Source organism: Pempheris klunzingeri, chromosome 3, assembly GCF_042242105.1.
Source record: "Pempheris klunzingeri isolate RE-2024b chromosome 3, fPemKlu1.hap1, whole genome shotgun sequence".
Lineage (NCBI taxonomy): Eukaryota > Metazoa > Chordata > Actinopteri > Acropomatiformes > Pempheridae > Pempheris > Pempheris klunzingeri.
Genome location: NC_092014.1, coordinates 27045825 through 27117913, shown reverse-complemented (window position 1 = coordinate 27117913; position 72089 = coordinate 27045825). Strand labels below are relative to the sequence as shown.

The 72089-nt window shown below is 43.8% G+C and overlaps 1 protein-coding gene across 1 annotated transcript; it reads left to right on the top strand.

Annotated features, from left to right (window-relative positions):
• The first annotated feature begins 35101 nt into the window (after nt 1-35101).
• On the top strand, nt 35102-69798 carry neurl1aa (neuralized E3 ubiquitin protein ligase 1Aa). Its single transcript, XM_070828184.1, has 6 exons — nt 35102-35268; nt 45351-45601; nt 45880-46201; nt 59463-60191; nt 68622-68771; nt 69528-69798. The coding sequence occupies exons 1-6, from the start codon at nt 35235-35237 to the stop codon at nt 69767-69769; spliced, it is 1728 nt and encodes a 575-aa protein (XP_070684285.1). The 5' UTR covers nt 35102-35234; the 3' UTR covers nt 69770-69798.
• The last annotated feature ends 2291 nt before the right edge of the window (nt 69799-72089 follow it).

Here is a 72089-nt window from a genome sequence, read left to right as displayed (position 1 = left end):
GGTCCCACAGACAATTGATTAATCAGACCTCGTCTGACTCTCTTAAAAAGGAAAGGCAATTTAGTATTTAGAAGGTTCTTTGATCACTGAGTAGACAAAGTGAGTGAACTGAAGTGTGCTTACGGGTTCTTTGTTGGAACGTGTTAGCCATCTGCACCACAAAACTGATCTCAATAAATAAATAAACTGGTAACCAAGACTGTGTAAAGGTTTATTCCATCAGCGGTCTTGCTGCAGTTACGGCCTCTTGTTCTCAAGACTCTCCTTGACCTCCCTGGAATGAGCTTTTGTTCGCACTTCTTGAGCTATAGTGAGTTTAGGCTAAGGTCTTGGGTGGGTCATGACCAGTGAGCGGGAGCTCTGATGAGCCCCACTGCTTCTTGGAGCTTTGGAGCAGGCAGGTTCTCGGCTTTGTGGCTCTCCTCTGTAGCCATGGCCCGGACATCCTCAAAGGGCTGTTCGTGTTCTTTGTCCTTGGGATGATGGGACAGGCTGCGGCTGTGCAAGCATCTTTCTACTTGCGGGGCTGCCAAATGGATATCCCAGACACCTCTGGAAGTTTGACATGTGACTGCAGGTGGAGAAACTGGAGTCTCGACTGCGACAGTAGCATCTTCTTGCATCGAGGTTTTGAGTTGTTCACAGGAGACTCGGTCCCTGTTCATTAGGGGCCCAAAATAGGCTCGCAATGTTCAACTGAGACACACAACCAAGTCCACAGGGGAGGACGCTCAGCGCAGTGACGTCCGCAAGCATCCGATGCTAGTGGGACAAGGAGCACATCGTTCACGGCGGGCCTCCTGTTCACTGTGATGTGGTGCATTCCTTCCACCAGACCTTTCATTTCTTGCGCTATATTGCTGCCTGATGCAGTGTTTTTGCCACATGGGTGAAGATTCAGAGTGCCAGAAGGTTTCGGCAATCACAAAGGAAGCTCTGAAGAGGGGGAGACGGGAGATAGAGAAAGACCAGTGGATAACAGATTTTATTGTGCCACAGACATTAGGGTTATTACCCTATTTTCTTTGTCTCTCTGGTTGCATTTCATGGGCAACCTCTCCATTTTCCGGTGGATTTGCTCGTGGAGGACAGGTGTCACAGTAGTTTTGGAAAATGTAATCAACTTTTTTTTTTTCCCTGTCAGTGTTTCACTACCTTGCCTGACTTCCCTTTTCTCTGCCTCCTCTATATTGGCAGGAGAAAACTTAAATGTCACACAAATACAAATGAAATCATAGCCTTGAATAATAGCTGAGGCATGACCAGCACAAACAAATAAAGATTGGTCACTGACCGTCTGTCTGAGTGGAACAACAGTGAGGGTGGATTTACCTGTCGCCTGCTCCCATGGTAATTTAACTAGAATCCTTAGCGACAGCATTTGTTTTAGTGCGTGTGTGCATAAATATCAGGTTATACATCATCATCGGATGTTTTAATCTTCATTATCAAATATGTATTGCTCTCAAAATCAAATATTGGTTACGAAGGATGTGTGTGTTGTTGTGTTTTTGTTTCTCATTTAATCTGATGGTGGAAAACCTGCTGGCCACACTAACTACAGGCTGGGTATGAATACAGATGGGTATTATTCATGTATATGTATGTACTGATATTTTCTATGGAGATTCTGCACATAATGAGTTTTTTATCGTGAGCATGTAAATCATCATTTGGCCACTTATCTGAATGTTACATGGACAGATGATCACGTATTTTCTTTTTATGACTTAGAACAACTTCATTTATTATGTTCTATGTCGTTGAATAGTAGTCTATAGTGTTGGCGTGACTGGACATCGCTTTAAACAACGCAATCGAGACTTGGATTAAAGGAGCACTCCCCTGAAAACGAGTTCACTCTTCACGGGGGGGGCACTACACCCCCTGTGAGAGCAGGCTGTGATGTCGTCTGCAGAGTCTGAGAAAAATATCCCTGACGGTCGTCAGTAGCTAACGATATCATCAGGTTAACTCAGCTTGGGTTTGGAGACTACAAAGATTACTTGGGCTACATACTGGAGGCATAGTGTTGGCATTTACCAAACGGGGGGGGGGGGGGGGGGGGTCCGGTATAAACGCTATTTAGCTGCATCATGACATCCCACCGGGGGTGAGTAGTCAGCTGCTTCAGTTTTAACTACTCTTCTCTCACAAATCCCTCACCTTTAAGAGGGAGCGACACTAAATAGCAGGAGCACTCCTTTATGACATCACTGGCTGGATTGTTTTTTTTTCCCAGAAGCACCTGAAAATGTCAGCAGAGTTTCTTTGGTTGATCCTTAGTCATGAAAGAGGGGGACAGACAGAGAACAGAGGCAATGTCCACGCCGTATTAGCCAAAGTGTGTGTGCTGTCCAGTCCACTGATGTGGATTCCAGCTTGTCCCCCCCCCCCATCTTCTGACACTTCTTTTCTCCCCCTCTTGGATGACTCCTGTTGTTGTCATCCGGGCACAGACATGTGTCTTCTTCTTTTAACTGGCACCTGTATAGGATGGGCATAGCAAGCTCAAAAGAAGGCGGGGGGGGGGGGGGGGGGTGGCAGATAGAGAAAGGCCGGTGGGTAATAGATTTTATTGTATCAAACACATTAGCGTTTTCTTTGTCTCTCTGGTTGCATTTCACGGGCAACCTCTCCACTTTCAGGCGGATATGCTTTTGGAAGACAGGTGTCACAGCAGTTTGCGAAAATGTAATCAACTTTTTTCCCCTCCTGTGTTTCATCGCCCCACCCCACCCCTCCTATTTCCTTTTTCTACCTTCCCTGTCAGTCTTATCTCTCTCCTTCCTCCTTTCGTGAATTACTACCTCCACTACACAGGAAATGACAACAATCCCGCAGCAGCATGAAGAGAGCTTCTCATGTGAAATCAGAATGCACATCATGCGCCACCACATCAAAAGCACGTTGTGTTGGCATGCCTCCCCCCCCCCACCTCCGCCTCACAAGAGACGTTAAGGATGCTTGGTTGTAAAACCTTTTCACCGGTTTGACGGATCCAGATGCAATATAAAGTTAGTAATAGCAATATTCCACGCACAAGATTACAAATGATCTTCCATCTCCTGGCGTTTGAGTGCAAGTGTTTGAACAGATGTGGTTGTTTTGTCTGAGTCTATTACATGACAAAGTGTGTCCAAGCAGTGCCCCCTTGTGGCCGCAGGGGACACCGTCTGCTTTGGACAAATGTATGCAGCCTTCAGACATGTTTCCATTCAAAGGAGAGGGAAAGCAGATATTGCCTTGAACACGCTTGATCTGATAATCCACCGGCTACATTCACTGTATCTGCTTAGAATTAAGGGGACATGATTTAAAGGGTTAGGGTTTTTTTTTAAAAAAAGGTGCAGAATGAAGAATCCAGAGCTCTGCCTCTAGTCATCATTTTTAAAAATGAGTACCATAAAGTAAACATGCTAGCAATATTGGACAAATGTAGCTTGGTATAAATGTAAAATCAATGATGGGGGAGGGGAGGGGAGGGGAGGGGGGGTGAGGACACTTACTGTAAGCTCCAGCTAAGCATGAATCACACCATAAAGAGCAGTTATTTTAGAGTTCTACACGATGCAAGTGTACAGTGAAGCGGTTGGATGCAGTCGTGGCTTTGAATGCCAAACCAAACGCTTTTCTTTTCACCATCCCGCTGCCTCGGGCTCCAGAGGCTTTTTTCTTTTTCTTTTTTTTTCCAATGGAGGTGAGTTTAGATTCTCCTGAAGAGGAATCACATTAGAAGCCTCTCCACCTTTCCGAAAAGGTCAAATATCACTCAGTTCCTTCCTAGCTGAGGGCTAAAGGAGAGGCAGCACCTAAAAAAGCGATACTGGACTCCCAGGACTGCTTAGTTCTTTCTGCTGGCAGCGCCACTTTCCACAGCGAGGAACACTTTGAGATGAGAGCACTGTCTGTGTCTTTCATCTGCACAGTGTGAGCCTACTGTCAGATCCTTTACTCCAGATCTCTCTTTCTCTCTCATGCACTCATGAACATGCCTGTGCAGGCGCAGAAACACACCGCGGACATACACAGTGCACACACAGACAGGCCACACTATGAGAGCCGAGGTGTTCTGCTCGGGTGTGTTGGCGGGTGAGAGTTTACCTTCAGGCTGACACTCCGGTGAGAGCTGCTTGTTGGCTGATCCAGGCAACTTCCTCTGTCGAATTCACTAGACAGTACAGTAACTGCTCGTTTTTTGGGTAATTTAAGATATGTCAGATGCGGGGGAGGGAAAAGTGAGCAAAGTGTGTAGTATTTGAGCGCTGAAAAAGGACAAGAGGTAAGTTGAATAAGGTTTGTTCAGCTTTTTTTTTTCTTGGGGGGGGGGGGTGTAAGCTCAACAGTGGATGGTTGCAAAATGTCACTACAAACTTCAAGCTATGGCAAACCACAAATGTCAACAACAACAACAACAACAAAAAAAAAAACCCAACCGTGGCACGCTGACTCAGTTCGAGTGCAGCCAAACGATAGGCACAACAGCTGAGCGTTTATCACTCTCCAAGCCAGCAACACTTCCGATTGGCACAGTGGAAAACATTGGCTCCTCTGCAGCTCGCCACAGTCTCAGGAACAGCCGGGAAGAAGCATCCGACAGGGGGGGGGGGAGAAGAAGAAGAAGAAGAAGAGTGGGCAGGATTGGGAGACAGACGGGGATAAGGCAGTGTGTGTCTGATTGCATGAGTCTGATTATGTTTTTATCTGTACTAAGCTAGAAAATGATTTCTAGTGGTTACAATGTCGGTGTGGTAAGCAACACACATTATGTGCATTTCCCTGCCTTTTTTTTTTTAGTACAATGAAAATGACTTGCAGTGATCAAGGTTGCAGTGATCAACTGCTTTATATGGATCAAAAAGCTTAGGACAGAATTATCCCTGCGCAGAGATGCTTAAATAATTCACTTGTAGCAATCTAGTAGGATTGTAGTGCTTGTGACAAATCTTCACTGGGACACAGCAGCCGAACTGTGGTCCAGGCCTCCTTCGTCGTAGACTGATCATTTCCTGGTCACCTAAAACCCTCTCAAGCGGGCCCTTGGTGGGGGAAAAGGCAGAAGAGCTGGCAGCAGGAGAGATCAGTTACAAAGTTCCCATAAGGATTTTAAAACAAAGAGCTGTACTGCTGCTCTGGGTTTTGAGAAAGTCGATAAAATTAAGTAAATTGCGAAGCCGTCCTTTTGATTACTTTCATGTAATCAATTCACAAATGTCAATTATATGTCAATCTGCACGGGGAATAAAGAAAAAATGGTTTTAATCATCTGCTGACAGCGAGTCATGTGACCTGGACAGACACGATCACCGGAGGCCATTTCCACTAGAAACTCACCTGTTGCCAGTGGAGATAACGTGGTTCAAGGGAAATAGCCTAAATAGCCTAAAAGTGACCTGACCTATAGTCACACTGGACAAATGTGATGATGAAACCCAGTTTGACAAACACAGAAATGTCCCTTTAAAGAAGAACGAGGGCCTCCAGTTGACTTGTGACTTTTTGTGTGTGTGTGTGTGTGTTGTGTGTGTGTGTGTCTGCTGCCTCGTCCCTCTCCTGTGTCGACCTTTAGTTCCACGACGGGCTGCTCCGGTCCCATGGACTCCTTCTCAGCCCTCTCGGCCTCGCAGCGTCGGGGCCTTTGATCGCAAACCGCCGTGGCCTCAATTCCGGCTCTGCAGCTGCTTCTCCTCCTTCTCCAGCTCTCCAGCTTCTCCCTTATTTCTCTGGAGATCCGACGGAGCTGGAGATCACGCTGGAGCTGAATTTGGAAACACCAAAGAGCAAACAGATGAAAAAGATGCCCAGAGCCGGTGCGCTTCACTTCTGGAGTTATATATGCCAGTGATGGCCAGTAAGACTGCATCCTGCTGGGACTTTCTACCTCTCTGACGCACTCCAAAGTAGCCTTTATCTGTGCCTGTGTCGGGCAGCTTCTCATGTACAAAGTAACACTTCCCTTATTGATTTTGAGTGTTTGTTTAGCAGAGAGCCCAGTGGCACCTTCTTTTATCTAGTACCTTTTAAAACTACAGTAAAAGCGAGGTAAAGCTGGTGTAGATGCAGAGGTATGAGGAGAAAACCCGATGTCTGAGCCAATGTATGACATCGAACTGCAGCGACTCTTAGACGGAAAGAATTACATGTGAAAAACTGAAAAACAGAGGAGACGCATTAGATTACAGGCAAAAATAGAAATATAATACAGCGTACCTTGTAAGTACAATACAGACATACACCAGTCATTCCCAAACTGAAGAATGAAAAATCTCCTGGATTAATCACAACTCTGGATTAACACATGGGACCGAGATGACGTATTTCCTTATATAGTTTTTATTTCATAAACATAATGATTCATGCCAGCGGGGGCCTGGGCAATGCAGTGCAAATTAATAATCCATCCACACACCTGTAACAATCTGTAAAGCCACACCTATAAAAGAAGTGAAGTCAGATAGTGAATCTTTAAAGCCTGTGTCCTGGTTGTTTGACACTGGATAATAAAACAATTCTGTATTCCATTTTTCAATATCCAACACAATATCAAGATGAAGAAAAAGCAGACAGTGAACGTCATTTGAATGCTGAATCGGCTGATGCAGTTATTAAAGCCCATCACAGCTCATGGCCAAGCAACCGCTGGAGTACTCATGCCGACCAGTGGGTGAGATAAATGAAGGATAACACTTCAGTGAATTACAAATGATTTTATTAGCTCTGTTTTTTCAGTTTGTTTTAATGTCATTTCAAACTTAATCACAAAATTTAAAACAAACTGATTTATTGTAAATGACCTCTCGAGGCCCACCTGCAGTACCTGCACAGCCCACCAGGGGGCCACAGCCCACACTTTGGGAATCACTATTAAACAATTATGGTCTGCTGAGAGAATAAAACTGTTAAAAGTAGTAGGATGTTAGTGAGTAAAGCATGTGATGCAGAGTAAAATGGCATATCGAGTACCCAGAAGATACGCCACACACACAACACATGCATGAGAAATGTAAAAAGCTCCGTAGTACATTCAAGAAACATTCAGTGTTCACAAACTACTCATAAACTAATATGCAGTCTCTAAGCATGAGCCATGAGCTTCTTCTGCTGCATTGATTTTGATCCTTTTCATAAAAATCTATCCATTGTGAGTCCGGCTGTGTTGCAGCAGCAGTGCTGGACCTGGAGTGTTCGGTCTCCTTCAGCACTTAATCAATGTTGGATCATTGATTACCAAAATAAAAATACAACTACGGCACAGTGACTGTGATATAAATAAGAGTAAGCTAAGCCTCCACGTGACAAGAAAAGACACAGACGACCACCTTATCTGAGGTTATAATAATCATTTCCCAAGATTCTCTCTGATCTTCAAATGCAGAGGCGAGGAATATGGAGAATATTGAGATGGAATTTATTCCCCAAAGTATTCTCCAGGTTTGTGCCTCCCGGGAATGGAGAAATGGAGTCCCAGACTGCCTCTGTCAGAGGGTTTAACGGCTAACTCAGAGCTGAACCGCAGGCTCCCTGAGTCTGTTAACATCCTCATTGAAAAAGTCAAATCACTCCTGAAATGACTACGTAAGGTTGGGTGCTACCTGTCCGCGCATTTTATTGCAGTCAAATGATGTGATGTGATTACCTGTAGGATCCCAAGACAAGTATTCCCTCTTTCAGCAAATTATGTACGGAACTGCAGTTGTATAATAGCAATCACTGACAAACAGCATGTCTAGAAAGAAGGTGATGATTAAATGTTCCTAATGTGACCAAAACAGTCCAGCTTGTTTTTGCTTCTTCAGGATATACACTACTCACAGTAAGTTAGGGATATTTGACTTTCAGGTGAAATATATGGAAAATGTAAAAAGTTAATGCGACAGTGATATTATATCATGAAAGTAGGGCATTTAAGTAGAAGCATGCAATGGTGATTTTATTCATCTTAAACAATTTATTGAAAGAAAATCTAACAACAGTGGTAGGTAAACCACAACAAAACATTTTCAGTGTCTCAATAAATTGGGATGTGGCCAAAGGACATCCACTCCTCTCCTTTCTGTGACTCTTCCAGTCTCTGTATCACTGTTCCAACCTCCTGATGACACTCTGTGACCCTCTAAGCTCAGTGAACACCTCCGTCTGAGGACTTCCTGTTTGAAGCCTCCAGTGTTGAGGTGCTGCTGATCAACTGTTAGGTGTCGTCTTGGTCTCATGATGTCAGAATGTGAACAGCAGGATGAGGAGGACTGTTTAAATACCAATTCTACCTGAAGCAGGAAATGTATTGGTGGATTCATGGATCAAACCTGTTGTGAATGTTGCTGTTAAGCTTCTTGTTAGAGAACAGCAACTTGTGCAGAAAGTACTGAAACACTGAACAGAGAAGGTCACATTAAGTTCACCTGGAAAGGTTACAATGCATTTTAGGTTCATCCTGAGATTTCACCTGAAAGCCGAATATCCCTAACTTTTAGTGAGTAGTGTATAACTAAAGGGTCTTCCACACAAAGGCTCACTGTGAGAGTTTGAGCCAATGATATGCACTAAATCACCCAAAGATGTGTAACAAATAACTTAAATCTATCACTTGAAGTGCAAAAACACTGTCAGCAAAATATATTTACGGTCAAATTCTATCAAGTTATTGATACCTTTTTCATTCTGTAGATTAATTGTGAAAATATCAGAACTATGAGGGAACACATGGAGTTATGTAGTGAAGAGTAAAGTGTTAAACAAACCAGAATATGTTTTAGATTTTAGAGTCTTCACAGTAGCCACCTTTTGCTGTGACGACAGCTTCGCCTCGCTCTTGTTGTTCTCTCTTGTCAGCTTCATGCAGCCGTCACCTGGATGGTTTTCCACCAGACTTTGAAGGAGCTCCCAGAGGTGCTGAGCACTTTTCCTTCACTCTGCGATCCAACTCATCGCCAAACCATCTCAGCTGGGTTTAGGTCAGGTGATTGTGGAGGACAGGTCATCTGACGCAGCGCTCCATCACTCTCCTTCCTGGTCAAGGAGGTGTGTGTTTGGGCTCATTGTTCTGTTGGAAAACAAATGATGGACCAGCTAAACTCAAACCAGATGGGGTTTCCTAACTAAAAGTCTCCAATTTTGGTTTCATCAGACCAAAGCACAGATTTCCACTGGAATAATGTCCGTTCTCTGTGTTTCTTGGCCCAAGCAGCTCTCTTCTTCTTCTTCTTCTTCTTCTTCTTCCTCAGTAGTTCTTCCTTGCAGCAGTCCCACCATGAAGGTCTGATTCACTCAGTCTCCTCTGAGCAGTGACGATGAGACGTGTCTGCTACTTAAACTGTGTGAAGCATTTCTGTGGCTCTAATCTGAGGTGCTGTTAGTTTGTGGTTTCTGAGGCTGGAAACTCTAATGAACTGATCCTCTGCAGCAGAGGTAACTCTTGGTCTCATGAGAGCCACTTTCATCAGAGCATTGATGCTTTTCGCGACTGTGGACACATTCAAAGTGTTTTTTTAACCCTGGAGAACCCAAGAACCCTTTTCTTCTTTGGAAAATTATGAACTATGCATTAAATGACTGCTATAAATTCACTGAACACCAACATATCCACTTTTTCAATTTTAACCCTTTATTCCCTAATTTAGGATTAGGGCCAAATTTGACCCATTGGGCTTTAGGTGTATCATTTCAAAGAATCACAATAACAAACACTGTCAATGCAAACTATTTTAAACTTAGGAAAATAATCAGTTAACCACACAGCTACATTTAACAATGTTTTTTTTACTTTATTTGTTGCATGTTAGAACTGGATTTCAAATGTACAAACACACTTTGGCCAATGGAAACAAGAACACAAGGCCAAAAAACTAACAGCATGGGTCTTTGCTTATCAAAAAATCTGTTCTGCTAGAGAGAGGAACTCACACTAGACATTGTGGTAGTCTTTGAAACAATTTCTTTTTTTGCACATTTTTCACAGTGCATTTCAGTTTTGAGGTCCTTGCACACAGCACATCGACGGCAATTTACTTATTATATATATTTATATATAAAATAAGTAATAAATTATTATATCATTATAGTTATTATAAGTATTAGTCTCTGGCCCTGTACTACCGAGGTAACTTAGTAAAATATATTATACAAATGAATTTATTTCAAGGCTTTAGCCAAATACAGGACTGTCACCATTCTCCATCTACAAAGTCACTCAAAGAACCAAAGGGTCATTTTTTACCTGACATTTTTTAACCCATACACCCAGAGGGTCATTTTTGGCCCATCGTTTTTTGAACTAGCTCAGAGTTGCTATTTTATCCAAAAAGAATATAAAACGTACTTCTAGGCATTCTGCAAGCTAGTACTAAATGGATTAACAAAAAATACACTATTTTACCAACCACTGGTTTGCTGAGAAGACGATTTTGTTTGGGAAGGTTTCCAGCTCAACGAAACAGCATGTGGTCAGTCATCTTGTCACTCTGGCTCATGTCAGTTCAATATTCATCCACTAAGTGTCTCTATGCAGGGGTCAGAAGTGGCACTCTGGGTTTTTGAAGTTAAATTTGACAATTTTTTTTATGTTTGTTCATTTTGGGTAGCAGCAATTAACAGCGGCCAAATTTGCCCCCGTGGGTTCTCCAGGGTTAAAGGTTCCACGCTGGCTGACCTTCGTGTCTTTAAATAGTGACGGGCTGTCGTTTCTCTTTACTTAGCTGAGGGATTCTCGTCGTAATATGGATCAGAGCAGGAGGTAAACAGGGCTGTTCACAGTGTAGGACTGTGTAGCAGCCCTTCCTCTGATGGTCTCAAACACATTAAGGCAAGAAATTCCACAAATTAACTCTTGACAGGTTGACAAGGCGAGCGTGTCAATTAAAAAAACTATCCGGGCGACGAAGAAGCTGACTAAGCAAAGCAAAAGGTGAAGAACTAAAGTATTAAACACATTCTGCTTTGTTGATTGTCTTTTATTCCATGTTTCCACGTGTGTTCCTTCACAGTGTGCAACGTAGGAAATAATAAAGATGAAGAGAAACCACTGAACGACTGGTACTGTGTGTCGACCATCAACATGAAGACATAAGACATGATGACATGTTCCAGGTGGAGCTCTGAAGTTCCAAACTAAAAGGGACACGTCTTGCACTTTGCATTAAAGGACACACGAGACCACTGGAAGGTCTTTCTGCTGAAGTGCTGTTTTCTCTGTCCCATCACGTTTCTTTCACTGATCAACACAACAGGGCCGGAAAAGATTTCATTCCACTTTGCCAGACTGAACCTACGAGCTCGACTTTGGATTAAAGCAAAAAACCCCAAACTGTCATCGGCTTCTTTGGTGTTCTTCTTTATTGTTGCTTTACACTAGATGGCAGCTTTTCACTATTCATGATGAAGTGCTCATTGGGCGCCTGTGATTTGCACTTATTTTGATCTACAGACTGCATTCTGTTCCACCTGCAGCTGTCAGAGCAGAGCAGGGCCTTTAGACCTGGTTCTGTTCTGTCTGTTCTGTCTGTCTGTCTGTTCTGTCTGTCTGTCTGTCTTATTTTGTTGTGCACATCTACAGCGTATTAACTGCATTTTCATTGATTCATTTTTTTTTGCATTTTTATCAAAGAACAGAAAGCACTCCATAATAAATCAAAAAAAAAAACAGGGTTTGGTTGTTTTTAATAAAGCAAAGTGATCTCAGCTGCTGTGTGGGAACTCGCTGGCTGCAGAGGATTATTCAGTCGTTAAATGCGGCTGATGATAAAACCAAAAGCTCCATCCAGGACTCAGCATCCTCACATCAGCGCCGCGCTCTGCCTGAACACACCTGAGTACCTGGGAGCCTGTTGCCTCTTCCGCTCTGCCACTTTGGTGAAGACTGGAGGGCGCACGTCCGTCCGTCCCTCCGTCCCTCCGTCAGTCCGTCCTGCCTGAGGCTGAGGAGGAGAGCGCTCTCAGCGGGCTGCAGGCGACCATCAGCCGGATACACAGACCTCCGTCAGAGCCGCAGTGACTCACTGTCAGCATCCTGTCATGGGCAACAATGTGTCCGCTATATCGACGCTGCAGAGAGGACAACAGCAGGGGTTTCACAGACTTCGAAACTCTCAGAAAGGTCAGTGATCACAGCCCCCCCCCCCCCCACCCCCCACAAAAGACACGGCATAAACGCATCATCTGGTATCTAATTGTGACTGTGTGTTGTTAAAAGCGAGTAGTTAAACACCATCAGGTTGATTCTGAAGGTAAATACTGCATGCAGATGGAAAGGTGCTGAGGCCCCCCCCCCCCCCCCCCCCTCACTCCCCCAGGTCCGGGGTGCTGAAGGACAGCTCCCGGCTCAGGGTGCAGGAGAAAGGCCTGCAGCTTGTTTGGGTGGAAGGTGGTTGTAAAGGATGGAGGTGTGATGGAGGGTTGATCTGACCTGCAGCCAGACAGCAGATTCTCTTTTCTTTTAAACTTGGACTTATTTAAAAAACACAGGAACTCCCCCCCCTTTCATTATTCCCTTGAGCCCTGATGAACCTCTTAGAGCGGCCTGGTCCAAACACTGACTACTGGGCCTCTATTAACTCCCCACCTACCAGCGGTGCACCCCCTCGCCTCCAAGTTTCAAGAGCAGTGATCACAGCAGAGAGTTATTATAGTTCTTATTATATCGTAGTTATATTGGGGTTATTTGTCGGGGGCGGGGGTAAAAAGTTATACTTCTGTCCCAGTCTCAGTAAACAGATGCACCGACGCCTCCTCGTGCTTGTTGCGTCGACACATTTGATCAAACTGACAAAGACTCAAACTGAAGACATTTCCTGCATAGTTTTATTTTATATTTAAATTAGTACACGTAGTACTTTCAGTCTTGTCCCACCCCATCCAGGCCCACGCGACCCACCCACCACTTCACCAATGTCCCAATAATAATGTAAGAATATAAAACCATTCAAAGGAATGTGAGTGTTGCCGTCAGTCTTTTCTACAGCTTTGATCACATTTGTCCATCATTTAAAAACAATCTCAGTCTAAGAGCCGTTCAGATGCTGAGCTGCAGCTTCCCAGTATTTCACACCATCTTTTGCAGCAGATGGAATTAGTTCGTTTGTTGTGGAGATGTTCAAATGTCCATTAGTCCGAGCACTTTAAGGACTTCTCTTTCAAATTCACTTAACCGTTGATCTTAAAAGTTTAATTCCTGACCTTTGGGAAGCTAGTTGGCAAAACAAACCAAAGCTCAAGGTCCCATTAAAGGATGACCTTAGAAGATGCCCATTACTGTATGGTTCTCCATTCGACACCATTCATGTCTGCTCACTTTGAGAATTCCAGTAGGATGTACAGGAGAAATAATTTGGTCGCAATAGACACTGCGACCAAAGTTTTGGTCATAACTCAGCACTGACATGGAATATTCTAGACTGCTGACTGCAGCTTGTGAGATGATGCTAAGCTCCCTTCATTGGGTTAGATGATCTCATTCTTATCTTTGTGGATTGTGTAAAAGATGCTCAGAGGTAGATCACTGAGGTAAAGAGTATGGATGTGTGCACAGTGAAGTCTGTGAGTCTGGAAACATGCAACTTAAATACATTTAATCTAATGATCATAGTCATTAGCCAGTGTGAGAAAATATGTGATTTGCAATGCATATGCTAATTGGGAGCAATTGGGATGCACGCTTGGCATACATCTGTACATAGAGGAGGGAAATATATGAAGTTATGCAGGTGTTTATCAGTACAACCTCCCAGCTAAAGCAGCACAATCCATCTGAGTACAAAAGTTAGACAATAACAAGTGCTTTGTGCAGCCAAACTAGTTTTTCTCATATACCCACTGTATAGATGTTTCCTGGACCATCTGGACTATGTCCCACATGTAATGCAATCATGTAAAGTATAAAAATGCCCCCCCCCACACACACACACACCCCCGTTGTGATCCCACTGTTACATCTGGATTACAGAAGAGGAAATGAGCCTGGGGGAACAGTTTAAAAAGGAGCTGTCATCGGGATAATCACCATAAGTTCATAGCTTGCCCTTTCACATCCTATTTCTCCGTCCCAAATACACTCTCAGAGCACACAGTTATTTTCACATTGCAGGAACACAGCACAGAACAAGTGAGTCAGGCGATGCATGAGAGAAGAGGGGCCATTATTCAGCCAGGTTTCCTTGACGACCACCAATAACATGTGCAACAGTTCCCATGGTGATAGTTTCCAGAGCACGTTATCAGCAGGAGATGATGGCTGATTGGGATGAGGACCAAGTGACGTCACTGGCAGCCGCTCAGTAAATCAAAGGACGGGGATGTGCTTGTGTTGCTCCACATTTGCGGTTTATTAGGCTGCCGTTTGGACGGCGTGTGATTGGTCAGATGTGGAGCAGAGATATCTGCAGATCCATACTCGGCTGAGGAGACGATGGAGGAGCACTCAGTTACATATGCAGCTTATAAAGAGCAAACTAACACACACACACACACACACAAATCCTTCCAACTCACATGTCAAAGACACGCTCACTTCCTCTGTACAGACATTCATCTGTTTTCAGAGAAATGTCTTTGTCTCAGCTCTGCTGACTCGGCTTCATCTCTTCATCTCATTTCTTACATAAACCACAAAAATATATTAAAATACTGTGTAATATTTGAACTATAAGCAGTTTTGTCAGTGTGTGTGCTGTCGTAGTGGGACTTAATATTGTCAAAGAAAAGGTTCAATAATCACTTCTTGAATAGAGTACAGCTCAGACAGGGCTAGAAATATGGATGCAGTTTGTTTTATCCAACAATTAGTGGCAAAATGTGAAACAGTGGCAGTCATTGTCTTGTTTCAGTGTCTGAAATTGCTGTTTTTGGGTCATTTATTGTAAAAGTGTAAATCTTCTTCAGCTAAACAGTTTTGCTCAAACATCCCCTCAGGCTCTGATGAGATGATGTCTGCCATTTGTTTTCACGGTCTTTCAGCATTTCAAAGACAAAATGATGAATTGATTCATTACAAAATTATTGAGTTGATTATTGAGCACTTGATAATGTAAATATCTTTTTTTTTTTTTTTTATCAATATTTGGGAACAGCATCATGTGTATAGAGCTATGAACATTTTCTGGAATTGCTCAAAATAATAGCTAAAATAAACAGACAGTAAATAATCATGGTCGGTAAAAACTGGGAAAGTAAAAGAATGTCATTACATTGATGCAAAAATCCAACATTTCCATACAGAAGACCTACTTGTTCATTTACAACTTAACCCACAACGCCTTAATACAACCTGAGACACAGTGATTTTGTGCTAATTGTTAACTCCAACTCCAACAATAACTTGTTTAATCTATCTTCTAAACTGCAGCTGTGAGCCTTGCCAAACTCTGCAAGCAGCCAGTAAAACAGTGTCAGACTCACAGTCACTCAGTGTGCTGTCTGACAGCGGCACAACAAGAAGTCTGGCTCACCCCAACCAGTGTTATCGATATTTTCGGAATACAGGGAGCAGTTTGGTGTGTGCAGGAAGTCGCTATGGCAGCATTTAGGAATTAGAGCTGGCATTAGTGGCACGCAAGTCGGATCACCCAAACAGCTTTGCAGTACTTCTGGACAAAGTACATTTACTATTTAGTACTTTGCTGTACAAGTTACTCTGCAGATTAAACATATTTTTAAAAATGTGGGATGCTGGTAAAAGTTAACTACCCCCCCTCGACCAGCTACAATGTTAAAAAGTTGCTACATGTTTCGAATTAAAAACTAATTTTAAACTGGACACAGTTTTTGTATTTTCTCCACTGACATATTAATGCATCAGCCAGTATGATCATCTATGATGCTTTAAATGCCGCTAAGCACAGCTGGTCACTCGACAGAAAGGTGGGTGGACCGAATTTAGACGAGAGTCATCCTCAGGGATGCAGCATCACCGAACGCACTTGAACGCGGTGCTCAGTTGCAGCCGCTGACACAAACATAATGTTAGAAAGTGCAAGCTGCTGTACGCTTGTGCTAGGTGTGTGCAGACGGACGAGAACAACTGAGACACAAACAGGGGAAGACATGTAGTGAGATAATGTGTGTGTGTGTGTGTGTGTGTGTGTGTGTCTGTGCGTGTCTCCATGGAAAAACAGAGTGCTAGACAAAGAGAGAGGCAGTCATGGGGAATGCAAATGCACCACCGAACAAGATGTAGTGTAATTCCTCATGGGTAAACAACAGTTTAGTTCCAGCCCATTTCTCCATCTTTTTAGAGAGGAACCCCTCACTCAAAAAGTCCTGCCTGAGTAAAGTAATTAAATGTGTAAGACCTGCAAACTGAGGAAGCAAATTCAATTATCCTTGGTAAGTAGGTTCTATGAATAGAATATTTTACGGTTAGTTTTTTAGAACAACCAGTAAGATTAGTCACTTTAATGTCTTCCTCAAGGACACTTTAACAGAGAGGGAGAGAGAGAGAGAGAGAGACAGAGAGAGAGGGGGAGAGCAAACCATCAACTTTTAATGTTTTTGAATGGCATTTGTATCACTGGGAGGTCAAAGTTGTGCAGTTGCTTTTCATCCTGATTATCTCCTAGCACCTGCGACAGGACAGAAAATGCATTTGCGGAAAGTGTTTTATAGTCTGGCATGGTTTGCTTCATTGAGTTGTGACACAGCCCATTTAGACAGAGAGAGGAGTGAGGAGTTAAACAGCCAGTCGGAGCTGTACATCATCGCTGTTTCATTAGAGCAAACTGACTCCAGCTCAGTAAATTCTACTACATGATACTACTGCGAGGGCACCACAAGGGCATGCTGTTACCTCGTACACACACTTATACATGCCCTGCACTGATAAGCTCACACATACACTACTCACTAAAAGTTAGGGATATTCAGCTTTCAGGTGAAATTTCAGGATGAACCTAAAATGCATTCTAACCTTTCCAGGTGAACTTAATGTGACCTTCTCTAAACCTTTGAATGCACATGTCCAACTGTTCAGTGTTTCAGTACTTTTTGCACAAGTTGCTGTTCTCTAACAAGAAGCTTAACAGCAACATTCACAACAGGTTTGATCCATGAATCCACCAATACATTTCCTGCTTCAGTTAGAATTGGTATTTAAACAGTCCTCCTCATCCTGCTGTTCACATTCTGACATCATGAGACCAAGACGACACCTAACAGTTGATCAGCAGCACCTCAACACTGGAGGCTTCAAACAGGAAGTCCTCAGACGGAGGTGTTCACTGAGCTTAGAGGGTCACAGAGTGTCATCAGGAGGTTGGAACAGTGATACAGAGACTGGAAGAGTCACAGAAAGGAGAGGAGTGGACGTCCTTTGGCCACGTCCCAATTTATTGAGACACTGAACATGTTTTGTTGTGGTTTACCTACCACTGTTGTTAGATTTTCTTTCAATAAATTGTTTAAGATGAATAAAATCACCATTGCATGCTTCTACTTAAATGCCCTACTTTCATGATATAATATCACTGTAGCATTCACTTTTTACATTTTCCATATATTTCACCTGAAAGTCGAATATCCCTAATTTACTGTGAGTAGCGTATGTCGAGTTTCAATCCAAAGACTCCAGTTTTATACATAGAGCCCCAAATCAAAATTTTGCCTCAGAGGGCTCTACAATCTGTACAGCGTGCAACACCTGATTGTCTTTTCTTTTAGAATAGTAGAAATACAAACTGCAGCTGGCCATGTTAGCATTTAATTCAGATTAAAGCAGCGCTAGTAATATTTTTACAATGGGGCAAATTGCTACCTGTGATGCGAACAGGGATCAGGCGGTTCATTATTCTGAAACAACACAAGTCCAAAAAAATGTCCCTCATCCTGAAAGCAAACGGCCACTGCTCTGAAAATGACATTCTCACAGTAGTTGTCAGTTGAGGGACCCTGTCCATGGTGCTGAACCAGCGGGGGTTTTAATACGCAGCCTTCTGGGGCGTTACACCAAACAACGTTTCAAGCGATTTACTGTTGCAGATACATTTCTAAATGTCAGCATAAAATCAGGGGAGTTTTACCACAGTTGGGAAAGCATGCAGCAGTAGGCTCTAAGGCTCCATGACTGTATTGTTGTTGGTGGTGGTAGGTACGTCTGTGTGGTGTTAGGCTCAGGGTTTGGGTTAGAGAACAGGCTGTTGGACCAATGGGCTTTAAGTCCAGTTTGACATTTTTCAGACTATTTGGGGTTTGGGGGGGAACAATGGCATGGCACCATGTGAAAAGGGTCACATGATAAACCCACAGAGAATATCAATTCACTGCTGCTCTGGGTTTTCAGAGCCTCTTTTACATTGTTATTTTGGTTTTCACGCCCACAAACCCTGCTCTCAGTTACAGGCAGGTGTTTTTAGCAGAAAAGCTTTGATATTGTGATACCAAGATTTGGCACCTGTTTTGTGGTACATATTTGTAGTGATTTGTTGACCAGATAAAAGCTAAAAGCTAATACACTGTATACTATCTCAAAAATTGATTCTATTAATATTGTTACAATTGGACTAACGAGCAATGGTCTGCTGACTCAAGGTGCGCGGCCAGATTAACGTAGCAGCTAACTGGTGAACATAGTGGAGCATTTAGCAGCTAAAGAGACAGATAATTCCCTAATGAGTTGGTGGAGACCAAAAAAGAGCTAAATGGAGCTTAATTGGAACTTACAAATAAATAAACATACAATAAATTAAAACAACTATTAGTACAATCATAGTGTATCAAAGATGAATCAGTTAAAACAGGTAAATATGTTCAAATAATAGAAGATACAGGCTATAAAGCATATAAGTGAAACTGATGCAAACTGATGCTGAGTGCTAAGTGATTATAGATTTCAATTGTCCAAGGGTTAAAATATACATTTTTAGTTTGCTCTGCAAACAGTTCCCACTCGTTGGAGCATTAAAACAGAAAGCAGAGCTTCCGAGCCCAGTAAAGCCCTAGGGACATGCGAGGAAAGCTAGTCATTAGACCAAGTATAGTGCGGTCCAGTTCCAATTCCAGCATAAATATCATATAAGATGGTAGCTCCCTAGTAAGGGCCCTGTATCTAATAATGTTGATCACGTCTCACAGAGAGAGAGGGCCACCAGACTTTTTCATACAGGATGCAATGATGAATATAATAAACGTCACTAATAATAAACCCAAGAGCAGAATAGTAAACAGCATCCAAGGGCAGCGGCGGAGGCATGCGTATAAATTACACCACCAACATCCATAACAGAGAGAAAAACTGTTTTCTAATAATACCGTGTTGTTGGCAAGATTGTCTATATGCATAAGACAATAACATAATATATACACACACACACACACACATATATGTATATATATCTGCTAACACAGTCGCAGTTTTGTGTTTTCAGCTCTGCTGCACCCATGAGGTCAAAAGTTCAATTAACCACAATCTGGTGTGCAAAGCTTATTTTAAGTGCTAGGGACGACTGCGATGGCTATCTGAGCTTTGTTTGGTGCAGTTTGTGCTGTATAGCCTCCCATTTAGCAGTTTGTGCCAATGAGGAGCTATTTCTTAGAGACATGAAAAAGGCAAACGTCTGGTGAAATGAATGATCTTCAGAGTCTGAATGTAATAGAAACTGTCATATGAACTCAGGACAAAGCCCAATCATGATTAGATGTACTTAGTCTTTGGGGGGTTAAGTTCATTACATCAAATTGTATTGCATTTGTTTAATAATTGCAGAAGCTAAGACCACACTTCAAACCCTGCACAGCCGAGTGAAGTCATGAGCACCAAAGACACTAATAATACACTCCAGGACATATTCAGAAAACATTCCAACCATTTTCCACACGTCCTGCTGTAGCAGTGACCTCTCTCTGTTTTCCCTGTGACAGTCGACCTCGCTTATGTAACGTGGCACTGACAGCACAGCTGCCTGCCCGGTGTGTTTTCGAACATCTTTAACACCTGCCAAAAGAAGAAACACAAATACAGAGAGGTGATACAGGCACGGCGTCACTCCCGGGAGGATCTGAGCACCTCGGGCGCCGTAATGCAGCATTCACACTTTGTAAACATTAGTTAGAAAAAAAAAAAGACTGCCTGCATTTTCCAACCCAGACAGTTGCCTTTGCTAGATGAGCTCATCAGGTTAGACGATGTGTCATACTTATATAAAACAACTCAAAAACAGGGCGCTATCACAAGGTTGTTATTAATGCATTTTCACATTGCTCAAAAGAGGCTTTATGGCAATGATGCATTGTTTTGCTCTTGAAAATCCAACTACCTGTCATAACATAGTGCATTCATGTCATTTATTGTCAGAAATATTGGATGACATGGATAAAATGAAGGCCGTTTGTTCCTAGGACGGTAAAACAGTGAAACATGTATACGTGCAGTGCCTTTATTTTCTTACTTTATTTGTCTCCCTGCTCCGACACCATGGCAACTATTATCACACTTTGATAAGCACAAATGTTGTAACTGTTATCTAAGAGTACAAATGTACCCCCCCCCCCCCCCCCTACAAAGATGGGAATATGGCCTGGTTGCATGCACAATGACAGATGTGTGTTTAAAGGTATTTTGCGGTGTGTGGGGAAAGCAGCTTACCTTGTTGCCAGATTTTGGAGAGACAGAAGTGGAGTCATTCGTCTCAGTCTGAATCATGACCATATGCCTTTTACACATGCACAGTGAGTTCCGTAGAAACTTGGTGAATCACGGTAACCTCAAAATAGGAGAAGGAAACAGTATGCCAAATTGATTTAAATTGAATTGCAAACTCACAAGAGTCAGCAGTCATGTTTTGAGATCCAGGTGGCTCTATGATGCCATGATTATTCAAACATACATTTTTAGCATTCTGGGCTTCAGGTGCAGCGGTGATATCTTGCGGGAATGGAGCCATGAATGTCTGATTCTTAGTTTTCTTTGGAGAAGTGTCCTGTAACACTGTGGAACTGGTTAAAAGTATGACTTTCTGAAAGTGTAGCCATGATAGAAAGTCATTTTCATTGATGATCATGTGTCTGGCGTTATGAGGTTTTGTACAGGCAAGATTTGACAAACCGAAACGGGCAACTGCCTCAGGACCTTTAACGACGAAAACAAAACAAGGAACCGTTGTAAATGAACTTATCTGACAAGATGCTGAAGGTGTACGTACTGACAGTGTTATTTTCCTGCAACATCCACTCTTGCAGTACAATATTCACTGCCGGCAGGTCAGTGTGGCCATCTGTAGATTGTGTAGTTATCCACTTATTTGGGATCTTTGCCTCTTATTTTGTGCACTTTCATTTGCTTTTTAGAAAATAGGTATGGAAAATAGGAAATAGGAAAATAGGTATGTGAAATGCCTAAAACTTTAAGAGAGCACTCCAGTCAGGTGGAACTATGCTGACAAAGGATAAATGTTCCCTTGTTGCATCAAATGACTTTAATGATTTGTGCAATGGAAATATTACGCATGTTTTCCAATAATTGCACAGCGTGTGTGGCTCTGATGATAGCTTAATTCATGTTAGATCAAATCTTGTGGCGAGCCGAGTGGAGCGCTTGTGTTTGGAAAATGAGAGGCCGGTACCTTGTCCTAATGTGACCTAATGCTTAAAATATCAAAGGAAAATGTGTTGGTTTTCCTGTCTGACCGGACCATCGCACAAGTAGCTTTTCTATACGGCACCAGATCAAGAGAAGCATATCAATCATTCAAATGGGTTTGATTGCGCAACTGAAAAAACTAAGAAGTTGGAATGTAAAGCCAGAAATATGGAAACAAATGTGTGGCTAAACGGCCTGATCATCTATGTTCTAAGAAAACAAGATGTAGCAAAGTCAGCCGATGTAGTTTGATATCTAGACAAAGTCTCTATTAATGTAATGAATTATGCAAAACTAGCTTTCTGCTAGCGGTGCGATTGTCATGCTAACTTATCTACTACTGAACAATAATCCAAGTGGTTCGCAGCCTGGGCCCAACAGGAGAGAGTGTGAGGAGGCGACCACAACAAGCTACACCAATGTAAGGTTTGTGCTCTGCTTTAACGGAAGGATTTCATGTTTCTCTTCTACAAGTGAAGAGGAATCTCTCTTAGTATGTAGGGGACACAGAACCAATCTGAAAGGGTTTTCTTTTTATCTTCAAAAAGGTCTTTTTACAATAAAAGATGTTGGAAAAAGGGGGTCTCATATAGCACAGTTATCATGACCAGGAAAGATGGCCAAAACTATGAACAGAACACCCCAGCTGTAATAACATGGATTTATCTTTTGATGCGTACTTAGTGTATGCATTCATGTAATAATTATTAGAGTTAGTTTGTGTGAGGTGGCTGTTGCTCCTCTTCCTCTCTCCATCAAGTCGCGGTGAGCTGTCTGCTCCCCTATCAGAGAATGGGCCCATTAAAACACATCTGTCACTGTGCATAAAATCATGTAATGTTCCTATCTTTATGAAGGCGGGGGGGGGTCAACACATCTTTGCCAAGGCTCGTGATTATAAAAGTGCCATAACTGTATTCAGGGTGCCGTACAGGTAGGAAAACCCCCCAAAGAGACACGAAAATCAAGGAACCAAAGCAACTATAAATCACTTCAACGACTCCATTTTTACTGTTATTAGTGTGTGGATGTGTCTCGCGTGCTGATGGATGGGAGCTCCTTATCCTGCTGATGATGACATAGTAAATAAGCACTCATATGATTTGTGAATACACTTCAATCAAATATGAAGCGCAGCACGTGACTTCAATTGTCTCTCATCACCTCTGTCACTCAGAAAGCACAGTCAAACGCACACAGACACTGCTTTCAAATCATTTCATACACACACACACACACACACAAAGAGGGATCTCCCCTCCGGCCTGTGGCAGCAGAGCCGCGGTAGTGTTTCTGATGGGATAATCTCTGCGTTGTGCTACTGGCCCATGTGAGGAAGGGATTACATATTTATTTGGGGAGCTTTCATCCTGCCTTTACCATCTGTCACCAGTAGTGTGGCCATGGGACATTTACAAGAGCTTTATAGCAGAGTGATAGGAAGAGAGTGGGTGTGAGAGAGATTGTGCACGAGTGAGTGCGAATGAGTAAGAGAGAGAGAGAGAGAAGGACGAAGCAGGGAGTGGGACATACTGACGGTTGCGTTTCCCCAGTCCCAGCTGTGAATCAACTGCACTTTCACAAGCCAATCATGTGGGTGCTGCACCAAAAAGGTTGGGCGCCCACAGGAATAACTAACTAAATAAATGAAGCTGCATCTACTTATCCTATATAATATGCATGCCCCGCTGCTGTGTGTGGAGTTCACATCCAACAGACGACTGTAGCCAATTTTAATTACAAAGGTAATTACAAAACGTCCTAACGTATACAATAAAAGGGATTTTATGACATCACTTTAATGACCTTGATGGTATCCAAGGTGTGTTTGGCCACCCACGGGCAAAAAACACAAAGCAGTAACCAAAATCACCCGATACCTGCCGTGCACAAATATGAGAAGAGTGCAAAGTTGTGGGCTTTCTACTGAAGTCCAGCAGTATTATCTGGGACTTTTCCCATGCTCTCTGTTGGCAGAGGAAAGTCCCTCCATAGATCCTCTTTTCAGTCCCAGGGTGATTAAAAGCCAACTCAGCGCTGATGTCATAATCCACATCCCTGTCGATTACATTATAGCTGCAACTTGATGGGTGGTCTGGCTTACTTGGCTGCAGCTGCCCACCTCAAGAAGGGGGGAGGGGGGGGGGGTTGTAGGGCGGGATTCAAAACAAGTGAAATCATTTATGACACAATAAGCAAAGTCCTTTAATAATATGACCTAAAACATATTGTTGGCTGTGTTGTTTGTTAGAATCCATGGGGTTGTCATTACGTCACACTTGGAACAAAAATATCGTCGTGAAGTTTCTTGTGCATAAACCTAACCAAACATTAACCGTGTGTGTGTGTGTGTGTGTGTGGGGGGGGGGGGTCAAGAGGAGCATCTGTATGTTTCAGGAGCTTGACATGGACCGTGAACACACTGAGATGATACATTTCAGATGCCCCAGAATTTCCAGGACTGCTGTGGAGGATTGGTGGTTACAGTCACTTTGCAAGCTCTCCCAGCATCGCTTTTGTTGACTTCAGCTCTTCAGCATTTTTTAGATCAGAGGGTCCCAGCGCAAAACACTCAAGCAATCATATGCTGTTGGCAAATATTTTTTCACATTGTTCACACGAGCAGATCCATCAGAGCTCTGTTTTCTTCACATTCGCACGCTACTGCCAAGCCTCCGTCACAACTAGCCTTACTCACAAACATCCTGTTTGTGGCTGTAGCTTGATTCTGATCACTTTCAGGATCACTTTCCAATAAAATTTATACTTTATAGTATTTAGTGTAGCCATATATATGTGTGTGTGTGTGTGTATGACATTTTCTGTTGTGACTGATCTGACTCAGTTCATCCCACTTCCTGGACTCTCTGCCAGACCTTAACTCCTTTAGCTGCTCCTCTAACACCCCTGGCTACAGTGTGGGATAATCTCATGTTTTTTTTACAAATTGTTTTAAACGCTGCCATTTGCTCCGTGACTCCATTTAAAGGTGTAACTGATTCAGCAGTCTGATGCAGTGCTCTCTGCTGTCGTTCAGCCTCAAGACATACCAAGTTTAACAAGGACTATATTCAGGACTTTAATTTTCAGACTTCTCTGCTGTTCTGGTTGTTTAATGCAAACGTGCCTCTTCAGCTGCTCAAACTATTCAGTCTTCTTTGTTCTTTGCATTTCATTAACACTGAATCTGTCAGTCAGATCCCTGCACGTCTTTAGACAATCCAACTCGGGACGTCACGTCTAGACACCCCAGGTCTGTGGGCTCCTGGGAAGAGAGGGGCGTCAGTTTTTTTTTTATAGTCTTTGTACATGAGATGTGTTACTTCTAAAAATTAACATTTTAGCAATTGCCTGTTGGGGAAATATATGAGTATGTAAAGTTAGTCAGCCAATGTGCTGCTGAAGATTAGCTCGTTGTTGATTTTGCGTTTGCAAATGAATTTTCCAAACAGTTACATTTTTATTCATGGCATCAAGCAGGAGTCGAAAATATTAAGCAGCTGAAGCAGTATAGAGTTTGGGCACATGACACAGCAGAGGTTTATGTTTTCAGTTTGATTCCAGAGGACACATAATATTAGATTTATGATTATGATTTATGATCCTGATCCTCTTGCGTATTCTTCTCTCCCCTTCCTCTAAAATCATTATTTTTTTATCCAAAGCCGAAGCAAAAACCAAAACCACCATTTTTGATACATTTTAGTCTGGGTCGAGCTGCCTGTTCCAGTGCAGAATCTGCTCTTTTAGAAGTGTCATGTGACTATGTGCTGATTCCACTCTTATAGATATACATATTGGGAAGCTTTCATCCGGCTTGTGCTTGTTTATAATATGTGCTCCCCTCAGGGTGTATCATTCACATAGCACAATGTTTCCCTTCATTGCTACACTGATGATGATGTAACACACCAAGATTATTTCTCTGAGGCCAAAGTGATATTGCATGTTGGAATCTGGATGGAAGCACATTTTTAAGAGTCTGAGTCTTAAAAGGGAAACCTCGGGTGACTGCAGTCTTTGGCTGCGTAGCAGAAATCACAGCGTGATATTTCGCTTCCACCCTCCAATTTGTGCAGGGTTGTTCACTTGTGTCCGTCACTTGTCCGTGTTTTTATGATGTTTTCAAAGTTTCGGTTCGTGCTTTACAAAACGGAATGAATTGCAACCCTAATTCTTTTCAGATCTCCTCTGACCAAATGCGATGTGCCCCATGTCTGTTGCTTCTCTGAAGTCAAAATAAAAACCAAACTACATTGTTCATGGCCTCTATCCAGCATGTCCCCATATTGAAATGAAAGAATAGGTCGATTTGCAAAACGACATATTAGCATTTTTAGCACCCTCTATAGGATGAATGGGGACTAGCCACAGGCAAGCTAGCAACTCAAGTTCAATGATTCAATGATGTGAAACAGCTGCAGTTTGGTTAGGTTTAGGTCCCAAAAGCACTTTTGTTAAATAAGTACAGCAGTTACAGAGGTGAAGTCAATTATGTTACTTTACGTGCGTGACACAAGTTACGTTAAAACTTAAGACATAAGTTAGGGAAAAGAAGTCAAGGTCAACTGTTTGTTCAGAGTTCACACAAGCAGATACATCAGAGCACTCTTTTCTCTGTGTTCTTCACATTCACACCATCACAACCGCTAGCCTTGCTCGCAAACATCCTGTCCGTGGCTGTAGCTCGATCTCCAAGTTACGTTTAAACTTACGTTAAGACATAGGTTGCAGTAAATAAGTCAAGTCAACTGTTTGTTCACATGGGACAAGGGACAAGAGCGGCCGTCTCCTGGGGGAAAGCCCTTATGTCAATCAACTCTTGTTTGGATTTGAGATAGGCAGATATTTTCTTGCCCTATAAGTGGCATCTAACCATGCACAACTGTCTTGGGGAATTCTGCCTCCACCCAGGAAGTGAATGGAATTTTGTTTATGGTGCTCACAGCAGTGAAAGAAGACATTCCAACGGCGTTCTCGTTTCTCCGGTTGCACAAACACAAACCACAGTTTTTAGGCTCTTTCCTCTGCATGCAGTAGTTCAGAGTTGTTCGCAGTGAGGTCTATGTTTCTAGAGGAAGGTTTTGCTGTAAAATTGTGTATTCTTTCAAAACTCATGGCAGCAACAACAAACTTTCATTGACTTACATTTACTATGGGGTGGAGGAGAAAATCTGAGAGAATTAGAACCAAAACTGTCAGCATGATTCTATACCTTGAGTTTGAAGAAATATTTGTATTCATTTATTTATGTCATTTGGATGAACTCCCCCTTTAAATGTCACAACCAGTTTTTGGAGCTTTCTATCATCTGGCTGTAAAATATGGACTGTGTGCTCTGTTTTGTTTTTCCTTAGGCTGTTTTTCAAAAATGCACTTTAGTCGGTGTTACTTTTTCTTTCCTTCTTTTCTTTCCTTCCTTCTTTCTTTCTTTCTTTAGCTCAGTAAGGCAACATTTTAATACTCTGAAACCACCAAATTACTCATGGAAACTGATTTGTTTTCATCATACATGCTCAGGATAAAAATATTCAGTGGTGAAAAACTGGCCTGACAAGTCCCACTTATTCCATGTGTGACATGTATCTGTGATATTCTTCATATACTGTGCCATCCCTGCATCATAAGTACTGTCTCAGCTATCTTTAACAGGACATCTAACAGGTGATTGTGACTCATTTTGTAATGAGGGATCTATAGCCCCATGGACGTTCCCCAACCCTGTATAAATACTGCAGAGCACATATTTAACAAATCCCTAGAAAATGGCTAATGTTTTCCTCAAGCATACTGTAGTACATCTAACACACCGCTCCTCATGACTTCCTGATTTTTATTCCCCGAAGCTACCAGATCTCAGCTGAATCCTGTGACTCCTCTTCCCTTTCAATCTCGTCCTCGTCTCAAGCTTAGAGCAAAGCACGAGACATATTCATGTGTTTTCCTATCATGCTGGGGAGTAACCGATACTCAGGTCTGAGCTGTGGGAACAAGAGGAAAAGATGCCCTACAAACAGTACTTCAATCTGCTTTTCTCTGTTGTGGTCCCAAATGAGAAAAGGAACAGATTTGCCCCCGGTAATGTCTTTGGTGGCCTCTCCTGTGTCTAATTAAAAAGGCTGTCGTTTTGTGAGTACATATAAAGCAGTGATTGAGGTGATTTTCATTCGGAGCTGCGCCAGCTCTTTGGGACAATCACAGCACTTTCAGGAACTCTGTTTTTCTTTTGATCTTGTTTCAGCTCAAACCAGCTCCTCAAGGGCGTAAGCACAGCACAAAAACCTAGAGAGAGAGAGGACCAACACAGGTTGTAAATGTGATAAATGGGAGTAAAGATAAAGTGAGGGCCACATAAATGGATAAAAGAAAGCTCCGGTAATCTGTCTTTGCATCTGGAGGTACCCTTTTGCCAAACGTGCTTCAGCCAGTGGGTGTCACGAGGGGATACGGCGCATTGATTCACAGAGGGCATGGTTTGGAAACCGTTAAACCAGCAAGGCCACTGATTGATGGCGCCAAAAGTCCATGCAAACGCATTCATATGTTTCCCAATGCAGCAGCTGTGCCATATTAATCTAATGTTATGAACAATAAACACCCCATCATGATCGGAATTGCAGTTTAAAAGTCGCAGCAATCTTTTCTGAGAGTAATTACAACCACATGTACTCCTGCCTGTAAGAGAGGGGAGAACTAAAGGAAGCAATGACTTTCCTCATGAAAACACATGTTTTCAGTGGGTCGATTGTTGAGTGCGCCACTTCGGTCCACGCTAATTCCATAACTAATCATTCCCGGTCCTCAGAGCATGAATCCTGTTACCTTTGATGATCTTCTTAATTATCCTCAATAGTGCCACCATAAGGCTGATATATTTGGTGTTTAATGAAATATCTTCACAACTGAGTTAGATGAGAAGATTGATGCTAGTCTCTATGGTAAATACTGCCAACAAGCAGTTTAGCTTAGCAAAAACACTGGAAATGGGGAAACGGCCTCACTCTGTCCAACAGTAACTAAATCCACTAATGAATACATCACATCTCATTTAGTGAATCCATCCAAGGCTGCCACCTGAGACTTTCACATGCTGCTTTTTGGAAAGATTAATCAAACCAGATGAAATGTGTGCTGTAGAGGTTACTACTTTGTTCTTTTCTTTCCTTCTTCTTGAAATTCTCTTTTTCTAACTTACATGCACCGCACAAACATGAGAGTGGTGTCAACCTCATCCCACTCTCTGCAAGAAAGTCAAAAATATATTTTACAAAATGCACAAAAATATTCCTATAACATTAAGGACATTCACCTCAGCCATAGCTGTACTTTGTATTGCTGCCATTTACAGCTAAGATAAGAGATAAGAGAAGGTAAACCTTTATTCATCCCACATCGGGGAAATTTGCAAATTTGCAGCAGCAAAGAACAAGAACAACAGTGCAAAGATAAGTTAAACAGCAGGTGCCTACATAAGGAGAATATAATATAAATAGAATAAAAAAGCTATGCAGTATATACAAATACAACAAAGAGATTGCACTGTAGTAGAATGGAGGAAGTGATGAATGATTGCACCAGTCAGAAAAACAGTATTGCACAGACTTGAATGAGGATCAGATATTGTACATGAGTCCAGCTGAATTAACAGTTCTGATTGTACAGTCTAACAGCAGCAGGCAAATTAGCCAATGTTAGCATGCTAACCTCCTCAACTAAGACCACGATAAACATTACACCTGCTAAACAGAAAGAATTTAGCATTGTCATTCTGAGCGCGTTAGCGTTTAGTTCAAGGCACCACGGTGCAGCCTCACAGAGGCACCAGAGTGGCTCTTGGCCTTGTTAAACTGATAGCACGAGATAAATAAAGCACTGTATATACACCAGATAACATGTAGAGACCTTATGAAATTACCAGCCTCACTGATGATTCAAATCCTTTCATATCCACAGTGATACCCTGCTGGAGCCCATCACTCCTCACCAGCACATTTTGCTGCAGCATATCAGACATGGAAGCGGTATTTTCAGTTCCTGAGCAGCAGAGACAATAAGGCATTTCTTCGCAACAATCCAGCCCAGGGCTGAGCGGGTCTGAGAGATATTAAAGCAGAGTGACAGATCTAATTATCACCTCCCCACTTCTTTTGCTCCAACTCTGATGAAAAGTACTACATTACATCAGACATCCCATGCCCTCGAACTAACTTTCACCTTTGCTAATAACTAAGTGTGTAGTTATCTGGGATACCTGCTGAGGGCATGTCTCAGAATAGACAGAAAGGGATTTGCAATAAGGCTGGATTTATGAAAGGAGGAGACCATCATTATTCCAATGCTTGCTGCAGTAACTGTGCAAACGCCCCATTGTCGTTATCTCTCACCTTTCCCCCGCTCCTTTTCCATGTTTCTCATTTTCTCTTCTTCAGATTACATAATGATTCAAAGTCACTTTTGCAAAAAAATTAGAGTGTGTCACAATCCCCCTGCAGTTTCTCCACCTCTCCTCTCATCTCTCTCCGCCTCGTCCTGTCTCTGGACTCTACGAGGTTCCACTTTTGTTCATATCGCAAATGGCCTTGTGATGGGGCTCTAGAGGCTACGCTGAATGGGAAGTGTTGTTTGCACACGTGTGCCAAGCTGCACTCTCAGACAATGCCAACTGCAGGAGACATACGCTGCTGACCTCCCCGCCACTCAGCATCTGCTGCCAGATTCTCTTTCACTTAATACAAATCACTCAGAAAGAGGCGGCAGGCCCTATTCTACTGGCAGGATGTTATGTCTCCCCTGTGGATTGGTATGCTTGTGCACAGCTCACACCTTGCTGTGCTATTACTCCACTAAACTGCTGTCTGTTGTGTTGTCTCCTTCTGTCTCACTGTGTGGTCACTGTTGGACATCATGTTTCATTGGACAAACGCACTGTGTGTGTGTGTTTGTGTGTTTCCCTGTGCTCTTACATATGCATCCCTGTTAGTCGCACGTAATTCTAATTCTGAGCTGTGGTTGTCCTGGAAACCTTGGTCAGGTCTGGTCTCCAGCTGCTGTTGAAGAGCGAAGCATACTGGGACATGTGGCAATGAGGGTTGGTTAATCATCGGCCAGCACGTCAGAACTGCAGCCACATGATGGCTGCTCTTTGTGTATGCACAGACATAAAATGATAGATGTCGCAGCTAAAACTGAATTAAGAATCACGTGAAATATGTTTATGCTTCAGTCTCGCCGTCTGAACAGAAAGGCCTGTGGGTGTGAAGACAACACATGGTGATGTGCATTAAATACACAGTGCCATTGCCTGTTTGTACTTATATAATAATAATGATATAATAATAAATGTATTTTCATCTTTAAGTTCCTCTTAATCTCCTTTTTTGTCTTGTCCCAACTTGCTTTTCACATAATAATGTTACCATTAACACTAAAGAAGCAGATACCACAGTGAGAAAAAGTTTATTGGGTAAGTTTGTTTACACATACAAGGAATTTGACTCTAGCAGCTCTCAGTGTTCTTACATGGATACGTCTAATTATTTGTGTATATATGCTAGGTGGTATATACACAGTACTTCCATACATACACATACACATACACGTGTAAGTAGAGCACATACAGCCTGCCTGTGTTTGACAATAAATGCATCATATAGAGTAAAAACTCTTGACACAGGATCTGGCTACGTCATGTTTGGGCTAAAATTATTATTTTATAATCACAATGTCAGAGTATCCTTCCATCCATCTATACTGCTTATCTTTACGGGGCTGGAGCCAATCCCAGCTGACTCTGGCCAAAAGGCGGGGTCCACCTTGGACTGGTCGGCAGTCAATCACAGGACCACACTTAGAGACAGACAACCACTCATGCCCACACTCACACCTACGGCCAATTTAGAGTCTCTAATTAAACTAACCTGCATGTTTTTGGCCTGTGGGAGGAAGCCGGAGTACCTAGAGAGATCCCACACAAGCACAGGGAGAACATATAAACTGCACACAGAAAGACCCCAGGCTCAAAGTGCTAAATGCATCTCTGCCAGCCAGCAGGTTTGAATGTGGAACCTTGTAGCTGTGAAGCAGCAGTGCTAACCACTGCTCTGCTGCCCATCATCAGACTAAATAAACAACAGTACAGGTTAATGATGACAGCTATGCTGTGGGATCAGCTATTCTGACATTCAAAAAGTCATGATAGAGAAAGTTAGGAAAAACAAAAGATTCTCATGTTCAAGTACAAAGCATGTGTAACTACATCTAAATGAGCTGCAAATATGTATTAATGCGCATAAAACACAAAAAGTCAAACAGCTTTAAACTATAGCAGAAATGTGAGAGTAAAAGAACAAGACACTGTGCATCTGAAATGCAGACAGAGCCTGTAGACATTCTATCTAACAGAGATGGAGAAAAAGGCAATAAATGTCACTTAACCACTGTCCTCAACATTAAAGACTAGATTAAACCAGCTTGTTTGTCATTGCCTTCTAAAATTATGAATGATGATGATGATGATGCAAAATGCAAACACACTCTCGGTCGGTTTAAGTGTCTCAGCAAACAACTAATGCTGTTTATTTTCCAGTGATGACGTTCTGAGAAAAGTGTTGATGTCTTTAAAGCATATGTGCTGTCAGAAATCTAAATTAAAATACTGTATATCTACAGCCTGTATTCTACTGCAAACACAACATAACTCTAATGGGATTGTCAGTTTAGCAAAATATGGAAGGAACTAATGGCACACATAAAAATATAAAGTGTCAGAAAGGCAGTATCTCAGCTGAACTCGTATGTGTGTCCCCTCTGACACCAGCTGAACTGCAGCGAACCATGAGCCACGCCACGTTATCTGAGGAAGTTATGTAATGCAATTTTATGTACAGACTGTCAGAGATGCACCTTAATCATGTCACAGAAAGGGCTGCAGGCCAAAGGGGGCTTTCTTGTTTAAAGGTTAAGGCCGACAGAGTGGTGGCTGCATTATTAAAACAGGAAGTTAAAAGTATTGTACAAAGGAAGGATGTTCAGCCACTGCATTCATGTACAGCACAAATGTCACCCCAGCCAAGGAAGTGCACTTTACTTCAGGCCTTTCCTTTTTTTTGTGTACCTGCAAGGTTACATGACGTGATGTCTCATGTTTCCTCGTGATCAGCATCCAATCACGGCTCTTCTTGCAGCCTTATGTGACAAAAACCTATTGTACACTAGTGCACTAATGTCATCCATGGAGACTCAAGAGTTGTTGGTGTTACATTTATCGCAGCTTTCTGTCAGAATGTAAGTCGGTCAGGACCACAAATTATCCCTCGACTTCACATCCTTCCATGCTGTTTACTGATTATTCCAACATTTTCTTTTTTACTTTGACAGACTAGTTTCGGGTCACTTTCTTGCACAGCGAGGTGCAGATCAGTGTGAGCTTCCCTTCGAGGTCATCAAAAAACACTTCTCCCACACGCCATGGTTTACTCACCATGTACAACATGTTATTTATGGTGATATATTGATCATATGACAGGTCGATGTACTGTATACCACCACCCTGCACCACCCTGATTACAGCAAGATAGCTGAAAACATTTCGTGAATAAAGAATAATTTTGAGTCCCACTCAAAACTGATGGATGCAATCAGGAATTTTAGTTAATTCAACTCATTTCTGTAGTTGTTTGTGAGTTGTTCAAAGTGAGCTGGTTTAAGTCAGCTGGGCTTCTTCAAAATCCTTAATCCAGACTTTTACAATTGCCTTAAGAGAGGTGATACATGAAACCAAGTGTGGTCAGCCTCTCCTCAAATGTGTGCACCATGTGTGTGTTTTTAATGTCTAATTTAGCGAACCAAACCTCGAGGTCGGGGTCCTAATTTCATTTTGATCAACATCCCAGGCAGGCTAGAGTATCTGCTGTGGTTACATGGTTGCAATTATTAAAAGTGATGGGCAAATGGGGACATGTAAATATTATTACCTGCAGGATTTAGTGGGTAATACTTCAAACATAAACATGAATGTAGCCTGCAGTATTATGTAGCCAGCTGTTTGTCGCTCAATCAGCCTCTCTGTTCACAGAAGGGTGGTTCCTGCACTTGGATGTGTTTGTGTTTTAACTACCAGAACAGCCTCCTTTTCAGAATTATATTGTATATGTTTTTTATATAAATTATTTAACTTCTAAAACATGAATGATCTAAAAAAAAAAGATTGATTATATAATTAACTGAACATGGCTGAACAACATGGCTGACTTATCATAACACAGTGGTGAAATGTAACTAAGTACATTTACTCAAGTATCGTACTATTTAATCTCTATTTCAAAGTGAATGAATGTACTCTAAACCTAATCCTAACACTGGGTTGTTTATCTGACAGCTGTAGTCACTAATTACTTTTGCGGCCCAGCTTTTATGTGTAAAACATATGATTACTTTAGAATTACATTAAAATAGGATGAAATCTCATACACGACCTACCTAATCGTACATAAAGAAGTTGCAAATGAGTGCCACGTCCACCAGCAAACATTTCCAAATGTAAAATGCTTCTTCCAAGCGAACGCATCAGTAATAACATTCTCATAACACTGTGTCTTGTGCCATATTGCACAATGAGCACCTTAACTTTCCATATTTGAGTTACATTTTGCTGTTAATAGTGACATACGTGCACATGAATGCATGACCTGTTGTATTGGAATGTTTTAGAGGAAGGTGTGGTGCTATCACTTTTACTGAAAGCATTTTTTTTCTTTCATTTTGGGAAATACAGCTTCTCACATTTGTCTGTTCAATAAACTCTTCAGTGCAACTAGCAGCTAGTTAGCTTAGCTTAGCATAGCATAGCATAGCATAGCATAGCATAGCATAGCATAGCATAGCATAGCATAAAGACAGGTAGAAACAGCGAGCCTGGCTGTCTACCAGCACCTCAACACTCAATACTCCTTCTAGCGCTGTAATCATAGTTTTACTGGTATCCCAATAATTCATAAATGTAATTTTCCTGCGCCTGCCCTTCACAGCAGCGTTACCTTAGCCCGCAGCTCCAGGCCCGAGCAGCGGCCAGCGGTGTCTGAGAGACCGAGGGCTGTGAGGTCACCATGGATACGTGATGACAGCTTCAGTCAGAGGCCAGACCCCTGAGGGGTCACCCAGGCTGTCTGCCAGGGGCCTGGGGCACATAAGGAAGTGTGTGCGGTGGAGGAGTGAGTGCTGAAAGGAAAGAATGTGGCCACCATACTTAGCCCCACACTTGTATCTCCTTTATTTTAAAGCCTGTACACAGTGTACGTGGCCGTATATGTTGTATGTTCTCCGATAATGCTCCTTGTGGTGGCGGCTCGGTGTCGGCAGTGACAGCGTTAATAAGCGCTCAGCCTCCAGTCTCCACCTTTTATGTAAATGCCGGCATGAGAGTGGGACCCGGGGCGGAGGGAGCGCTCCGTGAATGGAGAGAGAAGGGAGGAGAGGGGGGGGTGTTGCCTTCACGGATGCGTCCCTGCGCTCTTCAGAAGAAGGTGTGGGTCTCTGTCTGCGCTGCTCGCATCCACTCGGAGGAAAGACGCTAAAGGCTGCCCTCGGTTTGCGAACGTGCAATCATGTCACGAGCGCTGGGCTGTGCGACGAGAGCATCTGAGTAATCTGTGAGGCTACAGGCGGACTCTACGGGGACACAGCAATGGGTGGCCAGATAACGAGAAATGCCTTTTACGGTAGGAAATAAATATGTTTGGCTGCATATTAGAATATGAGCTCTATTGTTTCGGTCCACTTTTGGTCATGTGGTTGTTAGAGAGTGGTCTGTGTGTGTGTGTGTGTGAGTCTCAGGAGCGGCAGCTAGGCTCGCAGCACTGGCTCTGTTATCAGGTACCATATTGCTACTAACCTATTCTTTGGTCACAGTTACGTCACTCCGGTAATTAGAATGGGGGGGTCTCGAGACGCGCAGCTGCGTTCACTTGTCTTCTGATTAATGCGAAGAAACAAACAGGATGTCAGCGCCTCCTCCACAGCGTTGAAGTGCCCCAAACTGTCTCCGCTGTGCGGGCTCGGGAGGGCGAACGTGTCAGCCTCAGTGATGGATGCAAAGTTGTGGGGTTTCCCTCTGCTCTGCTCTGTGCTTTGGTGTGGATCCCCCTCATTAATACACACACACACACACACACACACACTGTGTGCAGCTGGGCCGAAGGAAATCGATAGTTTGATTCTCTATTGCATTATCCTGCAGGCTGGCAACAGTAAGCATCCATCTCACATGACGATTTCAGGCTTCAACAAAACAGCCAACTGTATTGCAGAATGCTAAGCATTTGGTAGTTGGGTTCGGTCTTGAAGTGTATTCCCCCCCCAATAGTAACAAAAGGGCCTCAGGTTTTGCATGTGGGTGCAGCAGCATGTAGGTTTAAAGGTGTACTGGAGAGCTCCCAGGGGCTTTACTGTCAGGTAATAAACAGTGGATGTCAACGGTGAGCAAACTGTAGGCCAGCTTCAGGGCTTGTGTGTCTTATTTGATGTTGCCTTGCAATGACAAATAGAAACATCTCTTATGGTTTCACTTTTTACACTAAAGGTAGTCCCCTTCTTTTCTCTGTGCAGCATTATAAAAACATAGGCTGCTGGCAGTTCAGGATATCAACGTAACCAACAGTAGGATTGCAAACTATTTTTCTATACCATGTTTATAGCATGTTATTGAGATAGATAGATAGATAGATAGATAGATAGATAGATAGAAGTGATTTGTATGGGAGTTAAGCCAAGTCCTTGTTCTTACAGCCTCTTCTGTTTTTGACCGCATGATCGTTCTAATTAAAGCCCCAAGATTAATCCAATTAGTTAAAGAAGGGACAAGACTAAGACAGCAGGAAGAGCAGGCTATAGCTCCTTCTCTTGCACATGTACGTGCTGTTGCTGTTGTTAAAAGACGTGGGGATCCCTCAGAACTGATACTGATTTTATTCTCCAATGCTTGGCCAATTTGTTAAGGTTCAGACACAGTTCTGGTATTATGTTTGACAAGACGAGGATCTGAGCTCCTTCTGCACCAGTGGACATACAACAGGGAATCCACCTCTGTGGAGCATAAACACTGTGAATGGTCCATGTTTCCCCCCATTTTGGTGTATGGTCTATAAGGAGTAAAGTTAGACTGGAGCTGTTGTCACACAGTTCTGATGGAACCTTGTAAATAAATGAGAGCGCCTCCACAGTCAAATCTTCTAGTTTGCCATCGCAGGTAACTGCCGTCCTTTCATGCGGACAAGTTTGCCCATTCAGTTGTTACTTAGTTGTTTTGGTCCGGTCTATGTTGTTGTACGTGCCAGATGCCCATGACGTAGCTAAATGGGTTGGTTCTGGTCTTCAATAGGCAACATGGTGTATGCACGCTGGCTCAGTGATATGGCTATTTAAAAGGAAGTGACTCATCAATTAGCGTTATTTATTACACTTAGGTTTCTACTACTTTAACAGGTCAAAATGTTAAAATGACCTTAACAGCTTAACCCACACCTGGAAACTGTCTCTTCTCTGCTATAGCACACTGTGCATGGAGTCACATGACGATGATTTTGCCATTAGTGTAATATTCCTACAACAATCCTATTTATTTTGCCACATTGTTCACATACATGTCAATTGCTTGAATGCCATCCAACATTTTCCTGTACACAGTGAGCTGGTTGTTATTGCAACATATTTTGCAAACAAGCTTTCTGTACTTTATTCTGCTTCTTACAGCACTAATGAGGTAACATATTGCAGTAATTCAGAAATGGATTATTAGACTAAAAGAGTGTTTCATACTTAGTGCGTAGAGTATTTCATAGTGCGATAAAAGTGAAATGAGCAAGAATCATGAAAGAGTGGATGAAAGAGTACAGTACTGTGAGTGATCTGACCATCAAACAAACACTCCTCCTGCAGAGTGACATGAGTGGAAGTGAAACATCCGTAACAACAGACACCTATTCATAACCATGCCTAGTTATTCATAAAGTTAGAATCAAGTGTTCAACAAAGCTGTCTGACAACTTGCAGAAGAAGCAAAGTTGTGTTTACAAGCGAAGGGTAAGAGTCAGTTAATCCCATTAGGAAGAAGAGCAGGCTAAACTGAATTCACTGTAAGATACAAGTATTGCTATGGTAACCCACAGCCACTGATTGGAAGCGTTTCTGCTCCTTCTGTCTGGAACTGAGAGGACAAAGCAAAATTTCAGAATATCATATTTGAACCCTTGCAGTGATGTCTTTCCTGCAGACTTGTGCTTTTGGGAAAATGCAGCTGGCAAAGAACTTCAACTTCCTAACTTGAAATCTGTCATCCATAAAGCTGCCCCTGTACTCACTGTTTACATGTAGGCGTGAGAAAGGTGCGACTTACTGAGGAACAGATTATACTTTCTAAAGTTGCACCTCGGCAGGCCGCTGTTCTCAGGTGTGAAGCACCAGAGCACATCCAAACAGTGTTTGCTGGGTTGGTTGCATAATTGAGTCTGCTGAGTGTGTGGGAGCTCCACTCCTGTAATCCCGATTGACTGAAAGTGGGCCAGCGTCTGAGGCTGCACAGGCTGATTTGATGGAGCGTCTGGCTACATACCATATGAATTAAATTCAGTGTCCACATGCAAAGTGGGTTTGCCAAAGGTTTGCTATATAACAGGGTTAAGTTTCTTAACTTAGAATCAGTTAGGATCTCAGAAATGTCATGCAATACGCCTCAGGTTAGTCAATGCCAAATAAGGCAATGTAAGCAGCCATCATTGAAAATGTTTTTGTTGCCATCTATCTAATTCTTACCAATCCTGACTTAAGGCAGGGTGTCCTATGTCTGTCACCTGCATCAGCGCAGGAGGTAGATCCCCCTGTGCAACCCTAACCTTGTCATGTGTCCGACTAGCATGCAAAATGTGTGTGTGTGTGTGTGTGTGTGCGCGCGCATGTCTGCAGCCAGCCTTTTCATCCTCATCCTCATGACCGGTCACCTTCAAGGCAGCGCCCACATAATGACTTCCAGCCAGTACTGAATAGCATCTTGCCTGCTTTCAGTCAATACACACTGCATATCATTACGCCTCTCCACCAGCCTGCTCTCTTTCACTGCCAGAGAGCCATCACTGGATTACATTGTGCTCCATTGTACGTGGCTGGGCGATATTATTACTTATTGATTACAGTTGTGTAATCCTGCTCGTGAAGAGAATGCAGCAGCAGCGGGAGGACTAGTGGGCCATAGTGGATGACGTCAGCCAGCCCTCATCATCTCTGCTGTCTCACCTTTCACTGCCTGGTCATCGCAGTGTGAATTATTGATAGCAGAGTGTCTCAACAATAGTGTAAGCGCAGGGCAAGAAACTTGAAACAGGGATATTCCTTTAGTAGTTAGCTGCCACTGCTCATAAGCATTTAATGTATTTATTATGTTTTATAATCAGGTCTGTATCGTTTGTTTTAACTGTCTGTGAGACCGTTTTTCCCAAGAGGTCGATAAAGTTGTTTGAGTTGCAGTTGAGTTGAACTTGAAGTCAGATAGCAGAGCTAGAGCAAGTAAAAGACAGCAATAGTTATAATCAATAAGTCAATAAATCATCAATGTCCGGGGCGGCAACTGACAATTACTTTCATTCTTATTCTGCTGGTTATGTTCCTGATTATTCTTGTGGTCTGTAAAACATCAGAAAACAGTGAGAAACGCCCAAAACAACAACTCAGGGCGAGAGGTGACATCTCATGTAGGGTTTAGATCATCGTAAGATGAAGCTTTTAGTTTTGTGCTGTCGGTTGGTGAAAACAAGAAACGTGAAGAGCCACCACGAGACTTTCGAGGAAAATGCAGTTGATGTTTTTCACGATTGATTTCACTTTTTTTTTACACTACAGTTGACATGCTTAGGTAAGCAGAAAAACATTCAGACTGATCCATCGATGTGCTTTAAAGCAAACACTTACCATAAGCACCATCTAAGTGACTCAAATAGGTCTGATTTTGTCCTCATTGACAGCCGATTCTTTGGGCAACAACCGAGGCAATCAGAACTTGGAGTCATGAGAGTGGACGGGGACGTCGCCTTCTTACTCAGCAAGATACCTGGCTACATCCATGAAACGTAGCAACAAGAAATGCATGAAACAAATGAAGTGTTTCCACAGACGGCTCCAGCTACTGAGGTGGCCTCTGCAGCAGAGGTAATATATGTTCCAACGACGCAGAGCAAAGCAGAGGGACACACTCTGTGGAAACGTTGGACTTGAAGTTCGCTTCGCTTTTGGCAAACATTTTATCATTGCGAGCAGAAAGGAGACATCTGTGACTGACAACAGATGAAATCGGCAAACACAAAGACAAAGTAAGCTGCTATGAAGCTTAAAAGCTGCCACCAAACGGCAACTAATGTAAATGGACGAATTCCAGGATCACCTGATGCTGCTCTAACCGGCGTCAGTGTGGAAATCCCCCAGCATGCAACATTACCATGGGCACAAGTCATCTAGCAATGCATCAACACAAAACCAATAGGTTTGTCATGATGTTGTCAAGCAACAGGTCAAGCCCTTTGGTTACCACCAGCATAATGAGTGATGAGTCTGTAATGAGCGTCCCCAGGTAGAATAGCAGCTGCAGGTACAGTTACTAGCACGGCTGCAGCAGTAGTCTCCCTGTCATTGAGCCACATGCAGTGGATTGGGTTTCACACACTTGGCCTGTGTCTTTTGAGATGAGTAAGAGCAGGAAAAGTAATACCCTGTGAGCTACATGACACTGTAGGCAGGCGCCGTGCGTACGCTGCAAGTTGTATTTTAAACCGTCCGTGCCCAAATGATAATGTGTGATTAATGGTTGCTATTATTGCGTGATTCATTTCACTGTTGGTGTTTCATCGGGCCGAAACGCCATTTTGTCATGAGTCAGTGGGATTGAATACATCATTCAGACGCTGCTATGTAAACATCATTAAGATGTTGCTTGTCATTGCCCTCCAGGCTTGTTAGCGGTGTTGTAAATGACACTGTCAAGAGATCTACGCAGGGCAAAATCAAATGAAGAAGTTGAGCAGGAAGAGTAACATTTTACATTGGTAACCTTTGGAAAAGAGGAAACTCCTGCATTTATCTCTCCTAAGCTGCTAATTTTGCCCATTATTCAAAGAGAGGCACAGCAGCCAAAAGGAACAATGCAAAATATATTTTCCTAACAGACTGCTTTGGTACGGCGGTACATTAACAATAACGGTTTCATGCAAGCATGTACTGTAAGAATTTTTTTTATTTTATGTTACATTCAACACTAGTCTACATGCTTGCCCTTGTCTACATGCATGTGTGTGTGTGTGTGTGTGCGTGTGTGCGTGTGCCTGTGTTTTCTCTAAAATCTCCTTGGATGAGTGTTAAGCTGGTCTTTACATAGCTACAGGGAGCGGCCAGCCTGTGGACTACCTGTGCTTCATAAGCTCTGCTGCTGTGACTGAACGCTACACACTCATCATGTTTCCACTGTGCTAAAATTAGGCATATGGTTATATATGGTGGCCATCTGGATCAATGTTTGCAAATACCAGTGAAGGTTTGTTTCAGTATATATGGACACACAGGGGTGGGACAATAGAGAGACAAAGTTCAGATCACAGAACAGAGGAGCCTTGGGAGAACAGCTTTTACGGTTGTTCCCCACAACCAGGAAATCATTTGCTGACTAGATACTGAGCAAATATTTGAATTGTTTTTTTTCCCCCCAATTACAAAAACCTATTTACATGGTAAACCACTTAGTTGATGGTCAGTGAGTAACGACTACACAACTGTAGATAAACACTCACTGAGAACACACATACATAGCTCACCTCTCCGTCAGCCAAATGACCTGGTGAGAGATTAGCTTACTGCTCCACAGAGATGTTCATTGGCGTATGACAGGTATTAGCCGCACACAAGCCTGTGTATTGTGATGAGGGATTTCAGCTCAGTGTGTGTGTGCGTGTCATTATTAGTGGGATAAAGACCTCTACACTCCAGGGCAGAGGAATACAAGCTTTTCACCCTGTTTGTTCATAATAAGACATCCTTGACCTTTAGCAAATGGCTCCTGCAAGGCTGTTAAAACTGCATTTCCCAGATAAGGCATGCAGAAAGTTGTGTGCACAGACGGAGGTTTTTAAGAGTTGGGGGGGGGGGCTGTCAAATTGATGTTAACAGCAGCCCTTTTCAAGCCTTTTACATCAAGAGGTCACATCTCGGGCTCTGTGGACATGAGCGCACTCCAGGATTCGTGGTGCTGAGGTAATTGGAGGACTGAGACCAGTCATTAGGCTCGAGGCTGTTGTGGTCCATCTAATAACTCAAAACTGCAACACTGGGTTTAAGAGCACACACTGAAGTTTAAACTTGGGAGCCGCTATGTGGACAAAATGTTTTCCCGTAGTGTCACCCATTAAAAGACTATGCGTCCCAAATTTTACAAAGTTTAGTACAAAGCTTGGCTCATATTGGCTGCAACATACTCAGACGGACTGCAGCCTTCAGCAAAACACCATATGGGATGGTGTTGGTGTTGGAGTCTTGCTAAAGGGTACCTTAAAGAAGATGATATACAACCAGGAAGTTTATTCTCCCTAAGGAAGTTATCACACAAGCTATGATTTTCACCTGCACTTGCAAGCCAGCTTTAAGCTGTGGATGACTACACAATTAACCTCAGAGAAAGAAGTTATCAAAAGAGCTAAATCAGTACGAATGAATTTGACACATTCTGTACACATAACACCGACATATTAAAACATTTTAAAGGTGTTGTGGCAAACATGTTGGACCGATTAATTCATGTTCAATATTCTCTCTCCATTTAGCTCTGTGTCCACTGGGGGAGTTGCTATCTTTGTCTGTTGGTGCTGGTCCGGAAGGGTACAGTTGGGTTTTTTTTAGAGTTTTTGCTGAAAACGCCTTCCTGCTGCAGCTGGAGATGAGGTTGAGAGTGACAGTAAAGCTGTTCCTACTGTAACTGGGATCAAACATAGAAATCGCACATAAAATGGTCAAAATGTCACAAACCACGTAAAGACACCTGAATCCCATCCAGTGTAGCTCAGTAGTCCACCTGTTTGTTCCAGGGTACGTATATCCTTCCATTGACCTAGAAACACAGATACCTCCACAGCTGTTGAGTGTTCATGGATGTATTGTTAGTGAAGATGTAGAGGAGGTTTGTCTGGGAAGATGTTCAAACCGGTTTGATGTAGTCGAAGACCAGATTGGATTGGTAATGCCGCAACTTGACTGGAATGTGTGAGAGCCTACGATGAGTGTGTGTGTGTGTGTGTGTGTGTGTGTGTGTGTGTGTGTGTGTGTGTGTGTGTGTGTGTATATACACACACACACACATATATTAGAGAAAGTGAAAGTTACCGGCCGGTGTTTGTGTTTAACCTGTGTGGCTAACATGGCTCACGCTGGCATCTGTTGTGTGCACACACCATCTAAAGTCTGTCCACTAACAGCAGAGGATTTTACTACATAAACCTTGTATGGAGCTCTATCCAATTTATGTGCACCCATTTTTGGGTTTTCTTTGGTGAAACTCTTTGTTGTTACCACGGACTTTAGATGCTGTATACAGCCGTTAGCCTTGTTAAGTCACTTTGTAAACTTATATTTCCTCTTTGTTTGAACTGAAAGCACACGCTGAGCCTCAAAAAGCTAGAATCTAAAACTATAAATATCATATTGCTGCGTCTGAGTAAACAGAAGGCATCTGTTGTATCCGAGCTGATGTAAGAGAGCACCGATCGAGACCTTTAGATGCAAGAGGTTGCTAAGGAACATGAATTCACACATAGCCCATGTCTCTGTACAGCAGCTGCGCCTCTCTGCAGCCCGCTAATGCATTCAGCTCAATCTGCCCAGGACCATGTGCAGCACATTCAAAAAGTGCTCTCCTGTGGCTCTGCCTAAGACAAAAGACCTTAACGACGCTCGTACATTGGGGCCAGATTGAACAGTAGACACGCTTACGGGCTGAAAAACGGGCAGGGTCATTACTGGATAAACACAGACAAGAGGGAGACAAAGAGAGAGGGAACACAAAGCGTGTTTTTAAGGACTAGCTGGACGGTCTTATCAGGACTTCACAGGACATCTGCTGCTCTCATGGTGTTAGCCTTCATCTGTTTGTTTGTCAAACAGTCCTCTGAGATTATGACGGTCAGTAATGGGAGCTCAGAGCCCCATAAACTGAACATAAACTATCATTCTGCTCTGACATTTTCAATTACAGCCATGTACTTTTGTAAGCAAACACTCAGCCATAGAGCAGAAGTATTCTCTAATACACTGTAACACAGTTAGAAGCAGAAATACATGTTATTGATTGATAGTCAAAGATTTCTGTATTCCCATAGATAGGTGGCCAAACATTTGGTGCTGCAAATGTTTGCTGCTTAGCTGAATGGAGTTTGATTGGGGAAAAAAACAATCAAGTATCTGAAACATCAGGGTAAACATCAGGCTTTACTGATGTTTATGCTGATGTATCAATCCCTCACATTTGAAGAGATGGGGTTTCTTTCTATGCAGTAAATCATAAAGGGAGCAATAAATCAAACCTAGACAGGCAAAGCAATTTCTCCACTGACAGTAGCTTGAATAGTCCATAATGCATCACAGCTGGGAGACATGCAGTGCTTTGAGTCAAGAACGGGATCTCTGAACCTGCAATCACAACTGCCGTAGCTAGCATTATTACTTTCTGGGCCAACAAGTAAACCCCTGCTGGATACTAAATATGCAGGTGAGATGTTCAAGCGGACAGAAAAGTAGCCTTGACAAAGTTTAGAGAATTGGACACATCAAAAACAGAAATGTTCTCCTCCGCAAAATACTGGAACATTCAAACACAATACTGACTCGTCTGGAATCATTTAACATCCCAGAATGATGATATATAACGTAGTAAAGGAGTATCAGATGGTGACATTTTTAGGATTCTCCATCAAAGCCATTCGGCCTAGTTCAGCTCCATCATACTAATTTAGCAATTTTAATCTGGCAGCATACCAGTTTGCCAGCTCAAGGAAATTTTAGTGGCTGTTGAAGTGCTCTGGTCGTGCCCTTTCAGGGGTTCTCACCCAGACGTGTCCAATCGGACACATTTACCGCCTATGCATCTAATTGTCAAGTCAGTCGAGCCTTCCTCTGCAAGTCTTCTTGATTCTTGGCAAGCAGCCATAGACCTGCTGGGCTTTGGGACGAATCACATGACACAGTGTGATATGTGATATTTAGTCTTATTAGGAGCTTGTGATGGAGTGATGTGGTCAGTTAGTATTTATGAGGCCACTGTTTTTATACAAGAATAATGTCTCAGTGTCTTAATTTGCCAGCCACCGCATGGCTTCTGCTAAGAACGTCTAGATGCCCAACAGACTGGCCCCTCGGTCCATCTTATCACATCCATTGGCTTTATTAAAGGGCCGCTTGTCTGGAGCGGCTCAGTATGTGAATAACTGAAGAGCATCGTTTCTTTCTTGGATGTGTGTTGCAATCTTGACCTGGAGATTTGCTCTTCATCCAGTGTGATTAAGGCTGATTAGCTTATTGCTCAGTTGCTCACAAATAATCAACAAAGAAACACAAGAACTCCGAAATCTATTATGTCGCAATAGCTGACGTTATTTTCTGTGATGTATTTTCATCAGATTTTCACTGATTACAACTAAACCTCACCTCCTGCTTTTAAGGGTCATTTAGGCCGTTCTTGTTTAACACTGAGGCTTAACTCTCTGTGCTTTGCTTCTCTCTGTCTCAGACTCCATCAGTGGTCCGTTCCCATCCACGTCACACAGATGTCACCACAAACCCAAGAGGTGCCTGCCCATCCAGTGTGGCAGCGTTGGCGGGTCCCTTCCCGTCAGCCCACTTCTCTTCCATCCAAACACCAAGGGATCACAGATCGTCATGGACCTTGCCCAGAAGACAGTCAAGAGGCAGGCCAGCTTCTGCAACGCGATCACTTTCTGCAACAGGCCCGTAGCGCTGTATGAACAAGTTCGCCTCAAGGTATTTTATGTCAGAGTGGAGCACTTGAGCTCCTAAAAGTCTGGGAGCTTTTTAACTGTCAAACTCTTGTACTGTTTTTATCTGATGGAGACTCTACTACACTGTCTGCATTGGGATAAAAACCACGTCGAGAAATTATGTAGAAGTTAAGAGTTGGGGGGTGATTTACAATCTCGTGTTAAAAGGCAGTGTGTACTATTTCTATCACATTTCTAGGGAACTATCAAAGATTGTGAAAATAATACAAATGAAGCCACATTTGGTTCTCTTCTCCTCAGATTACTAAAAAGCAGTGCTGCTGGAGTGGGGCACTGCGTCTGGGCTTCACCTCCAAAGACCCCTCCAGGATAAACCCAGAAAACCTGCCCAAGTACGCCTGCCCCGACCTGGTGTCCCAGAGCGGCTTCTGGGCCAAGGCCTTGCCGGAGGAGTTTGCCAACGAGGGCAGCATTATTGCCTTTTGGGTTGACAAGAAGGGCAGAGTCTTCTACCGCATTAACGAGTCCAGTCCCATGCTGTTCTTCAGCGGAGTCCGCACAGCTGAGCCCCTCTGGGCCATCATCGATGTTTATGGTCTGACCCGCGGAGTCCAGCTGCTAGGTAAAATGGATGTAAAAAAAGTAGCACAAGAGTTGAATCACAAACTGCCCCAGGAAGCCAGACCCTCTGAGGCCCAAATTTCATTAAGTGATTAATAGAAAGTGAAATGAAAAGGGGGTTATAGAAATATAATAAAATATAATATAATATAATAGCTGTTTCTTGGGTGCAGTGTCCACTGGTTACCTGGCAAACTCAGGGTGACAATCAGACTCCAGCAAGTCACTGTCCCTGGCCAAGAAATAGGACAGCACATAAATGTGTTAATTAGTGAGCTGTAGAGGTGCTGGCAGTCAGATAGTGTCACCTGTGGACAGCCAGGCCAACTGCTTTCCCCTCTCCCCAGTATTTATGCATAACAAAGTTAGCACAACCCCTAGAGCCACACTAGCCACATCTATTGGAGCTGTTGGAATATTTTGGTGAATGTTATGCTCACACGGTGCATAACTTATCACCAAACTAAGTCGGGGAACAAGGGTGTCTCGGTGAATGCCCACAGTCTATTGGCAGCTGTGATCATTTGCCTCCTATGTCGCCACTATTTTGTCTTTAGCAGGGTTTTTCAAAGCCATGAGGTGTTTAGGTACTTCTAGATGACGTCAGAAGTTTTCTTGTGTCCTCATGTTTACTATAAACACATCCTTTCCAGGGGTTACCCTTCCTGTCTTTGTGTACAGTAAAGCCTTCCATGAAGTAACGGAATAACAATGAACAAAGACTATCTATATCTGACCAATATTTGGCCCCTATGTTTACCCAAAAACAGCAGGGGGGGGGCGGACCAATGCCAGTGTGCATTATCAAGGTATGCTAGGTAGCTTAACATACATACCGAAAAAGCATAGCACAGGATAGTGTGCTCAGGCTTTGATGTGACAGAATGTATGCACATATTTCTTTTCCCTGGAGAGTCAGTGCTGTCATCCCTTCGGCTGTGTAAAAATAGACCAGGGCTCACATGTCCCATAGATAGCACATTTGATTTTACAGTGATGATTGACACTGGTATCTCCAGGCTGCCGGGTGAATGTGGATGTTTAGTGTATTGAGTATTGTGGGAACCCATATTCTCTGGTCTCCCCTCTCTGTATTTGCCTTTCCCTTGATGACCAGTGGCACGTATGCTTCATAACTCAAAGTCCTGTCGCCATATCCAACGCAGTCTGTCCCTGTAAATTACTGTTTTCAGATGAATGAAAAACTTAATCTGAGAGGGACCATGTCGAGAATGGTTCAGACATCACATAGCGGAGGCCCACCAGTCGGCCTTACCACCCCGAGGCTCGCACTGTTTAAAGTCTCTGTAATGCATCTTTCTGAGATGTCTGACCCCATTGAAACGCTGCTCCAAGCACCACCTCAATCAAAAACCAGGCCTCTCCTTAGCCCTACTTAAGTCATTTCCACTGTCTTTTTACAGTCACGCCACATGCAGCGCTGCCTACAGAGCAGCGCTGCTCTTCCCCAGGGGGCCAACTGACTGACATCTGCCCCCACAAACAGGGGCCTGCTCAGAGGGGCGGAGCGCTACCGAGGGTCGAGATAGAAATGCATCATCTAGACTAGACAGGGCCCTTTGTGACGCTGCGTGGCCAATGGTGTCAGCTCTGTCCATCCCGGTTCTGTGTGCAATGCTCCGTGAACCTTTTCCCATCCTTGGATAAGCCCTCAGGCTTTCACATCTGAGGCCTTTCCCTCGCTTTCACTCCTTATTTTATCTGGCATTTGAGGAGCTGTTGTTTTTTTTCAGCCTCTTCTAAATCTTCCAGTACCTAAATAGCCATCTCGGTACAAATTTTGCTTTAGCTGTTGCTGGGAAAGGTTGTTTCAATTGTGGACATTTTATCTTTAATTCCTTTTTTACTTTAATTTAAACCGTTATCACATTCTCATTCATAATCTCCAAACTCGTCCCGGCCTACACCTCTATCTTTTGCTGCTGTGATGGCCACATTCCGCCTCTAGGATCAATAACATTTAGATTCTCTCCATTTCAGCATTTTCCAGCAGTGAGTGAGATTATTCATGTGCCTCCTTGGAAATACTATAATCCTCGCTACATAAAGATTGAATTAAAATTCTACGGTGGATTAAGTTTCTCACCCAGAGACATTTTGTACAGCTTGTGTATGTAGCCCTTTCATAATGTAAATCAGCATGGGGCCTCTGTTAGTGTCTCTGGTGTCTCTATTCAGCAGGGATAGTGCCACACACAAACACTTGCACACACCTTCAAAAGCCCTTTCCACTGTCTATTCAAATCAGCCACTCTGCCTGTCTCCATACCACTCTATACAGTATGTTTCTCCTTCCAGCTGTTGCATTATGTTGCTCATTTCATGTCACCCATTGTATTTTAACGGGTCGTGTGTATTTTTGTGCTCAGTGTCAGTATACATGTGGGGTAGGTTTTTTCATTGACTCTTAGCTTGGTGCGTCGCTTTATCGTGACTGATGGTTAGACAAGTGGAAATCAGGCCTCAGTGTTTCCACCTCCTGTGCTTACAACCCACAGAAAATTAATTTGATCCTTTTTTTGTCCTTTAACACAGCTTCCCACAGCCCAGACATAAAAATGTAGTTTCTGAAAGAGGGATTTGAGAATGACATCAGTGGACTTACTAAAAACAGACAGCATGATTTGGTTGTTTTAATCCTCACAATAAGTATATGGGAACACAAAGTTTGTTTTGCATTTGCTTTGGGACAGCAGAGCAATTAGCACCGGCATTTATTTGGAGTTGGATTTTTGGATTTTCGTGTCCACCCGATGAAAAACAATGTCTGGCTCTTTTACTGCTAAACACTCGTTTGTTTGTCTGAGCTTTTTCACTCGGAACAGGGGCCTTCTACAGTGGGAAATCAGGTAGTTGCAGCTGATGATTAAAATCCACTTTCACATGCAATACAGTAGTCATGTGCTCCATAGTTTCCTTCTATTGACCAGACTGGCACACACAGGCACTTCAGAAAACGCCAAGGCCGTGCCCCTTTCTGGGCGATGGAATGAAGAAGATTCTATAGACGTTAAAACAATTTGACGAGCGTTCAGATTAATGAATTTGCAGGCATTTATTTCGTATCAAACAATTGTTTTATAGATGATTCATTTTGCAACCTTGCTTGAACCTGAGCATTGGTGACACTTAGAGAAATTAGGTGAAGATCGGAGCCGTCATGCTCCTTCAGTGTCCCCATTCACATGAAGCAACAGCACAACGGTCTGATGATGCTGTACTGTGTGAGTGTCCTCCAGCAGACTCCCTCTCAACCTGGCTATCCATCCGTAGTAACTGTGACTAGCATGCTTTAGCTATTTACAATGCAGACAGTGAATATTCATATATCCTATAAGCCTCAAATCTGAGTGTGAAAGAGTGAAATCACAGAAGTTTTGGCTAATCTCACCTCAACAGTTTCTGCCGTCTTGCGTCACCCTGGCACTTGGCTCTTGACGATGCGATGCTGGTCTGATCTACCGCCCATATTGACTATAGCTGCTTTAATTTAACCAATTAAAATGTCTACATGTTCAGAGCAGCATCTTGCATGTGCCTTTGTGTCTTGAGATTTATCATCTGTTCAGCGTCCTCGGGCCGTTTTGAGGTCAGCACAGGAGTAGGAAAGCTAAAAGACAACCCCGGGTGACATCTGGAACGTCTTTGATGTAGAAAGATGGAAATCGGAGCCGTACTGTATCACGTGGGGGATGCATCATGCAAGGGGGGAACAAGGGGGGCAGGGCTGACTTTGTGGTTCACACCTCCGTGGGCACGATGACAGCAAATTAAGATTTCTTTTCCAACGTTCCAGCCTGCTAATGAAGCTGAGACAGAAAAAATGATGGAACATCCACAGTGGCTCGATTAACAAAAAGCATCCTTGACCACATTCATATTTTTAAGCTTGCTGCCACAGAGAAAAGGTGTAGCATGTGATGAAGTCTCTACTTGGTGCCTGAGGTAGCAGATGATTGACTGCACCTGGCCTTGAGCTGAGCAAATACAATATTGCGGAGGTTTGGCAGGATAATCTTTCCCAGCAGAATGAAGCTTTCCCTATAGGCGTGAAATCCAACAAGCCAGAAAAGGTTGTTTAATATATACCCATGTCCCTGTTCCTAAGGTTAGCTGTCACTCTCATGTACACACACACACACACACACAGGCACACAGCAGAATTTTACTTGACATCGTGAAGGAGACTGAGTAGCTGAGCAATCCCAGCTGTTGTGAAGCCAGCAGGACTCAGATTGTATGAGTCAGTCACAGTGGAGCTTTAATCAAGAGGGGCCCTGAGTGGGACTTCCCTGAAGGACAAGAGAATAAAGTCTGATTGCAAAGCCTCGAGGCTGCTAACACCTCTCAACCAGGGTGACTCAGAGAAGGAGTTGGCCAATCTAGCTGTCACCCCAAAGAGGCAAAACAGTCAATTTAGTTCATACAAAACCCAGTGTCCTGGAAGAGAGGCTATCTCTGTATTTCATCAGGACAACAGCATTTACACTCTGTGGACGAAGCACTAAAGAGCTTCTGACATCTGCAGTGTCATGAAAGATTGGCCTGAGGTGATGGATCGAATTACACGGTAGCTCTTGACCAGAGAATGAGGTCCCATTGCGCCATCAGGGAGTGACAATGTATGCTGTCACTCAAGATGATTGGCAGAGCAGCCGCAGTAATGAGAGAACATTCGAAACATTGCTTTTAACCAGAAGATGTGATACAGGTTTAGCTGACGCTCAAGGGGCGCACCACAGTATCCTCCTGGCTTTTCTGTGACCACTCCTTGTTTATTTTGCAGGACTAATCACCATTGATTGTAGAAATGTGCTTTTTGCGTGAGGATGACAGACGTGTGCTAGGTGGAAGGGAAACAAATCCCGGAACCTGAAGCGCTTCGGTGAGAGTCAAACAAGGTGTGAAGGCTTGATGGATGGAGGCAGCTCTGTTTACGTCTTTCACAAGACGTGTCAGAAGAGTTGGCTTATCTCTGACAGCGCGTCAGCTCGGGAGGCCGGGTCGCCCCGTTTGAACGTTTCACAGCGTGTCAGTGTTGGTAAGGCAAAGTGAAGGGTGTCATCTCTGATAGAAACGGCGTCTCTCGTGTGTTCTTGCCGTGCTTTCCTGCTGGTTTGGTCGAAGAGCAGCTCCGACGCCTGCATGGGCTAAGAGGTTTACCTGCACTGATTTCACAGGTGTAAGTGACAGTGATAAAGTACAGTTTTTCTAGATGCCAACATAAAATGGAGGCCTTGTCCGGCAGCATTTAGCGCTGATTCTGTTGAGGCTTGATACCAACAAAAGTACATTTTAACTGGACTCAGTGCAAAGGACAAGTAAATGAAGGGAATCTGATTACTGTTATATACATGGAGCAAATAAGAACGCAACATTCCATTTATAAACCCTCTCAGACTTGATTATTATGCACGACTAGCAACTCGATCAGAACAGCCGGTAGAGCATTATCGTATTAAGGTATTAATGACATGTCAAATTTGGATTAAACTAGTTGTTCTGGTTTTGGCACACATGTAAATATGATGTTAGCCTCAGCTTGTTGGCGTAAAGTCGGTTCGACGGGTTGAGAGAACAGGAGTGTGTGAGTGACGAGGGAGAATAAAGAGACGCTGATGAGTGTAGTTCAGTTTGCTTTTCCCTTCCCACGTCAGTTGGAAATGTTTTCTCCAGCCCACAGCTAGACAGAGACCAAAAATCATGAAACACTCACTGAATATCTAACTAGAACTTTGCAAGGGGATGAGATTAAACACATTTTAAAGCCAGCCCTAATTATAAAAGTCCAAAGTGTTCAGAGGAACAAACTGGATTCTAGAGTTGTGTAATAAAAAAAATATATAGCCACAAGCCACAATACAAAGATTTTAAAAACGGAATTTCTCAGAACTCTTGAAATACTTCTGTTTTTGCATTTTAGGTCACTTACTGCGTTTGGCTTCACTCCTAAGGCTCCTCTGACATGAAGTCATCTGGAATGACAGAAGTGTTTTAGGAACATTTGTTGTGCTATCCAGCTCAGAGAGGGGGAGACAGACCGCGGTTCCCATACTTCTGGGAGAAAGCGATTGCTTTCAGTGAAATGATGATTTGATTATTGCGAGCACTTGATTGGCACTGGTGTTTGCCTTGGCAGGACTCAGCCTCCCACTTAATAGCAGCACTCACAAATCCTGATGCTTCAGACAGACCCTCCAACAAAAATACACAAAGCAGAAAAGCTGGTGTAAATCTGCCTTTTTTTGTTCTCATTTAGGAAATGTAGTGGCTTTTGTGTTGTAAAGACCTCCAGACATCAAGCAGAGCAAATGCAACAACATTGTGTTTCTTGGCTGAAGTTTGCTACGTATAATTTATGATGCTAGTTGGTTCGAGAGCTCAAAAGGCAAAGAGGAACAAACTGGATTCGTATGATTTGGCATTTGGAATCAGTTTTAAATGACTGTATCTTGGCTGGACACTCTTGAACAATCATTTCGCCTTCAAAGAGACAGATCACAAGCCATTAGGAAAATAATTCCATTTTGAACTGTATCAATAGTTAGAAATCCAACGGGCGAAGTGAACAAGCGGTAACTCATCAAGATTTATGTAGAGTTGAGTGTTTTTCCTCTACTCTGTCTTTTCCGTGCTCAAAAGAAGTTATTTTACCCATAGTTCAAAGCGTGATGTTCAGTGAGAATCTTCTGAAACATCCAGTCATCGAATACTGCTCGCCCTCTAAAGCAGCGCCAGGGGAATCAACACCATATTCACTGTGCCCCGTCTGTACACATTTAGACTGAGGCAGAATGACAACAGGAGTCACAGGGTTTAAGAATGTTCCTTTATGGCACAGTTCAACCAAGTGGACGACCGTCAGCGCGTCTGGTCACACATACTGTGATTATGCTACTATTCATACATTTATTACAGTTTATTACAACTTGGCTCATATTTTCTTAGACTTGGCCACCTTCCCTATTGGTAATGAAAACACTGCACTAGTTCAGTTAAGCACTGAGGTTTTGGAACAACAACATCAATACAAAGAGGTCCAATGGGACAAGAAACACGAGCAGGCAGACAATCATACAGGTTTTAAACAAACCTGGAGGTTATCCAAACTCATTTGGTCAGAAAAGCAAAGCTGAACAGTAGCGGTATTACCTGAGCGGTCCTTTTGTAAAAATCCGGCCCCGTTCACATGACGACTACCTGGTTTAAATTGCAAACGCCATTGTTGTCGCTGTCTTATAACATTTCTGTTACGACCAGAATCACTGACTGAAATGCTCGACAGGAAAGTAAACAGATGGTAAAAGATGCAAATTATTGTTGAGCAAGATCAACAAAGACAAGGCACCGAAAACAGACGTAATCCAAAACATACTTAGTGAAAACTACAAACCTGACCAGACTCTGACACTCTGAAGGTGCATTGATGGGATAGGATGCTGGAACGCCTGACACGAAGGCACAAGACGATCTGGCACAGGACAGGGCAAGACGCAGACAATATGTACACCAGGGAGGGGGGGCACAGGTGGAAGCAATCACAGGGGAGGGAAACACACAAGAGGCCTGAAACGAGAGGGAAAAGTCGAGCGCCACGATAGAAATGCTGTTGGAGCTGAAGAGGGCTGAAGAGTCGGGTGATGATTCTGCATTCATCACTACAAGTGACAACTTCCACATACGTCACTTGATCCATTGTTACTGTAAAAATATGACTTTGTTGAAACAGTTTTATAGAAATATGAAGGCAAAGACATGGAGGCGCATGTGTCAGTCTTATCCCAGTAATAAATAATTAGTCTAATATCAGCCTCCCTCCATGCTTGAGCAGAGGACTAAAACAGAGAGGCTTTAATTTAAGAACCCAATGATGGAAGTTATTAACGCTGAGGTCTTGGCATGCTGATTGGCAGAGAAGGGGTGGCACATGCTGAATTCTGCCGATGACCTAAGGGACAGGGCTTTTGTGACTTACCGGGCGTTTTGCCTGGCTCTTTGTTATGGCCATGTGTCGCTCTGGGAGGCTGGGCCTTTGTGCCCCGGGTTCAAAGCCGCCCTGCCCGATCAGGGAGTGGGGATTGGGCCAGAGCCAGGGAATAAAGAACATCCCAAACATCAAGCACAAAGACCCCTCTGACTCCATCTCTCTCTTTAACTACCCCCTTTTTTCTTTAACTTAGCTGTTTTATATCTTGGTCTCTCACACGCTTGGCTGGTCAGTTTGTGTTTCTTAATCCCCGGGTCAGTCACTGAGCTATATGCTGTCTCTTTCTCCCTCAAAGACCCTGTGTTGTCCCGGACTCTGTGCTTTATCTGTTCCCATTCCTCTCTACCTTCATAGCAGATCCTCTCCTCTCCTCTCCTCTTTTCATTTTCTCTGCCCGGTTCCAGCTTTCTCTTCACCTCTGCTGACATCAGATGAAACCGTCCCGAAACTATGGATAAAGATAAGCCCTGTGAGATAAATTGTGCGCGTGAGACAGAGTAAATCCTCCCCCCTCCCCGCTCCCCCCCCTCGCCAACACTGCCTCAAACCCCTGGCACGTTCCGTCTGCTCAGGCTAGCAAAGCCACTAAGCCAGCCTCTGCCTCTATCCACCTCCCCATGCACAGCATTAGCTAACCTGCTTTGCGGCTATTCCCTAATCAAAAACATTTACAGCGTGAGCCAATGGCCGTGCAGGCCAAAATAGACACGGTGCCATTCTTCCTCCCATCGCCGCCCCCCCCCTTGTTGTTATTTTCGATGGATTAGCCCAACAGGTGCTTAATTATTCTAATGAAAAAACACTCCAAGGAGGAACTGGGGGGAAAGCGAGCCAAATGGGTGTCCATTTTTAAAAAGTCCAATGAAAGAGCTGACCCATGACTTCCATGCTCCCCTGCATGAATTCATAAATGGTTCAGCCCAACAGGTGCTCCTACATTTGGTTTCAATTCAATCAAAAGAATCAGGTGAACGTGATGAATCCCCTTCTTCCCCAACCCCTCCAGGCTCACAGTGTCAGCAGCTGCATCTCCCATGGCCCCATTACACCGTCTTCCTACATGACACACACACACACACACACACACACACACACTCACACACTCACACTCACACACACACACACACACACACACACACACACACACACACACACACTCACACACACACACACACACACACACACACTCTCACACTGGTTTATCCTGCTTTCAAAGTGCAAATTTCTGGCTTCAGCCAATTAAAGAGAGCATCTGTGAGTGGTGGATTTGAAAGGGACCAATAGGACAAAGGGATTGTATCAGCTAAAAAACGCAGGTGCACCACGATTAGCGAGCAGCAGCTGGTGAGGTCACAAACAGACGCAGATACACACACACACACACACACACACACACGTTTAGCACGCAAACACACACGCACAAAAGCTTTTTTTCAAATGCACGGTAAATGTTCTACAGTCAGTTCATTCCTCTTTCTGTCCTCCGAGCTAACAGCAAGCTTATGCAGCACATAAAGTATAGCAGCGCCTTCGTCTCACCAGCCTTTGATGAATAAAGAAGCCAAAAGAAGAATACATGGCACACGAGCCAATATGGGTTTGAAATGACTGCTCTTTGAAAAGTGAGAGAGGAAGAGGAACAGAGCGAGGGTATAAAAAGGAACGTAAACCCTCGGAGAAGCTTTTTGAAAATGGTTGATAAAGGGCTATATTTTTTAGAGGAATCAATTTACCGTGTGTATGAGTTTATGTTCACACACTCTGCGTTTGAGTTAGAGTCGGAGTGGCACACACAGAGACAGCCGGATGATTTGTGGTTCTTTGGAAGTCTCTGCACACTCCTTTCAACATAAATCCAGCATTGTCACGGGCAGCCATCCCTCCCTTCCCGGATTTACCTCTCCTCTCCGTTCTGTCTCCTGTCCGTTGTTATCCCCTGAGACATGTCATCATCCTCTCTGCAGCTCCGGTCCCCCCCCCTGCATGTCCCGGAGGTCTTGCAACAAAGTCTGTCCCATCGTAATCCCATTTAGAATGGAGTGATCGGCTCCAGAAGACACACACACACACACACACACACACAATTTCGCATCACAATCTGTATGTGGTTGAGCAGTCAGCACCTCACTATGGCCAAGAAGAGGCCTTCCCTAATAATCAGAGTGCAGAATTGAGGCTCGCCACATTAAGGTTTCTCTACTTCATTAAAGACCTGCCTTCAGCAAATTGCTCTCTGTCTGAGGAAATGGCATAAAATCAGGAAATGGACTATGGCAGATTGAGCTGTTCAATTACAACTTAACAGCCATACGTTGACAAGCTCTGTTCATTTCCACAGCCTGTCCTCTTAAGCTCTGGCGAGAGGTTTTCATGGCGGCTGAGAGTCCATCGGGGGGGAATTGATAGCAGAGGAAATAGTAGATGAAATCCGAGCTGGCGTGCTAGTCATCTTCAGCTTGCCTCGGGGACTTACAGTTAACTGCTGCACACTTTTGAGCGGAGAGGTGTTTAATGGTTGATTAGCAGTGTCTAGAAGCTGCCCTGTGCACCAAAGGCACTGTCCTCTCCACTTTGTGCCTCTCTGAAAACTCAGTTAGCACAATCACAGGGCCTTAGTTCTATTAAACATTAATCACAGAGCGTCACGCTCCGCAGCTAACATTAATTGACATTAATTGACAGCTGACATGACTTTGAGGAAGCGGCGATTTTGTCTGAGCTTTACAGCGTACAAGGGCTCATCAGACGGTACTCCAGTGACGATACAGAAAATCAGACATGTCAGTGGAAGGAGATCAGACACCGAGGAGATCACTGTTGTCTCTGGTTCAGTTTAACACATTCCTAGCGTGATGTCAGCCATTGTCTTTGGATGCGGCTGAGGCACGTGCTTACATTCAGCTGGGTGTTCAAACAGAATACTTTGGCATCGATCGAAATGTCTCAAAATTTGCCAAACTGAGTGAAGTTAGAGGAGCCACTGCCCCCCTAGATTTTATTTTTTCACACTCCAAAGTCCCATTTCAAGTGTTTCTTTCAGTTATGTCCTCCTCAATGTTCTTTGGCATAGAAACGAAGAGTTATGTAAAGTTACTGTTTGGCTCTAAATGCTCTAAATGTAGCTTGATCCAGAGCGTTGAAATGAAGCATCTTTTCGCCCCTGAAAACATGTGGATACAAACACTCTGGAGTTTTTCATTGCCATTCGACCCTCCAGCGACTGTACGTTAACTAGGAGCAGCCTGGCCAGATACTAGCCAGGTACCAGCAGGTTAGCTCAGCTCGTATCCCGGCTCTCTCTCCTTTCTCCTCCCTGGGGCGATCGCCACTCCCGCTGTGGTTCACGCTAATACCAAGTTCAGACTAACCTGCCAAATAAACAGCGAAACAACATAAAACTCACAAGTTCCAAGTCTGAAGTCGGTACAGCCGCCATCGATTCGACTCGTTAAGAAAGCGGTCCAGAGAAAAAACATGTCACACACAGTAGTCGTCACTTCCTCAGATGGTGAGAGGACATGAAGACTAGATGTTTTTGCAGCAGAGCAACAGAGCAGTGCAACGTCAGAGCAGTTTGCATGCTTTGCTCATACCTTCTACATTTTATTACCAGGACCAGTATTAGCCACATTAGACACTGAGGTGGATTTAGGTTTTCAGTTGGCAGGGCCTGGGAGGGAGGTCATATGTTCAAATGGAGTGTTTTCACACTTGTTAACTGAAAGATGGGGTAGGAGTAAAAGAGAGAGGATGGTCTTCTCCTAGTTTGACATACTAGAAACATGAATATGTGCATTTAACGTAATATGTCCCCTTTAATGTTTGCTGATAGTGAAACCTGATTTGTGCATGACTGAAATCAGGATCATTTCCATTATGAAAGACTAAAGTCACTGTGGCACACAACTTGCCACTCGTAATTAACTGTATTCTAATATACTATATATACTATATTCAGAATCAAATTAGGAACGTCAGACTTCCTGTTTCAGCCAGTGTAATGTTTGCTTTAATCCACCTTCGTTTTTTGCCTTATATCCCTGTCAGCTGTGGGGGAGGCATCACTGGAGGCTTGGCTGTTCTTGTTTTCACTGCTGCAGTTTACAGTCGGTGGGGGGCTGCCTGTCCCACAGCCCTGGTAATTGAGGCTAAGAGGTTTATCTGGAGTCAGGCTTTCAGGTCGTGGTCAGATAGAGAGCTCCGGGGCTGACCGGGACTGGAGAGACTTTCCAGAGACAGCCAGTGGCTGGTCGCTGTCTTTCATCCTCCATCCTCCCCCCAGACCCCCTTGTCTCAAACGCTCTCCTCCACCTCGTACTTTAACCGAGGAGGGTCTCTCGGTATCTTCATGACCTCCCGTGTGGGGGGGTGAAGAGGTTATTATCTCTTTCTTCTCCGTCTCTTGTTTCCTCTGTCTGTCATTTCTACAAATACACATGTGCATACATCACACACAAACCCAGACAGCCCACACACACACACACCCCCTCCCCCCTTCAGCCCACTCAGAGTAACAGGGGTCTCTCTCAGGACGCCAGGCTAATTTTACCCCTACCATCAGGCCTGGACGGGGGAGGTGGGAGAGAGAAGGAGGGCGCATTTAGAGGTGTTATTTCGAGCCGCCGTGTTGAGGCGTAGGGGCGAGACTATCAGAGGTCATTCGTGTGTGTATTCGTGTGCATGTGATCACTACTCTTGCTATTGCAGACATGTAATGGCTGATATTAATGACCGTCTGCAGAATGATACTGTACTATGGATTGCGAGGAATGCAACAAACACACACACACACAAACACATCCATGCACGGACTGAATTTTCTTTGCGTTAAGTCATTTGTCTTTTGCTAACTGACACCGTATAATATTTTCTTGCACAAAACTCGATGATTCAGCTCTGCGCGTATACGGGAGCAACTCGCTACTTTCTTTCATTTCTTTATCTTTAAACACACTTCCTGACGCTCTCATTTCCCACCGTGTTGAGTAATTAGAACAACCCTGCATCGCATTCAACTTGTGCAACTGAAGTTAAATTGCCCTCTCTTTTTCATCATTATCTTGTTGTCAGACGAGCTGCAGATTCAGCCCTTCTTAGAACTGTATGCTCACAATTGAGATTCAGCTGACAGCAAACTTTAATCGCCACAGGCCTCGGGCAAATTGCTAATCAAAGCAAAACACAGTAAGACCACCATTAACTGCTGTTCTCTCCGTCTCAATCCCACCTCCTCTTCTCTTCCCTCCCGTTCCAGAGAGTGAGATTGTTCCCCCTGACTGCCTGCGGCCACGCTCCTTCACCACAGTGCGCTCCTCCTCTCTGAGGCGTGAAGCCGACGACTCGCGCCTGTCCGTCAGCCTGTGTGACCTCAACCTGCAGCAGGAAGACGGACGCCCCGCCCACAGCCACTCCCACCGCCACACCCTCCACCTGGCCTCGACGTCCTCCTCCTCCACCTGTCCCATACCACAGAACTCCCTCAACTCCCAGCAGTCCTCCCTGCTGCCGCCCGCCCTGGAGAGCGACCTCCACTTCCACCAGCTGCGCGGTGCCCACATTAAGACGCTGGACGAGCAGACGGTGGCGCGATCTGAGCACGCGCGGGAGGAACGCACCCTGGTCTTCACCAACCGGCCCCTGCGCACTGGCGAAACCGTCTTCATCAAAGTCACCAAGTCCAGCCCGGCGCGCTCCGGCTCGCTGTCCTACGGGGTGACATCCTGTGACCCAGCGGTGCTTCGCCCCAGCGACTTGCCCTACAATCCAGAGGCTCTGGTGGACAGGAAGGAGTTTTGGGCCGTGTGTCGGGTGCCGACGCCGCTCCAAAGCAGTGACATCCTGGGCTTCTTGGTCAACCAGGAAGGAGAGGTCATCCTCAGCCACAACAGCACAAATGTGGGCATGCAAGTCTGTGTGGACAACTCGCGCCCACTCTGGATGTTCTTTGGTCTGCATGGGGCTGTTACTCAGCTGAGGATTCTGGGTAAGTAAGCACCGCATGAAGTCATGTTAGAATTCTCGACAAAATCGTATAAAAACCATTGAAAAAAGAGGACTTAGGGATGATTTAGTGTTGGAGTCAGCAAAGAATCAAAATCACATACTGACATTATCCCCTAATATAGGTCCAAAAACACTAAGTATTAGTTTGATGCAGATCTATCAGTATTTGTGCATATGGCAGTACAGAAGGGCACGTCATTTTTGCTTTGTATAATGTTCCACTTAGTATACAGTATCAGTCAAAACACCCCCTCTCATGTCTCATGTGAGAGGGGGTGTTGTAGTTCAAGTGTGCCATAGTTCATTATGTTTCATGAAGTGTTGAAAATCTACCTCCTGTAACTGAAGTAATGAGCATCCTCTGTTCTTTGGCCACATGCCTTATCTGATGAATTATCCCACCTGAAAAACTCATTTATGGTTGAAATAACCGTCCTTTTAGTCCAGTGATGTGTCCCTGGTCAGGAACATACAGATCAGGTTATTGATCCTTATTTGGCTGGCCTCACCCCTGGTGAGACCTCTGAGCTCTGTACTTAATTCACTCGCTCCCTGCGGCTGAAATCTATTCGTACAAAGTGTTGATTGCTCTGACAGTATGCCAATGCAGGCCAACCACATCCTCCCTTTCGGAAGTTACAGCCATGGTCTTAACCAGCACCACTGGGTCAAGAGTGAGGGAGAGCACTTTGTTACTTAGTTTGTCACAATATTTACGGCAGCTGTCTTGAGACAGGAAGAACCTATGTACATTCAAGAGTGAGAAAAGTAGGTGCTCAGTCACGACCCGGAAAGATGATGAATAGGAAGCAAGCAAACAAGCAGAGGTGGAGAGATGATGCGAGAGGGAGAGGCTGTGACCTGCACACAGCAGGGACGACAAGATGTCACGGCGGGGTGGACACTTTGGCTGCCAGTGGTGTGCCGGGACACCTGAGGTTTGTTTACCCTTTCTAAATGTTGATAATGACAGGGAGAGCAGGAAAAGGCGTCTGGCCCAGAACTTCATTTCACCCTGCCAAGCACATTGCCTTCCCACGAGGTGCAGGCAGGAGCACTCAAGAATATGAAAAGTGGAAGACAGGCTATCTTTATGAATGCCATTCTGAATGGCACTTGTTCCTACATCTGCCAAAGAAAGCCAGTGAAAATCTATTTAAATGACAGCAGCACACAGATTTACACATGTTCTTAAAATCGTCATTTTTAAAACCATGCTCTTATTGTGTGTATGTGTGTGTGTGTGTGTGTGTGTGTGTGTGTTTGTGTGTATATATATATAGCAAAGGGTTGACAAAAAAAAAAAAAAGGCAACATCTTTGTCAGCTGTATAATGCAGTATAAAGTGGATGCTGTCTATTAATGCAGCTCTTAAGAGGGATAACAGCCAAAACAGCACCGGCCTTTCAAAGGTGTCACAAGTGTTTCTCCGTGGAGGAAGAGGCATCTATAAACACATCCTGCTTTTCTTCAGTGACAGCAGCGGAAAAGGAAGCAGAGGTTAAAAGAAGTTAGAGGGGAACAACCTCAGCTTTAACAGACATGCGAGGGAGACTGAAGATGAGGCTTAAACCTTTGTCTCAGTAAATATATCATTAAAGGACTTTAACTTGTGTCTTTGCATGGTACCAAAGGGGATTCACTGTCTTCACTAAAGGCTGATATTGTCCTCTGCTAGCTTGACCCATTTAACATCAACTTGCAGCAAAGTAACCATTGCAGCCATGTCGATACAAATCACAGTGAGCTTCAATATCCAGACAGATTATCAGAGATCAATTCAGCAAATGCCGAAATATCAGAATATCAGCTTTCATGGACTTTATGTATTTCAATCTCCTCTTAACCTTCAAAAATGAAAGCTCCCCTTCTTTTCCATTGCATAAAAAGGCAAACGGTCTGGATGGTACAGTAAGAACTTACTTACGTTTGCTACATCCTGTGTTATCACGCAGAGAGATCACCTGCTTTTTCCATGTCTAACAATCATTTAGTGAAAGCAGAGAGAGCCTTGGCAGCACAACAAAACAGGAACAGCAAAACAATGAAACCAGTCCGAGGCACATCCTCTTATCAGAGCAGATCTTGGAATCCCTGCTAAGGTGCGAATCATCTTTACTTTCCAGCTGCTTCCAACGAGGAAGCATCTCTTATCTCACTCCTGCAACTCCAGATCTATTGCCGCGTGTTGACTGGAGAGCAATTTGGCTTTCAGTTAAGTTCAATTTGAGCCGGGCCTTCTACTTGGCGTGAAGTATGTTAAACTTGAAAGCTCGGCTCTCCCAGCGGACTCCCGCTCTTCAGGATGGCAAGATAAAGCAGTCATCAGGGAGGCCTCTCACTTCAAACAAAGCATGAAGTAATGGACCTTTCTAATAGGAACAGGCATACTCAAACAGATGCACCAGGAGAGCTCAGGTCAGCCAACAGCACTCAGACAGGGTAATGATGGCGGATGAAATCGATATTGCATTAGTTCTACTATGAGAGTGAGCGTAATTACTGTTTTATCATCTGAAATTATAATCTCTGTTTTTATGTTGTAAACCTATTTGTGTGTTTGTGTCCAGAAATATATACACACACGTACATACATACATTATCATTAGTACAATTAGTAACATAGCGCGCGACCTTAAGCATGTCAGTGTAACTAATGGTAGCATGCTATGGTATTATTCATCTCAACGTACAGGTGAAGCAGATAGAAAATTGGTTATTGATTAGAATTCTGAAGTATTCCCTGCCAAGACATATCGCCTCCAGTTTTACCCGCTGGGACACACCAGCAGCATGTCATCCCACAGTATCTGTATCTGTTGTCCAGATATCTATTGTTAGTGTCATTATACCAAATCTAAGAGCTGAAAACACAACAGCTGACACTTGAACTTTGAGAGAGAGATATTGAGGGGACCTTGTGCCTCATGGCGTGGAAATAGGACACCCATCCAATGACCCACTTTGCATGTATTATAGATTCCATTAAAATGTCAGCGCGTTCATGCTCAAGTAAAACGTCTCACCACCCACATTCTCATACACTGCAGCTGCCACACTCCTCTCTCCTCCTCTTCTCAGCTTCTGTCATCTCACTTGGTGTTCTCCCTTCTCTTCCCTGCTTTTCTCTCTCCAGTTTTTTTTTTTGTTTTCCTGCTGCAGTGTCTGACACGCAAACATGAGTACTGACATGCACACTGGCCCCCACACATACAGTTGCACTCAAAATGATTCAACCCCCATCGTAAATTAAGCGTTTTGGCAAAATTTGAAAACTTTCAGCTGTGTTCATTGACATAGCTCAACGCGACTAATATTACAGGTGGTTTCTCCAAATTATTCAACCCCTTCTTGACAAGCATCTTTAGTAGTTGAGCACCCTTTTGCTGTTCTGACCTGCTGCTAACATGATGCACAGCCAGACTCCAGGTTCTGACAGCGTTCCTGAGGAGTCTTCCTCCTGCTCTCTGATATTCTTGGGTTTGTGTGCTGCAACCGCCTTCAAATCAAGCAACTGTGACGGCCACTCTAGTATCCTCCAGGACTTTTTCTGAAGCCAAGCCTTGGTGGACTGTGAGGTATGCTTGGGAGCATTGTCCTGGTGGAAGGTCCAATGATGCCCAAGCTTCAGCTTCCTCACAGACAGCTTGACGTTTTCTCCTCAGATGTCCTGATACTTGACTGAATCCATCTGCAGGTTTCCAGAGCCATAAGAAGCAAAGCAGCATCTTCCTCCTCCAGACATACCGCTGATCCATAGACCCAAAAACTTCTAGTTTTGTTTCACGGCTTCAAAGACCAGAATCCTAAAACTTTTGAGCATATTGGAGCTGACTTGTCTTGCTTTTTGCTCAGTGGTAGTTATGTCTTGGAGTTCAGACATGGAGGCCCTCAGCTTTTAGTATGTACTGTAAAAACTGAAACCTCAGTGTCTGTTGCCACCAAGTCTTGCTGCAGGTCTTTTGTAGTCACTTGAGGGTTTTTGGCCTCCTGCCTCCTCAGAAATCTGGTGACAGCCGTTGAGAGCTTCTTCTTTCTGCCACGTCCAGGTAGTGTAGCCAGTGTTCCTTTAGCTGTGAACTATGCTTCCAACAGTATCTCTGGGAACATTCAGTGCCTTTGCTGTCTTTTTGTATCCTTTATCCTTGTTTGTGCAGGGCAATCATCTCTTTTTCAAACTTTTTGGCCACTTCTCTTAATTTAACCATTTTTCAACCTGCATGTATACACATGTATGGAGGACACACGCTTTCCTGTCAACACCTGATAAAGAGATGAACAACCCAGGGATATATGCGTGTGTCCTCACTCCAAAATGGCTCTCTCAGTCTCTTAAGATAATATCTCCACCACAGAAAAAAAGACACTATTAACATTTTATGCAGCAGGGTAAGCCGTGACCTTAAACTACAGCCCTCTGAGCTGCTTTCCTCTCATTCCATTTAAACACAACACAAAAACTGAGCCTAAGTGCACATTTGTCCCCACAGATCCTCAGAACAAGACATCCTCTGCAATTAAAGTAACGGCCACCTCTTTTGAAACGGTTTGTGTTTGAGGATAACTTTTCAACATGAAAATGTTCACTTAATCTGTTTGCAAGAGTTCTTCTCTGTGATTTCTATTGATTGTTCAGTCATAAACACGTCATTAACTCTTTCCCTGCCTTTCCCTCTGTGACTCACACACGCCTGACGGCTGTCAGGGTTTTGTGCACACAACCACACACTAAGCCCCCAACTCTTGGCCTCCACTGCACCCCTCAGCCCCAGCACCACCACCCCCATCACATGCTCTGCATACCTCCCATGCTTTAAAAGAAGAGGCTCTCGCCATAGATGTCATGTGTTCTAGGGATGGTTGATGGAAGGAAGGAAAGGAGGAAGGAAAGGAGGATGGAAGGACAGAGACATGGTCACAGAAAGGCAGTCTGCCTCTCACAGCTGTTCACACAGGTCGGCTTAATCTAGTGGTGAACAGGCGGGATCAGGGCTGGGCACCACAGATCCTGCCTCAGCTGCCCTGGATGGGAGCTACCCGCCTGCCAGGGGGATTAAAGGGAGAGATGGATGGAGGGAGGGAGGGAGGGAGGGAGGGAGGGAGAGAAAGAGGATTCAATTCCACAGGGGAACCACTCATGCTATACAGGGCTGCAGGCTGATCAGGCTCAAGTAATCCAATGAAAGCAGTGGTACCTTGTATGGGTGGCATGCTGATTCACTGATCAACACTCGCAGCACAACGGTTTGATTCGGAGTCTCAAACACGTAGAATTCACTTGTTTTTATAAGCTGAGGAGGCATATTAGGTTTGGGTGTGATTAAAACCAAGTATACAAAGCCTGAATCACCAGTTCTGTCTGTGGAAGGTGGGGGCTGTGGCAGAAAGTGACAGAAAGTGACAACAGTTGTCACTTTCTGTCACTTTATCCATTACACAGGCATGCAGAGGTGTGAAAGTAGACAGGGTCTTTTTTATCAAGCTCTTTTTTCGTTCGCTAATTTGTTCACCACCATTAACGTCTGACTGTGGGAGTGAGAACACGTGCATCACTATCCTCTTTTGAACAATTAGTCACGTCCCAGCGTTCTCTACGATGGGGGGTCTGTTTGACCCACATTTGAGGATGGCTGCTTGGAACATCTCTTGCTCGACTATGGCGACAAATATCACTGTATCAAACAGTATCCCAGCTGTATCAAAACTCCTTTGGATCTAAGTATTTCAGGATAGAGGTATACCAGTTGGCCCCCGTTATCATATTTAAAGGCTTCACTGACTCAGACACTTATGTAATGATCAACTCATATTCAAGAGTTGATTACTAACTGTCACATTGTTGTTACGTATTTGAAATCAGACGGCACAGTAATGAGGGTTAGGGTTAGACTGTAACTGGTTATGTTTTAGTTGAATTTAAGAGAAAGTATGGCGTGTAGGGCTTTTAGCAGAATGTTGTTAATAATGAGGCCCGCATGAACAATGCTTTACAACTGCTAGACGGGGAGAGGAGGACCTCGCAGTGCACCACCCTTTCATGCATGGCTCTTTACACTTTTCCAACCAAAATGACATAATTTGTAAACTGGGTAAATGATCAGGATGGAAAACACGACTACCACCGAAAAAAGGCACTACATGCGTCACTATGCACGCCGCACCATGGCTACATCGCAGCACACCACTGAACGATGCATATCAGAGGGGATGCAGATGTGGGTATTACTGAGTGAAAAATAAGTAGGTAAAGGCCAAAGTCCTCGTACACCCTGCTTTATACAACAACGGATACATCCGGTGGCTGGAGCAACAAAAGTAAGATTCAAGTTGCGATACACTGGTTTGAATTTGAGCTGGGCCAAATATGTTATATATATTCCAGGTTTATGGTATTTGGATATAGTTTGGTGTTGACAAGCACAGTTGGAGCCAAGGATAGTTTGGAATGCATTTCAGATGACAGACAATCATGTCAGCGGTGTTTCCCTGCCTCATACCCAGTGTATGCTCATACTTGTGGCCTGTCTTGTACCCGTGCATAGACAATGGGAAGAGCGTCTCATGCACACTGCCTGGATGAGGATTGGGATTCTGCCTGGGGCGTCCCCAGCTGGAGATGTATTCATTTCTGGCGCTGTCTAGATGGCCTGTACATATACAGTAGTGCAACTCATACACACTTAAAGGCAACCAGGACACCCCGAGTATGCAGACAAATGAGAGTCCCCTCTAAGCACACACACACAGACACACACACACACCTGACATGTATCACTTCAGACAACTCCTCATATAGAGTCAGCAGTGACACTGGTGACAACTCACCAAGTGTGGCAAAAACACTGCTGCAGTTTATGATCTGCCACTTTTGGGACAGTTTGTCTAAATTCTAATGACCCATTATTGGCTCGGCCCTACAGTGAAAAAGGCCTCTGTCTGTTTGGATTGATCAGACTGCCAGTGCAGATGGCAACAGCGAGATGCGTTGTGGCAGACTGCTGGGACATTGGTTGCTGTGTGGCTGTCATCATGATGTTACTGGTCAGTGTTGATGGTGACTCTGCCACACCAGCTGTGTGTCCAGACACACTACGACATGTTCCTCAGTTAAGATTCTCTGTAGTGGAGTAATGCAGGTCCTGAAATAGGATGGTTAAATGTGTAATGTGCACACAGCAGCTGATTTCTGATGCACTTGGTGTGCTATTTTTTGACAGCAAGCCTCGGGGAAGGTAATTAAAGTAATCTGCATTTACGTGGAGAAGCAGTAAAGCATTTGATGGGAATTCTTTCTTGATGATTAGATGCTTGCTCTGCAAGGCAGCTAATTTGCATCTTAATTTGTTGGGTATTTTGGTGTCTCTGCACTCCCTGTGATGGTAAACTATTATCCTTATTGTAAAAGACTAAGGAAGCTATAAGATTAGTGACGTTAGACATTGCCTGTAGGAAATACTGTCGTGTATTTAATTTTTATTTTTTTTGTAAAACACAACATTTTGCATATCCCTGCAGATTAGTTTTGTTTTGCTTTGTTTTGTTCTTCGTAGTTTCTTTTTTCGGCCACTTGGAGGCAGAGGAGCTACAACATAACATTTGAAAACAGATTGTGACCCTAGAAAGCTGCTAGTGTCTGTTTCTGGCCACCTGACACACTGACTGGCAGGTAGCATACACAGGGAAATCAGCTCCCTGTTACACCAGTCACCTCTTTCTCATTACACACAGTCATTTGATCCATTGCTCATATATACTGTAAATATTGATTAATGCTGCTTTAAAGTCACATGTCCAACCTGCATTATGACTTTGAATCCAGTCTGACAGTCTTTCTAGGCATCTTTGGCATTTCAACATGTGTTCCCTAAACGTTCTTGGAATTCCCATTTGTTTCCCCGTGCATCATGTAAAGATAGGATGTGGAAAGAATGTAGGCCGCATACTCTGTTTCTAAATACACTTTCCCAAAAAAGAAAGGTGGGAAGAGCTCCTCTCTTCAGTGATGAATATGTGCGCTCTTCTGAAATGACTGTTCTCAAAAAATTGGAGCGCCCCCTCTGTCCTCTCATGACAAGGGGGGGCGGGGGGTGAATCCTGCCCTAGTTGATTGTTTCTACCATTATCGACCAAAGAGGAAATAAACAGAAAGCAAAATGGTGGAGTAAAAAGAGCAGCAATCCTATTTGCCGTTATGTCTTGTGCCGTTATTTCCTTCTCTGCACTATTTGCTGTCGTTCTCTTTCCACTGTATGTTACATCCTGTTAGTACCATTCCATTAACTACATTATCAGTCTCCAGTAATGTCACTGGGACAAATTCCACTACATTTATTGCAAATGGTGAGCGAAGCAGTTCAAGCTCTGATGATGCGTAAACATCTAATCCGCTGTCTTTATCTCCTCCGACTAGGATCCACTCATCTCGGGGAGCCGCGGGCCACATCGAACCCCGGCTCGCCCTCCTCCTCTCCACACACCCCCAGCGCCCTGGGCAGTGGCAGCTCTGATCCAGTGCTGAACGGAGGCCTGTGCTCCGCAGCTTACTGCAGCTCAGCGGGGGGTAGGTCCACCCAGTCAGAGAGCTACTACTACCGAAGCAGAGAATCAATCACCCCACAGGGGATGGAGCTGAAGCCATTATGGGACAGTGAACAGATGTCATCCTGCAGCAGTTAGGAACAATGGCCAGTGTTTCATGGTCCCACTGCTGCTGCTGCTGCTGCTGCTGCAGCTGCAGCTGGATGACAAAATGTTCAGCACTTGTTGTTATGTCACATAGTACTGTTACGTAAATGGGCCTGACGCAATGTCTCTTTCTAAGACAGCGGAAGATAGAAGACTTCCTTTCGCACAGTTGGATGTGGTTTTCACGTTAGCAAATGATTTATTGGGTGGAGGGCCGTATTTTGGATCTTAATGTTCTAAATATACATATAACATGTGCAGAAAGTGATGTTGGTCTGGTTAAAGCTAGTATCAAGTGGTGGGAAGTAACTAAGTACATTTGCTTGAGCCCTGTACTAAAGCACATTACTTACTTGGCAAATGTACTTTTATCTGCACTACATTCATGTGGTAACTTTAGCTACTCTGCAGATGGAGATGAATAATATAAAATATACAATAACATCAACAGTTGAGTTATTATGTATTATTAAGGGCCAGGACATTTACTTTGTTACCATCATTTCACGACATAAGCACCTCGCCGTATGAACATAAAAGTGACCGTGTGTGACATCAAGTTTGAATTTATTTGGCTACTTTACGTTTCACATCTTTCCTTATTTAACACCTTGTTTCAATTTCCCCTCAGGAACGACCCCAAATTCACCAATCAGCCTCCCCAAGTCACCTACGTTCCCATCAGGCCGTGGGCCTTGGTCCGACGAGTGCTCCATCTGTTATGAGAACACGGTGGACACGGTCATCTACGCCTGTGGACACATGTGTCTGTGCTACACCTGCGGCCTCAAACTCAAGAAGATGTCCAACGCCTGCTGTCCCATCTGCAGAAGGCAGATCAGAGACATTATCAAGACCTATCGGAGCACATAAGGGAGCGACGGCCACCAGTCAGACGGACGGACGGACGGATGGACAGCCTCCCTAAGAACAGCAACATACCAGAGTCAGGGAAAGAAATGTCTAAGTTCAGGGATTATGAACTCTGGTACTTTAAATAGGTATTTTCATAGAATTATTGTCGATTGGTTCTCTTGCATGACCTTTTCCAAAGCTGGTACTGCTTCACTTGGATGGTCTCTTTGACTTTAGAGTCACTGTCAAAGCCTCCCTGCAGAGGCGGCACTTGAAGCGGAAGGGGGTTCCGCTGAGAACTTTTTCTGTCGTGAGAAGCGTTCGCTCTCTACAGGGGTCTTGGAAGACTTTGAAGGAGAGACACTGAACCAATTCCAAAATGTTTTCATTTGTTGAGCCATGTTGTAAGATTTGGGGGACTATCAGCTCATTTGCGCTCAAGCAAATGAGTCACTTTGGGGCTGAATGTCTCTAACGGTTCTCTTTAGAGGATGACTGAAGCTCTGAATATGCTGTCAAGCGGTGGAGAAAAAAGCCCCCCCCCCCCGCAGCAGGTAGTCATCTCAGTATGTCACAACTTGTGTCTGTGTGTTACTGAGCGATGGAAAGGAGAAAGTCAGTCTAATGATGAAGTGATGGGTCTCTGTCATTGTTGTGGTGATTGTCAGTGAGTGATGTGCTTAGAGATGCAAGGCGGTGCCGAGTATATTAATTAGGATTGTAACATCTCTTGTACTCGTATAATCTAATGTACCTGTATGGTAGTTCTATTGCAAACGTTGGTGGTAGCTATGTTGTCGTGCTAGCTAGCTGCTTGCTCTGCAATGTGGTATGTTGCACTGAAATCAGCATCATCCTCTCAGAAATGCCCCACTGCTGACCGAGGATAAAGAAATTCACCAGTTCAAACGACGATACAAACCTGCGTTGAGCAGATTCAGCAGCTCCGAATCGACGAAAGGAAACAGGAAGTGGGGAAAAACGTTGGTAATTTGGATTCTCCTCAGGGCCAGCAATCTTTTTTTTTTAACAAGATGTTCACTATTTTCCCAAACGTAAGCCGCACCCATGCCTGACACACTGTGAGCGCTCATGATGAACTGACAGGCCCTCTAAAATAGTTCCCATCAACAACACATAAAGTCAACGGATTGTCGCCATGGTATCAGAAGCCACCGCAGATACATCACAGCCTCTTTGCCTTAAACCCACAGAAGATTTGGTACATGCAGACGTATCATGTTCTGTGTCTCCCGCCGTTTCCAAACGCCCCGACAAATCACCAAATAGTCCAGAGCGCGGCACAAACTGTCCCAGCATGTCGACTCAGAGGAGAACAAGCACACAGTCACGTTATTTTTGTAACATATATCCACGACATTTCCAATGTGAAACTATTGAGATTTTTAAGAACCTTTGTGACCAGAAAGTGATTTGATAGCAAAACGACCAAACTGCACCCCCACCCCTTGTTGGGGGCTGTTCAGGTGTTGCCTCTTTGCGGGCACAAAGTCATCATTTTGAATGGAGAAGCACAACAAGCACACTCAGAACCGAACGTGACGCCATCACAGCACACTTGGTAGTTGGAAACATGGACATGGAAACGCGTCCACAGGTGTTGTGTGGTTGTGCTAGCTAGCTCATTTTATATGTCGCAATGTTTGTCCTTCTTTTTTCTTTTTTTTAGCAATTCCGGTTGCAGTTTTTGAGGCAGCATCTGAGCGGCCCCCACCTGTGCTGGGCACTGATAACCCGTGGCGCTGTCCGTGGTGCTGCAGCAGCTGACACATTTGTAATTGCGCCTTTTTCTCTCAGTCCCGCCCTTCTGTCAGGTAGAATATTTTCTAAACTATAAGTATTCAAGTCTATTCTATATTGTGGGGGGGCGGGGTGGGGGCTGCGCTCCAGTCAGTCCACCCCACCCCACCCCACCCCTTTAAAAATGAACAAATCACCCTACTGATGGTGACAGACATTTCACCAGCAGCAAACATCCTTTACAGAAAACAGTCCAAGGGCAAGGTTGTAAAAAACGTTCCTATTTTAAATATTCAAAATGATTCCTTGCCCCTAACGTCTGGAATCATCCCCACAAGCTTCACCTGTAAATACACCATCTGAGCAGAAAGCCATAGCTCACGGGAGGACGTCAGTGGAAGCTGAGAGGCTGTTCTTTTTCTTCTTCTTTTTTTTTTTATGACTTTGTTTTGTAGATAATCAATAAATGGGGCTCAAACGTATGCTGCTATGGTATTTACCAGCTGTCCTTTCTGGGCAAATGCTGACAGTGATGTTTTCACACATCCCTCCTCCCACATTACAGTTTGAAGCTACT

What these genes read in the sequence shown, in the direction of transcription:
- neurl1aa (XM_070828184.1), top strand. Translation starts at nt 35,235, where the DNA reads ATGGGTGGCCAGATAACGAGAAATGCCTTTTACG. An exon ending in CCGCGGAGTCCAGCTGCTAG is followed by an intron (nt 46,202 to 59,462) that starts GTAAAATGGATG and finishes CTCCCGTTCCAG; the next exon opens with AGAGTGAGATTGTTCCCCCT. An exon ending in TTACTGCAGCTCAGCGGGGG is followed by an intron (nt 68,772 to 69,527) that starts GTAGGTCCACCC and finishes ATTTCCCCTCAG; the next exon opens with GAACGACCCCAAATTCACCA.